Raw genomic sequence first — 72,089 nt, forward strand, 5'->3', positions numbered from 1 at the left:
GTAAGTCCTATTCACAGCCTAAAAGGAGACAAACAGAAAGGGAAGAGGAGGAAAACAAGAAAAAAGGGGATAGTAACATATCAATCGTATATGGTACTCATAATCAAGAGTAAATACACATGTGCACATTATGTGCCCAAGTGCTGGGTGCATGAGACATATAACGGACGTGTGCACGCCTCTAAAATCATGCAATTCAATAGTGGTGCTAATGGTGGCTCAACAAAAAGGTGGAATGGAATGGTGGAGTATCTCATATCCTACCGTGGACGGGGATGCACAGGTGTGTGATGCCGTCACAAAGAGGTGGTGATAAAGGGGATAATGCAGATGGTATGTATCCATAATCACTACAGCTCATACAAATAAAAACAAAAACAATGCGGGACGATTTATAATGTGATCGTGCCTAAAGATAGAGGTGGATAGGGTGGTGGTGCATGGCAACCACCCTAAGGGCTACAATGTCATAACGATATCCGGAAGACCCGAGGGGGTGGCCGTGCAAAGAAGTACACGCTGGTAGTGGCGCTGCCCTAAACGAAGTGGGCGCAGGTGGAACACCCGATGATGAAATAGCATGTCACAGGTGAGCATATCAAAGGTAGTGGGATACTGAGAGCTCCCCTAGGTGTGGTGTACATACCAAACACACTTAATAAATAGTAGCAAAGAGAAGCCTACCCTCCTTTCATGAAGAAAGTATTCCTGATACGGTACCATAAAGGGAAGAAAGGTTACTTACTAGAACTCCTAGCTCACGATCAGGAAACCTACCCGTCCAGCCGTGCTGCCGGTAGCATAATAGACGAGACAAATGCTGAATTTAATAATGTCGTTCGCGGGCTGAATGTGATGACGTAGGCCCGTGACGAGTGGGGAGGGAGCTAGGAGCTCTGCTGGAAAAGGAGCGGCCATTTTGGAATACTTTCCTCACGGCACCGCTAATGTTTCCTTTTACCCCCTTTTTTTGACTCTCTAGCCTCACTCCGCGGTATCGCCGACAGAGCCCTTCTTCTATTCTGGGAGGGTAGGCTACTCTTTGCAACTATTTATTAAGTGTGTAGGACTAGAGTGCAGTCTCGCATAATGGAGGTTTAAGTTGGCAGGAATGAAGTACAAGAAATCATCAAAGTACACAAAAGTACAATTTAAAAAAAGTATTTTTAAAAGCCCAAGTTCCGCCAAACAGTGTCCCCCCCTAAATTCAATAAAAAACACACCAAATGCTCTTGTACACAAGTGATTGCAAGTTTCAAATAATTTTAAAAAAACGGGTTGGCCATGTCCCAACCGCAGAGGTGAGGATAGGAGACCCAGAAAGAGCCAAGAGTAAAAGGAGCAGATACAAATAAGCAGATCACTTAGAGGTTGTCATTCATTGATCCAGCACATGTTACTCCAAGGCTTCGAGGTGACTGTGTAACCATGGCAGTAAAGCTAGAAATGCTGCCATGTCTCCCTGCACTGTCAGCGGCTCCCTGGCCATTTGTTGCTCCTTCTGCAGAAGTGTTGAAAGGTTGTAGAGCAGTTTCTTTCTCCTTGACTGAGGAAGGTTCACAGTACCTGGGCATGTATCAATTAATGCCCAAAGGGGCAAAGAAGTGTTAGCATAAGATTGAATTTCTTTTCGTCGCAACCTACCGGACGCGAGGAGCCACTTGACATACCTTCCAGATATCTTTGTTTCCCTTAGAAAAAATTAATTAACCAACCATCCAAATATGGAAATAAATTAGTAGAGGAGCCAAACATTTGGTAAATACCCTTAGAGAAGGTGAAAGACTGAAGGACAGTTCCCATGACACACAACCTACCCAGAATGTGTAAACAGATATCTGTAAAACGTAACTATTCACCTGAATGGGTCTCAAGGTGCTGGAGGGGGGACAACTGCTGATCCAACGAACGCACTCTGGTTTAGTCGAAGAGCCAGGAATTGAGTTCCGTCCTGAATTGAGGCAGTGACAATGATCACCTTAGGTAGAGATGCAGGGTATTCCAGGTCTTAGCTGCGAGGTAGGAGAAGGATCTTCCTCCAGCCATGGTCTTGCAGGCGTGGGATGGTGGCCAGGGCTAGTTGGGCAGATGGAGGTCTCTGGTGGGTGTACAGAATGTGAGGAGGTGGTTGATGTATCCAAGTCCCACATCGTGTAGGGCTTTGCAGGTGTGTGTGAGGAGATTGAAGGTGATTCTTTTGTTGATTGGGAGACAGTGGATGTCCTTCAGGTAGCCGTTGATGTGGCTGCTGTGGGGGATTTTGAGTATGACTCTGTCAAGTTCAATGAAGTAAAGATATCATCAAGGATATCTAGGGATGGATTCTCTGTCACATCATCATCTTGAATGGTGTAGTAGAACATAATATTAATGTTATAACTAAAACATGGAGAAAGTGCATGAATACATCTGCATTAGAACCAATATCAGATCAAATCTCAACCATTGTTCCCTTATCTGCACTGATGACACACCTGCTTTCATTAATTGATCCCATATTTCTTTTGGATGAGCTTTCCATATAATTGTTTGCACAGAATTGTGTTGCCCTGCTGCACAGTTTGAACCACTCATGCATCTGAGATTTCCTTGCTTTAAAGCATCTTTTCCACTTTACTCCTGCTGGATCCTGTACTAAAGACTCTTCTGCTATATAATAATGTTTTTAGCACCACAGGGGTGACAACAACTTGCTGAGATGGGAATTTATTAATTCCCATCCCCAGCAACGACCCAGGGAAACAAAGGGATAGGATCATGTTCTCACAGATGCAGATGCTCCAAATGCCCTTTTTGAACCATAACTGCACCCTCAAAAAACATAAGAAAACTATAGCCTTGAGCTTCCAATCTTCAGTAGACCTTTTCATTAAGTCATCCTTTACGGCAGCAGATGCATCACGCATCTGTCTATTCTTGTCCCATGGTGTGCTGCATTGTAAATGCGGCGCATTCATGGTGGCAGAAGAGGTGTCTGCCGTGACACAAAAAAACTGGTGCATCCCTGCTGATATGTAGGGATGCGCCAGTTATTGTAAATCTGCCCCCTGGTGTTCTAAGGTTACTTAAAGCAATCCACTAGCAGCCTCCTCTGATAGGTCAGCCTTTTGTAAGCCTGAGCCAAGCTGCCTCTGAGGTGTGAAGAGGCCTGAGGCTTCAACAATACAGCCATTTGCTAGGAACAGATCTCCTCATGGAGAAATCCAGGAGAGGAAGGGGGATGGGTAGATAAGCTGTACTTCAAAGGGAGGATCCTCTGCAGAAAACAGATCTCACACGGCCCAGACCAGCCCCACTTCCTTGATCTCTACCCAAATGGTAGTCCCCTTATTAAGGTTAGAAGAGGAGCTGGAAGGGTAGTGTAGTCAGTTGTTAGCCACACCTTTGGGTTGGGTTGTTAGGACTTACACACCAAGAAGAAATTTTATCTATTTAGATTTTTGGGAGAATATTGCATTCTGGGCAAGAAATATGCCACACGTCACAAGAAGTGATCATAGCAGAGGGAGGAAGCGTTACCCCTATTAATTAGGGTGCCCCCCATCCTGTCCAGCCCAGAATGGAGGATAAATATGGACGAGCTGCATGTACACCTCAAATCACTTGCTGGAAAGGAAGAAGAGAGGCACGACTGCCCTGCCGAATTCCTGGACTGAATCAAAGAGAGTACTGCACTCTGAAAGACTTCTCTTACTGAACGCATAAGGCTCCACAAAGAAGTACTGTGTCTGACTCCAAAAGGAAAGGAGTGGACTACCTGACCTGCAGCAGGTACAAAGGAGGTGAAAAAGTCATCTGCAGGCCAAAGAGAGGACACCCCAGCTGACCAGTTGTAGATGGACATGACTTGGACTGCACAAGTGCATTGTGGGAGATTGATTCCTAGCCCCCAAGTTGCAGCCCAGAGCCTCTGAATCCTTGGCAAGTGCTAGAGGAGACCAGCTGGCAGCCTCATCAGAACTGAGACATACTAATTCAAGCCCATGCAAAGCCTCACAGATCAGCACGAACAAAACCGTTGTGAGTCAATGCAAAGCCTCGCAAAACCTCGCCGCACAGCTTCAACAGAACTGACACAAGTCAATGCGAAGTCTCGCTGCAAAGCTTCAGTGGTCCTAACGCAGCGTGACAGTACAAGATGCAGGACCTTGCTTCAGAGTCCCTTCAGCTCCTCAGAACCGACACTGGGGGATGTGAAGCCTCGCAAAGCAACACCACGCAGACTGAGCACTAAAGACATAAGGTACAATACTCAATGAAACAAACTTGGCACTGTGCCCAGTCTGCACTCCATTGTGGTAGGCAGAAACTTGTGACTTTGTCTCAGTCCAGTGCAATTGGGTACCCTCAGTTGACGTTTGCGCCTTTTGGCTCTATTTTTTCCAACATCTTTAGAAATTCACATCTCCAGTTCCCTACATTGGACTTTTTTCATTTTGGTGTTGTGGTAAAGATAAACATATTTTCTATGTTTATAAATTGGCGTTGGAATTCTATTCTGTTACTTATTTACTGTTTTAGTGGTATTAAATACTTTACAATCACATGTTTTCTGAGTTAGGCCTGACTGCTCATTTGCAAAGTTACCAAGGGTTGAGCAAGGATTAATTGACCGAGACTTGTCTGGACATATTAGCGATTGAGGTATTATTACTAGCTGAGGGTGAATACCCCACCTACTAATAACCCACATTCCTACGTTTCCCAACTACAGAAGAAAATTAACACCTGTCTTTTCTAGTAGCATACAGTTTTCCAATAACTACACATTCTGAACTTTTAAAGTGTTTCTTTGTTTCAGAAATGCATTTGTGCATATGAACAGATCTACGTGCACATACTGTCTTTCTGGATGTACTCTCCTCAAACTTAGATGTATAGGAAGGAGATTTCCAGGCTCATAGGAGAATTCACAGGTGATGCACTTCCTTACTGATTGGGTATCTATTTTCAGGTGCCCTAATTCCTGGGACCAACAGACAAATCTCATCTCTAATGATTGTATGATTACTAGTTTGGTGGAATGGAATTCCACTAAGTTTTATCACAAATGGCCAATGTTTTCATGCCTAGTTTTCCAGGATGCGGAAACACTATTTTTACTAATCAGCTTCATCTGTAACAGCAGCCACGCCTCATTTCCTAGTCCTGATCAACCGTTTTCTCTAAAATGTGGGTTGTATGCAATGCACTCCCCTTGTAATGACCCTTTTCCCCTTCTTCCAATTATCCTTCTGAATCCATGCTCAGATATGGTGGCAAATATGTACGGCAAGCACTTTAAACAGCGAATACCATACAGAATTCCACAGAGTAATTCCATGTCTGCACATTTATTCGACATTTGGACTTTAATTCATAATTGAAAAGTACTGGTGAGGTATTACCTCACTGTAAATGTAATTAGGTGTACAGAGTTTGCACCCCACTAGTACCAGGCAACTCCTAATTGGGGTCAAAATCCCTCCATGCTAAAACAAGTGAAGTTGAACAAAGTTTCTTAGGTGCGCAATCTACTATGAATCTCCAATAGCGTGATAGATGTATTTTCTATGCATATATAAATATTTCATGATGGACTACCTAATTATTTTCATCAACATTGAATTATCTCTTTCTCCATGAATCTTGTATATAATCATGAACTGTTTACAATGTGCCCTTTATTCAAATGGTGAACACTTATGATCATTTAATATATCGCTGAACCATATTCTTAATTTTTTAAATGGTTTCATTACTATCATGTCATATTTTGTACATATTTTAAATGAGTTGAAATTAATTACATTGCTATTGTTTGCGTTTGTTTGAGGTTAATGATTTCTATTTGTTTAAAAAGTGGAAAATTATGTTTTAGTATGAATGATGACTTGTACAATCTCTTTAAAGGGACAATGAATTCTCTTTTTACAATGTTAACCATTTTGGTTAAAAAATGTAATATTCGAAGAAGGTCAATTGAACATTCAGGGCCTGATTAACAAAGGTAAACTTAGACTAAGTGTAAGTTTTCTACTTTTTGATATTAACAAGGGTAAGTTACTAGTAACTTTTTTACTAGTAGTCTTACTAGTAGGAAAGTTACTAGTTGCAAAGTTACTACTAGTATAATTACTAGCAGTAAAGTTACTAGTAGTAACTTACCTTTGTGAATTACAAAATGTAGTAAACTTACACTTAAGTCTAAGTTTACCTTTGTTAATCAGGCGCTTAAGAACTCATTACAAGTGCCCTCCTAATTCCAATGCTATTACTTGCTGAATAAAAAAGTAGGAGTCACCGTAACCACTGCAAATCATTTTGTTTTCACACAGAGATTTTGAGTGCACAAAGCTGCTGAAATCAGCAGCCAAATCTCTATGTGAATATCTTAGAAATGAGAAACTACCAATGGATCCAAAATTGAAATTACTGATTCTTCTTTTCACTTGGCAGAGGAACCTTTAGGTCCCACCTACAATCTCCCGCTAACTCAGGCAACCCAGTATTGTCCTGGGAAGGCAAAGTTATGGGAAGGATTAACAGATATTTTACATGAAGGCTTTGGGGATCTAAACATATTTACATATGTAATAAAACACTATTTAATACTGCAGACTTTCCCATTGCTGTACAACAATATTTTCCTTTTGAAACTGGGACAAGTTGATCAATTCTAAGTAAGTAGCATACAGTATGCTTTATCCAATCTTCAAGAAAAATGTGATTTCTGGTTTCAGTGGTGCAGAGATGAAACACATATAATCACCCAAGCATTTATTTTTTAAACTGTAAGCAGTAAACCAGTTTAGAGAAATGAGAGATGTTTCTGTACATATTATTGTGTTGCAAATGAAAGCAGTTATATTAAAATAATTAATTTTTGCAGAGTTGACGTCATATGCATAATTAGAAACTGTTCTTTTAAAAAGAGCATTGGTTATGGTTTTATACGTTCTATTTGGAATTTTAATTATGTATTTCTTCTACTTTGTTTACCTGTGATATTTTTATAATATGTTAGCTAAAGTATAATGATAATAAAATAAATGGAACAAAGTAAAAAGGATTAAAAAAAGACTGTATCGACATTCCCTGGTGCTTCATTAGTCTTCATTAGAGGTTTATTATAGGTACAATCAAAGTTGCAATCAATCCCCTGCTGTTTGCATACATTGTGCAAGCATAGAACATTATTTTTATAGGTAATAGGAGCATTGTTTGTTTTACTTTTTTGCATTCAGCATTTTTTTGCCCAGTCTGACTCTTTAGACATAGACCTGCTATTTGCGAATCATCCTTGGGAACAGACCGGCATGAGCAGGCAGGTCAGGTCCTGTTCAGCTGGGAACACAGGATCAAGGAACAACGGTTCCATAGGATTTACTCACTAGGGCGTGCATCACAAGATAACACATGCAATCTTTAACCAAATATGCAATAATAATTGAAAAGTAGTATAAAATAGTGAAAGAAAAGTCTTTGGGGCCCACTGTTATGGTGCACCTATTTAAAAGTGATAGGAGGACAGGTATGGACCATTTACCAACCTGCTCGTAAACAACTGACAATTTTAAATTTCTTCTGGTCTAGCGGTCTATAATCACCAGTGACAAACCCTCTTCCTTAGCGGTATCTATGTGCAAATGTACATATTAGGAACATTCTCAGATGCCAATTGTGTCCAGATAAGACCCACCGAGTTATGCTCCAAAGATTAAAACAAATACAAGGAAATATTGGCATGTAGAAAAATCTGCTATTGAAACATCATTACAATGACTGTAGCTTGCATAATTAATACTGGAAAATGGACTTGCCCAACTCTGCAGGGTCACCCTCAAACGTTATCCTTCACCCCTCCTGTTTTCTGAATTCCATTTGTGTTGCTAACCAATGGTAAAATGCTTTTGCTCTCTACTTAAACGTGTTACAATATGTTTACAACTGATTGGTATATTTAATTTACTCACAAGTCACTAGTATATGGTACTATGTACCCAGGACCTGTGAATTAAATGCTAATAGTGGGCCTGCAGTTCTCATTGTGCCACCCACTTAAGAAGTACTTTAAAATATGCCTCATCCCTGCGTTTGAAACAAGTAGGGTAGTTGTAAAACTGTCAATTCGACCTGATAAAATGAAAATGTTGCCAAAAAATCCTTTTTAATATATGTAAGTCACCCCTAAGGTAGGCCCTAAAAGCCCATAGGGCAGGGTGCATTGCATGTAAAAGATAGGACATGTGTTTTCAAGTTTTACATGTCCTGGTATAGTAAAGACTCCTAAATTTGTTTGTCACTACTGTCAGACCTATCTCTCCCATTGGATAACATTGGGTTACCTTGTTACATTTAATTAGTGTTGACCTTTGTTTGGGAGCTGTTAGAAATGTCATGTTTGGACTCAAATGAATTATAATTTAAAATCCTGCTTTAATGGTAAAGTTGGATTTTAAGTTACAATTCTGAAAATGCCACTTTTAGAAAATGTATATTATCTTGCACTAACTAATTGGTGCCTGCTGCCTGTGCCCTGGGTCACATGGCTGTGCATCACTTAGCTGTACGGCTTTGTGTATTCCTTCCGGACAGTGAGACAAAGAGGGACTAAGTATTGGCAAGGTAGGCCATCCTTTCAAGATGGGTTGAGCAGAGGTTTAGCCTGTCCCAATTACATTTTAAAGGTCTGTCTCCAACACACTCTCAAGTGGACCTGAACTAGTCTTTTGTTACTGCAGACTATTTGGAGCATTGGTAGGGGAAGATCTTTCCGGAACCAGATGTGAGGGTAGCCAGGATGTCACCCCCACTTCAAAGGCTGGTACCAGGGAGAAATAGTATAACTCCAAAACCCCTTCCTCATCACACTCCTGGACTTGTGGAAGATTTCATAAGCACTGTCTTCTAATCCACAGGACTACCCTGATGCTTGTGGCCTCCCTTCTTCTTTAAAGGACTGCCCTGCTGCTACCAGAGCACTGTCCTGCTTGAGGCCTGCCTTGCTGCCTGAATGGGTGAGTGTCATCTACTTAAATCCAGGACGACCAGAATGACTCAAAGGGCTAATTGGCTTGCCTCCTGCTTGAGCTACAGGGACATGACATGCTCCAGAGACCTTGAACCCTGCACCTGGCCTATGTTGGAGTGAGTCCTAACCCCCAAGTGGTGCACCCTAGTCACTAGACCATTGTAAGTGGTGTTAGAGGTGCTTCACCTCCCTAAACCTAAAAGATTGGACTTCAAAATATTTTCACTGAAAAGTGCCTGAAGATCTGAAAGAAGACTGGGACCTACCTGCCAGCCAATCCGCCCAAGGAGCATCACCAGTTGGCCTGATTTTGCTGTAGCTTCCGATACTCTTTTCTCCTCAACTGCAAATCCTGTTTAGCGGGACCACCGAGTGACAGTATCCGGCCTCTTAGAGCCCCCTTTGGCAATGGCTTGCTGCTTCTTCCCATTGGAGGTTTTCGACTTCAAAAAAGGTGTCTAAATCTTAAGGTATAAAGCTTCACAGGGCTCAATAACTCAGGCTCCCTATCGATTACGACGATAACCTCCTTGGCCTGGAAATTCAGCTTCTCCCACTTGGAGCTTTTTCTCGCTTTCGACCAAGGCTTCACCAAGACCTTATTCAGCATTCCCTGGTGACAACGACGATGAATCCTTCTCCGACACAGCCTGCAGCCCTGACAGCTGAACTCTAACTTCTTCATCTGAAAGTAAGCTGAGACTGCGCCCAATACACCTTGAGTATCTAAACAGTGCTCTATTATGGTTCACCCTAACATTTACCTTTGTCCTGGTCTCTCACAACCAGATACATAAGGCTGGTGCTTTGGCCTTTTAGGTGCCAGATTTCACTAAAAATTCATAACTACAGTTCTACTGATTGGATTTTTGTTTTTGTGTCATTTTTATTTATTAAAATGTTTTCTATTTTTCTTAATTGTATTCTATTTTCACTTTATTACTGTTTCTGTATTGCATAAATACGTAAACAGGTGCCTATAAGGGAAGCCTGACTACATTTGTGTCAAACTACCAGAAGGGTAAGCAAAGGTTAATTTTGTGATGTTTGTGGTTCACCCTGACCTGGATTGTGGTTGTTGTTTGAGAAAGGTTCTCCCCCACTTCAACCAATAATTCAATTTTTTGCAATGTCTTACTCTGTCCTTCAACAAAGTCAGGTCCATAGAAGCTCTGTCGTCCATACTTAATATTGTTAATGTCTTCCTCCCTTAAAGCAGCCCCTACAACCAATGAAGAAAGGCCTGAACTGCCCTCTCCTGACCAACATCACACTAGACTCTGGTGAGCTTGCTAACCTCCAGCCCATCACTCAGACACACTTAGTTAGCAAGTTGATTGAAAAAAAAATCTATGCACAGGACTAAGTTCATATCATCATCAATAATCACCTATATGACTACTGATCCAGCTTCAGATCATGCTCCAGAATTGAAATAGCAACACTACAAATTTGAGTCAATGCCCTCATTCCCATTGTTGGAAATAACATTTCAAATCTAAGTAAATGCCCTTCTGAGATTAGTTTAAGGTGATCCCGCCTCCTGATATTTATTGACCTCTCAGCTGCTTCAATTCCATTGATCATTTCACACATGTCCATTCTCTGAGGCTCTGCACCTGCAGCTTTCTTCCCTGTTTTTCCTCCTGCCCACCCAACCACCACCATTTTTAACATGAGAGGACATGACAATGACAATACTTTTACTAATACCAGGTGACTTTATAGATCATTGTTGGACTATGCTCTATTAGTTGGTGGTAGGCACTCAACAGGCCTTGGTCCCTAATTCGATATTGGAGCAAAACTGACTGTAGACCTGGCACTTCATACAGCCCATGAGATGCAATTATTTTGTTCTGTGACACAAACTCTATCATTGCCACTAATAGACATTTAGAATGCAAAGTTTATTAGGTGCAAATAAATAGATTCTATATGGATGAGCTAAGGATTTTGAAAAAGATCATGGTGAAGGAAATAAATTATTTGAAATGTAAGATTCAAGAGATAAACACTGTTTTTGTTGTTGGTTTCTTTTGCGCGAACTCGACCCGAAGTTATTGGTGCATGAGCACCAGTTACGTTACACAAGGGCACATTCATTTTTTTGGTAAGCACGGGGAGGTTAAGTGATTTTCCCAGAATCACAGGATGTGGAGTCGACCCCGAGGCTTGAACCTTGGTTTCCCTGCTCCAAAGTTGTCAGTCTAGCCGTGAGACCACATCCTCTAGACAATCAGATGTGACACCCTGAAAATGTGGAGACTGCGTACAACATAGCAGATAAACCGATAAGGCGGGAAGCATTAAACTGCAAACGTTTTGATCAGTCTGCCTGCAGAGGATATTCATGCTGTCAGATTGTTGGCCGACTAGCGAAGTGAGAGTAGCACCTATTGAGTAGTGGATTCATATGCATTTTGATTGGGAAAATGTAAGAGTTGGAGAGTATTTGTACCATATTATGTTCTACATTGATGTTGATATGAAGTATAAGGAAAAAATCTGACAAGACAAGGAACACATTGCTGCAGGATCAGGATGAAACAATATTGAATGAATAGTGTGCACAATCCATGAAGAGAAAAATGCTCAACAAGGGAAGGGGTGTTCTGGTACATTTTTTGCATTGTGCTAGAGGCGGGACTCTCTACACCCACCATTGGTGTACGGTTTCCTTCTTGGTTGTATCTCCTATTAAGCCAGGTAAGGATCCAATAGATCAGAGATCTTATTGGCCTTTAACTAAGGTTGTGGTGAAGGATTTTGCTTCTGTACCTACCACTTTGCTGACTGGTCTTATGCACTAAGACTAGTCAGGTTTAATGCACATGATGAAAAGATGATCCCTGCCACTATGGTTGATCTGGACATGTATAAATCATTTGATAATCTTTGTTAGCAGGATATAACTGTGGTTTCAGCATGGGTCAGGAGTTCCTAATTTAGGGTAAACATTTCATATAGTAACCAGACGGTGTACATTGGACCAAACAAGATGATATGTGCTCCCATAACTCCTAATACAGCACTCTTTGGGGTATTCTTTTTAGCCAGCAACATAGCAACTTATCTTCTAGGCTACATTGTCAAACGTAGGCTCTACTGGTACACAGTGTACTAGTGTGCAGCTTTTCAGGTGATTGTGCAATATGGAGATGATGAGTGTTTGTATTTGATGACCCAGCGATAGTAACACCTCAAACTCTTGACTTGACTGATAAATTGAAGGTGATTTGTGGCTTGCGAGTTAACAAATGAAAGTCAATATTAAACTTATTACTAGGCAGTAGGGTGGATTAGTTGCTCGGATGACTTTTTAGTGTGTTGGTAGACCATTGAATTTCTTAGGCTTCTGGATATTTTCTGATGTTAAGGAGTTGTATAAAAAGAACAGTACTAATGCACTGTAAGGGCTAGAAGGTTTAACAACTGAAAAACAGGATTTGTTCTGATTCTAAACCTCTTGAATCCAATGTGGGTATGACCCCCTCTTGGAGTCTTAACAATTGTAAGCTCTATGTACCCATGCTTAAAATGAGGTCTAAGCATGATCGCTTGGGTAAAAGGCTTTCTGTGCATGTCACATGAATGTTGAGAAAGGAAGACTGTTATGTACCCGAGCCAGTAATTTATACAAATTAAGTATGTTGTATATGGGATCCAAACAAATTTAGTTGTGGCCTACTAAGTCCATACAATTCAAATGTGGTTCAATTATTTTAAACTGATTTACATATTGGACCCAAATTAAACTTCTGGTAGCCTGCTAAGGCCAGATTATTGAAGTGGACAATACAATATTGCTAAAATATACCCTTTTTAGTTCCAGACATAAATAGTATTGCCATGTAGTTTCCTAACAGCTCCTGAGTCATGAAATGTTTGTTTATATACATAGAAAAGTGAAACATTTGCCTGTTCTAGGTTATTTGGTTTCTTGGGTGCAGTTTCAAGTGTTCATAAACACTGCAGCATCACTTGTTTGTCATGCACGTGCCAGACATTCCGACATGACGCATGTTGGGGACAGAAATATCCTGGGTTCCTGTCACCACAGGTGGTTTCTTTGAAGATGGAGGATGGACCAGCACGCTTTGGGTTAAAGGGAAGTCCCAGATTGGTTACCCTATCCTTAGTCCCATAGCTGTAATCCTTGTGGACCTAGGCTACAGAGCTGTGGCTGTTAACAGCTGGTTCTAAAAAAATGTAGGATGCCCAGATGAAACTAAGGGGAAATAGCTTTGGCCAATTTGTTTATAAAACTTTTTTTTTTGCACAGAACCCAAGCTAATATGTGTGCTTTTAATCATTGTATCCTGTGTGTGATCATAGCCTTATAACCTATATGGACCAATCTTTTTCTAAACCATTGGCACCTACCCTTAACGCATATACCCACTAGATTCAGCTCGCTTCTGGGTATATAGACTTGAAATGAACAAGAAAATTCCGCTGGCTTTAATTAAAGGGCAGAAATAAATAAAAACAATTGATAAAATAACGCATTCAGAATGCATAAACACTAGTACACAATAATGGTTAAAGCAATGCTGCTTGAAAAGCAAGCTTGAATAGAAAATGCAGAATGCACATAACAAGTTTGATTCTTGAACACACCATGAGAAAGTTTTTTAAAAATAAAAGATACATTGCTCATGTAGTTTCAAGTATTCTCGTCGAATGTTTCTACTTATACTAAGATCACTGTTACATATAACTAATTGTTGTTGTTTAATGGGGAATGGGGAGTGAAAAGTTCAAGCATTGATTTGCAGAGTTTAAGATGTGAATTTGACTTTCTAACCCATTTGTTTTCCCCCTTCATGATGATCCTGCAGAAATGTTTTCTTTTCATTAACATGGATGTTTCAACCTTTACAAAGTTTACTGGTTAGAAGCTAATATTCAAGAATTTCATAGCTTCATCCATATGTTGGGAACCCAAGTTGAAAAAAGATGACTCCATGTCAAAGCATAGTTGATAATATTTCTATTGTAGTCATGTGAGAAGATGAGGAAGATCTTGTTCCCAGGAAATGAGGCAAGCACAATTAACACATTTCCTAGTGAAATTTGTAGTCTATAATAGTTCGTGTTCCTAGAGTAGGTTACCACTTTTTTCCTGTTTTCCATTTACCAGGACCTATACTTTTTAACATTGAGACTCCACTAAGTTTCTTGAATCACTCTTCATGGGAAGTTCATGCCTTGATAGTTTTGATCTATTTGAGTTATAAGCTGAAGATTTATGCTATCTCCCACTCTCTATCAACTTAGAACCCTATATGGGCTCAGACTAACTCCGTTTTCACTCGAATTCTTAGAATTGGGATTTATTACTTTACCGAATGCACTTTGATCCATAATCTTATTTGATTTGATTAACCATTTTTGATTTTATATTTCTGTCATATTTTGACTATTGAGATTAATCTGAATTTAACATGTGATTTTCTATAAAGGTGGTCAACTAAAAGATTTAATTGACAAAACCCACTCAACCTTTACCAACTCTCGTTATTGACTAAAGATATTGGAATAGTTATTTTGTCCATTCCATAAACAGTTTGTGTGCAGGAAGATGTTCCTTCCTGCACATAAACAATTATTCATGCAACGCAGGCACCCTTGCACCATGGCAAAAGGGAGCATGCATTGGTGCTATGCATATAAAAAAATGTCTCAACAGGTAGTCATTCACAAGGCAATTTAAAGAAGATGAATTAATAAAAAGAAAAAGAGACAGGGAGACCCAAAGAAATTTGCAGATAAATGTTCTTATTTACAAGTAGTTGTAACAGCACTACAGTACGTTATTGTATAAGTAACCTTAAGTGGGTTGTGCACTAGACGTACTTGTGACATTCTCCGGGACTTCGCGCACAACATTGATGTGACTGCGCATACCTGCAATTCCTTTGCCTTTCACAGGGACTACACTATATCCTACGTTTTCCTACGTGTTTTAATGCTGCAGATTCCTTCTGGATTGCCCTTCCCTTTACTTGGACCACTTGCTCATAATTCAGTACTATAACAAATACAAGTAACCTGGTCCTGATGACGACCTCAGCTAAGAAAGATCGAAACGCCGTTGACCACCCAGCATTATCCTTGGCCTCAATGTGGTCAATCTAAATAATTTAGAGTGGAATACCTACTCTGTATATAATTTATTTCGTGTTATTGACCACCCTTTTTGTCTGTATTTGGCGCCGTTCATGGTGTTTTTTCACCTCATTGTGTCACTACGCCGTTCACTGTCACAAGTATGTCTAGTGCACAACCCACTTAAGGTTAATGTACTGTAGTGCTGTTACAACTACTTGTAAATAAAAACATTTTCCTGCAAATTTCTTTGTGTCTCCCCGTCTCCCTTTCTTTTGATGAATTCATCTTATTTAAACTGCCTTGTGAATGACTATCGGTTGATGCATTGTTTTATATGCATACTTTACCTGGGTCTCGACTGGGTTAACGGGTGTGCTCCTGTTTTTCTCTCTATCTGCATTGGTGCTAAACAGCTTTTTTTGTGCTGACGCAACGGTGAGCAGAGTGATGCGCCATATTCTTGGTAATACAGCGCATTCCTGCATTTTTTAAATGATGCCGCTCGATGCAGCAGATTTGCTTGCTGCGCCGCAGTGGCCAGTTTATTTTAAATATATCCCTGAGGGTTTTTTAATGTGTTCTTTGATGAGTGTTTGATATTGATATGAAGTATATTTATAGAGTGCGGTGTATACCAAGAGGCATCATGGCGCTAACTGTAGTCTGGATTGAAATGCTTCAGCTCGTAAAAAGCCATGTTTTCAGCATCTTCCTGAAAGCAGGAATCTCCGATGTGGTCTTTAAAGAAAGAGGGAGACCATTCCACTTGATGGAGGTATTTCTGCCAAAACCCCTACCACCCCATGACATCCAGGTTCTTCTTAGAGGTAGATCGTAAGGATCTTGTTGGAGCGTACCAGGTCATTTTTCTTTTTAGATAGTCTGGCCTTGTTCCACATAGGGATTTGTGTGCAAGGCACAGTGCTTTAAATGTATTACGCTTTTCTATAGGAAGTCTGTGCATTTTTTTAAGCAAGAGATGCGGATTCAAACCTAGGGATGTTAAAAAGCATTCTTGCTGCCATGTTCTGCACTGCTTTAAGTCTTTTCAAGAAGCGTTTTTGGAGGCCTTGTAGGAGGAGTCAATTGCAGTAGTCCAACCAAGCCAGAACTAGCATGGTGACAACCTTTTTAAGCAGGTCAAAGGAAAGCAGATGGGCAATCTTCTTAATTGTTTTTTAAATATAAAAGGAGGAGGAGACCCAATGATTGATTTGTTCTTTAAAATGTAATTCATCATCTATCATTATTCCTAGGTTTTTCACCTTACTTTTTGGTTTAGGTAGATCCCCCAGCTCTTGTGGCCAACATGAAGGAGAACAGAACGACGTATCGTGCCCAAAGAGCATAACCTCTGTTTTAGTGGAATTCAACTAAAAGAAGTTTTTGTTCATCCATCACTTACCTCCCTCATGCAGTTGCTAAATGTATTAGCCGTGGTTTGGACGTCGTTGGTAACTGACACAATAATCTGGGTGTCATCTGCGTAGGTTAACTGCGAGAAACTAAAGGATTTTATTCAATTAGCAACAAAGAAACATGAACATTAAACAGGGTCGGACTCAGGGATGAGCCTTGAGGGACACCGCATGGCAGCATAAGTGGCAGGTACGTAAATACTTTAAACTTTACTGATTGAGATATGTCACTCAGGAAGGACTGAATGAGGGCAAAGGCCCCACCTTTTACTTCGGCAGCCTTCAACTGGTTCATCAGACAACTTTGATTGACCGTGTCGAAGGCCGCCAACAGGTCCAATAAAATCAGAGCTGCTCTGCCCCCTGCATCAAGAGATGATCTAATCTCTTCTGTAGCAACAATAAGCGCTGATTCAGTGCTAAAACCGCTCCTAAAGCCAAACTGCATTTTTTCGAGATGATGACTAGTCTCTATATAAACAGACAGGTGGATATTAAGAGCCTTCTCGGCCACCTTAGCCAGGAATGGTAACCTAGATATAGGTCGGTAATTTGAGGGATCCTTGGGATCCAGATTTGCCTTATTTAATAGAGGAAGAACCATAGCCTTTATCTATGTTTTTGGGAACATTCCTGAGGTGAACATAGCATTGATTACATTGGTCAGAACAGTAGCGATAGTATCTGGAGCCAAATGCGTTATATGCGGTGGGCAGGGATCAGATGGAGAGCCAGATTTTGTAGTAACAATCAACTGTGCAACCAGATTGATTCATAATTGTCCAAACTATTAAGAGACGACTGACTGCCCTCTGGTGGTGATGTTAGTGTCTGGGCATTGGTCTTGGAACTTTGTTCTGAAAGAAGGATGCTAAGGACTTCGAGAGTTCCTGGTTACTCGCCACAGAATCTAACACCAGGGTGGTGATCAGTTTGGTTACAGTCTGGAAAAGTTCCTTGTTGGATTTTTTTGCGAACTCAATTTGTTTAGTGTAGAAGGATGCTTTTTCTTTCTCTTTTAATTTTTTGTAATCTAATATACACTTCCTATAATTATATTTTTCCTCATCCTTATAATCCTTCCTCCAAATGTGTTCCTGTCTGCAGCAACATTGTTTAGCTGCTCTTAAATTGTCATTAAACCAAGGCACAGAAAGTTTATCCTTTTTTTGTGCTTTTGTTTTTAACGAGTGCTAAGGTCTCTTCGACCAACTGAATCCAGTTTTCATATGCCTCGGATTGTAATTCTGGGTCATTAGAGTTCTCCGGTCTGGTTCTTTATAAAGTGACTTTTAGAGCTATGGCGCTAATTGTATGCCAAGGATGCATCCTATCTGATTTGCCCTTAAGATTTATAGCAAGGATGATTTCTCTGGGTCCTAATTCAAAGCTTAATGCTTTGTGATCAGTCCAAGTCAGCTCTATATTCTCTATTTTAACCAGATGTACATTTTTCATGAAAATGCCATCCAGAGTGTGCCCTGCGTTATGGGTAGGCCCTATGGGTAAGTCAAAAACTGGCCATGTTTTCCAGCAGTGCCTCGGTATACCTGTCTAATTCATTCTCTAAATAAAAGTTAAAATCACCCAATACTGTAAAATCGAATTCCAGGGAAAAAATATTCTAGGAATACACTAATTTCATTATTAAAATTTGATCTGGACCCAGTGCGGCAATAAATTAGAAGACTGTTAAACAAACGTGTCTTAGTAAGTCCTATGCCGAAGCACAGCGCCTCACATGCATTGCTTTTGAGAGGAGTGAAAGAAACTTTTAAGGACGAGCGGTAGATCACCGCCAAACTGCCACCTTTTTTTAGTTGCCTTTCCTGTCTGAAAATAGCATACCCGTTCGGTGTAGCTGTAACTATGTCCGGACCCGACGTTTGGTTCTCCCATGTCTCCATAATAAAGAGCAGGTCAAGCTGGAGTCTCTCAATAAGCTTGGAGACCTCAAAGACGTGTTTAACAAGTGACCTTGCATTAACAAGGACACATATGACGTTCTCTTTTTTTGAGCCTCTACATAAGGATATTTTCCTTACATCCAGCAATATTGTTTGGTCATGACTTATCCTGTAATTGAGACATTTGAGTTTACAGACATGACAGCTACTAGGGTTATCTCTATTTCCAATTAAATCCAAGAAAGTGCAATTAGCATGCTTCCCGAGATTCCAGTCAAGCAGTTCCTTTTGAGTGAAGTTCAAATAATTTTATTGAAAAGATTTTGAAGTGACTAAACACAATATGCAGTAAAAATTTTACATCTTTACATTTCAAGCTCATTACATACAGAATAAAGGAATCAGACTAATAATGTGCGAATGAGACAGAAAAATGCGAAATAAATGAAATACATATGTCAACTAGGTACATAGTAGAACTATTAGGGAATCTAGGGTGCTTTAAGATCCCCCTGTTGAGAGGGCTGTGGTAATGAACATTTTTTAGCACTTGTATCAATAAAGATTGTGACAGGCGACCATAATTCAGCACGTTTGATGGTCATGCAAGGAGGGAATACAAAAGCAGTATCTAACCTGTGATTATGGCAAACAGTGTACCACCAAGCCCTATAAGAAATCTTCGATGAATCTTTCCAGTTGACAGTAATTTGTTGAAAGGCAACCGCCAATAATAAGTCTATAATCCTGACATTAAGAAGAGTATCATCTCAAATGGGTGAAAGACTACCTAAGAAGATGTGAGTGAAAGAAAAAGGAAACTTAGTGTCGTAAATTAAGTTAATTTGAGACCATACTTGTTTCCAGAAGCGGTGTACCTGTGAGCAATTGAAGAACATGTGAAAAAGGACGGCATTGGGGGACCAACATGTGTCTGGAATAGATGAGAAGCACTTAGATAGAGTGGCTGGTGTGAGTAACAATCTATTGCAGACAAAGAATAATGTTTGGGTAGTGTTTGCTGCTCTAGAGGCTTTACGTAATTTGGTCCATATACCTTTCCACATTGATAATGGCCAGCATGTAGTAAAGTCTTGTTCCCAGGCTTCTTCCGTTTTTGTCTTCTGTCGTTTGCTATCAGTACCTTGTAGGTGATTGTAAATAATAGAGGCCTTGGGTGTAGTCAGTAACAAGGTCTGAAGACTGATAGAGGGTTCTGACTTGTCAGGAGTGTTTAGTGTAGTGGGAAGGTGGGAAAGAGATTCCAGCACTGTTGTTTTAAGTAAATTATATTTATTGATAAAGGAGGTAGGTAAATTGAATAACTGCTTGAATAACTGCCTCTTTGTCTCCAAGTCTTCCAGTAAAAAGGTTTGTTTTGGATCAATAAGTTTTTATTATGCCAAATCGTTGAGGTAAAGAAGAATGTTTTAGAGTCATGAGTAGAGTGTGAAGGTATCTCAAGTAATTTGGAAGTGTGCTTTATTATGGGAGTTGAAATGGATTGTGGTTTACATGAAAAGGAAAGGTATTCACAGAATGAGTAAGGAGTTAGAAATAGGCGTTCCACTAATGTTCAGAGAGGACAATCATCTGTAGGGTCAAGTAGCCATAAAGAGGCCTGACGCAATAGGAAAGCTTTCTGGTAAGCATAAAAATCTGGAAAATTAACTCCACCTTCTGATTTAGGGCGAATTAATTTTAGCAAGGACATTCTAGGTTTTTTGTTACCCCACAGAAAATAGGATAAAATGGAGTTTACTTTTTTAAGTAATTTAGTTGTATTTGGGACCGGGATGTTCGAAATGGTGCATAAAACTATGGGTGATAGCATCATCTTTATGGTGTCCAGACGACCCCACCAAGATAGATAAAGAGGATGCCATTTAGCAGTCAATGCTGAGATCTTTTGAATACACTTATTCATGCATAAGGTTACTGTTTCTGAAATTGAAGATGTAAAGTGTAGACCTAGATATTTAATGTTATTCGGACTCCATTTAAAGTGGGAAGTTTGAAATTCTGAGCTAAAAGTATATTTTGTTAAAGGCAATATTTCGCACTTGTTATTGTTCAGATTGTATCCAGAAATAGAAGAGTAGGCTTTCACCTCCGCTAAAAAGGCAGGAATTGATTCTTCTGGTTTGGATAAGAAGAGCAGAATGTCATCGGCGTAAGCCGCAAGTTTGATGTGAAAATTCGGTGTTTGAAATCCACAGATATTGGGGTTTTGGCGTAATTTGGAAAGGAACGGCTCAAGGGCTAAATTAAAGAGGAAAGGCGGTAGAGGACAACCTTGACGCACTCCTCTGCCAAAATTTAAAAAAGGGGAGATTAAGCCGTTAGCACATATTGCTGCACACGGATTAGAGTAAAGGAGAGATAACAAATTTATAAAATTTGGACCAAATCCAAACATTTTACAGTATAAAATAAATATTTCCATTCAACTCTATCAAAAGCCTTTTCGGCGTCTAGCGCTATTGCCGCTAAAGAATGATCAAGATGGGACAATTCGGATACAATATCGAAAAAGAGTATTATCAGTAATGACTCGACCCTTGACAAAGCCAGATTGTTCTTTCCCCAGTAAATTCGGTAAATAGGAATCTAGACATATGGCTAAGGCTTTAGTTTTTTTTTATAGTCAATATTAACCAGTGAGATAGGTCTATAGTTTTTGCAGTATTTGGAATTCTTATCTTCCAAAGGGATAAGACAGATGTGGGCCTCCGAAAAGGAACCGGAGGAATTATTGGAAGAGATAAAAAAACTTATAAGTGAATGTAGCTTGGGAAGTAAAATCTTAGAAAAATGAGTATACTCAACAGTAAAGCCATCTGGACCAGGGGCTTTGTCCTTTTTAAGATTTTGGAGAGCAATAAGTAGTTCCTGCTGGGAGAGATCAGACTCTAAATGAGATAAGTCCGGAGGTATCTGCTGAGGCCTTTGGATATCAGAAAAAAATTGCGCTAATGAGTGATCCGTAGGTTGAGTTTCTGAGGAATATAAGGATTTATAAAAAAGAGAAAATTGATTTAATATTTCGGCATCTTTAAACTTTAAGACTGAATGTTCGTCAAAGACAGAATCAATGTTTAATTTGTTTTGGCGAAATCTTTAAATAGTTGGCTAATATTTTCCCTGCTTTATTTTTACCCCCATAGAATTTTGCGCTGGATTTTAGCAAGTAAAGCGAAGCGTCTTCCATTGCCTTTTTATTAATTTCCAATTTAGCCTTAATAAGGGTTTTTAAGCATTCCTCCGAATGAGATGTGTAGTATGAATGTTCTAGTGCCTTAATATCCTGGAGGAGATCTGTTGTAGTCTTACGTGTACATTTTTGTTTCTTTGCCACAAAATTGATAATGATATCTCTTGCTGCTGCCTTAAATGCATCCCAAATAGTTGCAAGTGATAAAGATTCTGTATGATTTCTCTCAAAGTAATCAGTAAAAAAGGAAGTAAATGACGGTGAGAATTTGGGGTCTAAGAGGAGAGCGTTGTTAAAACGCCATCTTCTAGGGGCATTGTTCCTGGGCAGTATATCAAACCAATGGAGATGGGAGCATGGTCTGATAATAGAATGGGACCAATATCTGCAAATATGAGATATTGTGAGATATTATGGGAGACAAATACATAATCAATTCTTAATTGGGTATGATTTGTTGAGGAATAAAAGGAGTATTCTCTGGTCGTTGGATTACAAAGGCGCCAAGCATCAAGTAATTTGTGTTGAGATATAGTGTGAGTGAATGATTTGTGTATCTTATTGGGGATGAAAGGCACTTTTGAATTCCTGTGTACAAAGGGATCTAACACTTGATTACAATCCCCAGCCATAATAAAATTCTCCTCAATGCAATTAGATATGCGTGTGGCTAAGGCAGGCCAAAAGGAGGTATCCCCACCTGTAGGTGCATAGACATTAAGGAGGGAAACTGGAACACCTTTTAGAGATAATTTAACGATAAGCCATCTTCCTTCAGCATCTGTTTCTTGCGACAATAATGTGACTGGAAGAGATTTGCGGCATAATATCACAACTCCATTTCGTTTACCTTCCCCAGGAGAAAAATAAACCTCACCCACCCAATCCCTTTTTAATTTCATAGACTCATTTTCCGTAAGATGTGTTTCTTTTAAAAAGACAATGACAGCATTTAACTTAGCTAAATGTGTTAAAACTCTCTGCCTCTTAATAGGAGAATGTAATCCCCTAATGTTCCAAGAAACCAACTTAAGTGACATAACACATGAAACCGAAGTGCATATAGCAATTGAAAACTATAGTCCTATTCAGTACAGTGGAATAAACAACAATAAAAGAATCCAAATTTTTGGTACTAAAATCCAAATCCGTCTAAAAACATTGTAGAGTATGAAAAGAAAAATGAGAAAAGACAAAGAATAGAGTGAGCTTAGAATACTGCAAGTTATAGAAGATGTATAAGCATAGCCAAGGATGTAGAGAAAGAAAAGTCACATGAGAAAAAGTTTGTGCATAAGTTAGATAGTTAAGGAAAGAGCTAGAGGAATGTGTTGCAAAACATGAAACGAACGACACAACAAAAAACATACCAACAAATAACATACCTACAAAAAAGGAGACTCAGGGAAATACGTGAGGGGGGATGGAACCACATGGAGTAGGCGTCACATCTGGGGTCAGCTGAAACAGGGGGAACCAGGAGAGACCACGCTACAGGCATGAGAAATCTGTGGGGGAGATGAATAATAAGGGTTAGAATAAGTGTTGAGTTATACAATTAGGATATATGTTGAGACAATCAATAACAGAAACATCAACAGTAAACTGATAAACTAGGCAAAGTGAACCATCAACATACAATCTATGAAATCGAAGGACGACAATTAAAGGGAAAGATGAAAGAATTTGAAATGAACAAGAGGACAAGGGAACAAAGAGAACATAGCAATCCACTAAATCGAACAAAATTCAGGTCAAGGAGAAAATAGGAGACAAAGCCTAGACAAACTGAGGAAACAATCTATATGTACAACTCAAATCAAAAACTTCTTTATTCGACCTTACGAAGACAGGTCATAAAAGATACACATACAAATAGAGTATTAAAACATCTCATAAAAATGTACAATCATTAAAAAAAAAAATCAACTCCATGCAGGAAAGATTGGAATCTAAATAACTTGGGGATATTATGTACAGAACCAACAATGAATTAATATTAGAACATGGGGGAAAATGAACACTGAATCCGTGAAGAGTAAGGAGCTATATAGCTTCCAGAAGTTAACAAATTAAAGCATTGACCGATGAAGAGGGCGGTTGAGTGTCCATAGCAGTCGGGTTACATGAATTAATAAAACTCTGCAGCCTAACTGGATCTTCGTAAGTTATTGTTCTATTATTATACGTATCTTAAACAGGCAAGGATGAAAGAGGCCATAACGGGCACACAATGATCGGAGAGCTGGCCTCAAGTTGAGAAAAGCTTTTCGCCTGTTAGCAGTAGTCTTGGCATACTCCTGAGCGAAAAACAAAGTTGAACCAGACCAAGTAATGCGTTGAGCCAATTTGACCGCAGAGAGCACCAACAACAGGTCTGTATATTCCAGAAAGTATATAAATACTCCTCTTGGTCTTTGTGAGGGCAACAGGTTGGAGGAGAGACGACATAGTCTGTGTGCTCTTTGGATGTTGAGTGATGTGCCTTCTGCCTGGTGAAGCACCTTGGGAAGAAAAGAAGTAGAGAAGGAGTGGGGATCTGACCTCTCAACTCCCTCCACCAGACCATAAATACGTAGATTATTTCCCCTACTGCAATTTTCCAGGTTTTCGATCTTCTTCTGGAGCGTCGATACTTGAGACTGAAGCTGGGAGACATTTGCACATGTATCACAAAAGGTGGAAATACTTTGTTCAACAGCAGTCACTCTTGTTTTGAGTTGAGACCAATTATCCGTAAGGACTTGTAGCTTAGAGTTGGTTTCCTCCATAAAGGGCCGGAGGGCTCTTATCTCCTCCAACAGCATCTCCATGGATGCCGGAGAGGCTGATTTAGGAGGAGACGGGGTAATATGCTTTAGGCATTTAGTGAGTGTCTTCCCGGATGGTGTAGGTAAGGGATCCATGTCGGCCTCCAGGGAACTTGGTGCGGACAGCTGAGAATCCTTCAGCTTGGAGTATGCAGTGAAAATCTTGGAATTTTTGATGAAAACCTGCTTTTGTTGCATTTTTGTGGATAAAGCACCCTTCGATCTTCTCATAGAGACACCAGCGCAGCCACCAAACAAAATTAGGCGAAAAATTTGTCACTATAATATTAAGTTAAGAGGAGGAAGGGAACTGTGTGAGGAGCAACCTAAGATACATATATGTCATACAAATCAAGTTGGAAGCATCCAGTGAGACACAGGCAGAGTAACCAAAGATCTTAAAAAGATGGTCATAAGCATGAAAAATAATATTAATGTGGCTCATACATTGAGGATTGGTGCAGCGCATGGGTCGTGTGAATGTCAAAGAGTTCCATTGCTCTGAGGTAGTTGCACCAGAAGGAATGAAGGAAATAATCAAAATGGCCACCAAAAATATCTTTCAGTCAGAGAGGCTGAGTAAACATCCACTTATTCAAAAATGCCTCATAACAATTGCCTGAAAACTTCTGCACAAGAAATATGCCCAGAAAAGCATTAAGAAAATTATAAGCGGCATATGGGCAGCAGCGCAATAACTTCAGTGAGATTTGCCGGTTGCGAGCGTCGCAAAATGGCGGCCGTGCCTTCGCGGTATCGTTCGAGAGACTCGCTTGCAAAATAAAGGCATTTCCGCCTTGCTTGTGATAGGGCTGAAGAGCTCATGGCATTCAGTGTGTCTTCCGCCGGAGCGCCTCAGCCAGACGCCGCCATTCACCGCAGGCGCCAAGCCACGCCCCATTGAGTGAAGACTTTGTATGGTCTATGTTGGGGTGTTAAATAGGCGCTCCCTGGGCACTGTTTAGGCGTCGACGAGCTCAAACGGGCTAGCCTTTGGCGCACCAGTGGTGCACCCACTGCACGCGTCCACTGTGCGGACGCTCTGTGCAACTGCCTAAGTAGCGTGTCTTTGTGAGTGTAGCTTCGATCCGTTGCCTCATCATGATTGAAGTGAAACAGGTGGGGCAAATAAAATTTAACAAGGTCCATCAACCTTGCCCTCCATCTGTAGACTCCCCTGCATTTGGAGCATACTGATAACATAGGTAAAGTATAAAATAAATAGGTGAAAGAACTCATAAACTGAATAAAATAAGTCAGCCACACACAAGGAGCCAGGCACCTCCAAAAGAAGCACTGTGGTACAGTGCAAGGAAAACAGAAGTGTGGGCAAACCAACCACAGATCACAGGCTGCACGGGCACGCTGTGCAACTCCCTAAGTAGGCTGTCATGAGGGCTTGGTGTGTCCTTGTGGGCTTGGCTTCAATCCATCGCCTCAGCGAGATCGAAAGGAAACAGTTAGGACAAATACAATTTTACAGGGGTCCAGCAACCCCGCCCTACAACTGCAGACTCCCCTGCATTTGAAGGATACTGGTAAAGTAGGTAAAGTATCAATAAAATAGGTGGAAGAACTCATAAATTGAATAAAATAAGTCAGCCAGGCACCTCAAAAAGAAGCACTGTGGTGCAGTACAAGGAAAATAAAAGTATTGGGGAACCAAGCTTACATCACAGGCTGCGCAGACGTATGGTGCAACTGCCTAAGTAGCCCATCATGAGGGCGGGGCATATCCTTGTGGGCGGGGCTTCAATCTGTCACCTCATTGCGATCGAAATGAAACAGGTGGGGCAAATAAAATTTAACAAGGGTCTAGAAACCCCACCCTCCAACTGCAGGCTCCCCTGTGTTTGGAGGATACTGGTAAAGTAGGTAAAGTATCAATAAAATAGGTGGAAGAACTCATAAATTGAATAAAATAAGTCAGCCAGGCACCTCAAAAAGAAGCACTGTGGTGCAGTACAAGGAAAATAAAAGTATTGGGGAACCAAGCTTACATCACAGGCTGCGCAGACGTATGGTGCAACTGCCTAAGTAGCCCATCATGAGGGCTGGGCATATCCTTGTGGGCGGGGCTTCAATCTGTCACCTCATTGCGATCGAAATGAAACAGGTGGGGCAAATAAAATTTAACAAGGGTCTAGAAACCCCACCCTCCAACTGCAGGCTCCCCTGTGTATGGAGGATACTGGTAACATAGGCAAAATATAAATAAAATAGGTGAAAGAACTCATAAACTGAATACAATAAGTCAGTCACACACAAGGAGCCAGGCAACTCCAAAAGAAGCACTGTGGTGCAGTACAAGGAAAATAAAAGTGTGGGCGAACCAACCTTAGATCACAGGCTGCATGGACGCACTGTGCAACTGCCTAAGTAGCCCACCCGTTTGAGGAAAAAAGGGACAATCAACACACATTCCTCAAACATGCAACCAAGCACACATTAAAGTCACCATACTGAATGAGACACGCAAACAAGGTCACTCTCTCAACATAGGTCCCAATAAACCTGCCAGGTGTCACAAGCTGCAGTCTTGGGTGCAGATGCATCCCCTGGTGACCCCTAACTACATCCATGCAAAATCATAGTACATCTGCACTGCGGTGTCAAAAGCATGTGCAAAGCTGTGTAACTTTTCCCTTTGATAGTTCATGAACAGTATATAAAATTGTGTAAAAATTCAGGGCCTCATTTATGAAAAGAGCGATGCAACACTTTTCAGTGCGCCCTCATTGCGACACCATGGATTTACACATATGTCAGTATTCCTGACGTATCTGTAGGCACAAAAGTGGCGCATTGCTGGGGTATGTCTGAAAACAGACACAATTACATTAATGTGTCTTTACACAAGGGGCAAGCCCAATGTGAAAGAGCCTGCGTCACTCCGTATGCAGAGGATTTGAAGCAGTGGTGTCCTAGAAGTGGCTTAGTGAAATCTCATAGATTTCACTGCACCACTACTACGAGCCTTTTTTGTGGGGAACGTCCACCCTGCATACATTATACCTGACGCAAGTATAATGTAGCCCAGGTGTTTACAAATTGATGCATCTGCCTAGATGAATCACTTTGGAAATATGGCGCGGTGTGGTGCATATTTTACGCCACTACAGCATCACAAAATGTGATGCAACGGTTGCGTAAAGGCTCATAAACGGACCCCTAATCTTTCAGATTGAAATATGGTTTGCCAGTATCTAATGTAACATCTCTACGTGAGAACGTATCTCACATATAAAAAACAGTCAACCGAGACACTGGCAAACAGCTAACCTCCTGCAGGACAAATGTAACACAAACTTGCATAAGGAGTAATTTCAAGAACTTGTACACATTTTTAGTATTGCAAACTTTGGTCGTTTTGTGAAGTCCTCCTTCATAATTAAATTTAGCAAACGTTAGCGTCCCTACAACTTGACTTGCCTTTGTTTTACTGCTGTAATCTTACTTTTTTTTTTCTATAAGACAGCAAAGGCAATCCTACTAAAAAAAGAGGGCATTTAAACCTAATCAAAAAAACTATGGTTCTCATGGACAATATATGTATAACTTATAAATTGTAGGAACATGGGCAAAATGAACCTGTAGTGGGATGCTGAAAGAGAAGAACACCATAAAGGAGTGCTAATACCTATACTTACTAACTTGGGGGCATATTATCAAGGACGGTGTTAAAATTATCAACGGCGGCGATAATGGGCTTGATGATATGCCCTGGGAATTTCAATAGAAGCCCATGTTCACACCAGAACATGGGCTTCTATTGGAATTCTCAAGGGTATGTTATCAAGCCCATTATCGCCGCTTTAGCAGCAGTTTTCAGTTGCTAAACCGGAGATAATTTTTAACGCCGTCCTTGATAATATGTCCCCTTGGATCTCAAGCGCTGCTTATCGAAGCGCACTCCGGTAATTTCGCGATATGCTGATTGCTGCCACCTGCTGTCAGCCCCTTCGTTTTTGCATCACTAGGCTCCAGGATGGGTACATATGTGAGTAGCACTTTCCTTATTGGATTGGTGTGCACACCACCCTTTTCTCTGTCACACAGTTCTTTTGTTGCATCAGGTGTCCCCGACCCATCGGTTCTGATGAGATCCCACATAGTGTAAGTGGTCGAACCTTCGTCGGCATATACCAAACAAACCGAATCCAACCCCTTTCATTGAAAAGAGGGCTCCATTTTAATATTATTTACTGTAATTGGTCTGTTACGTGTATTGGACACCCAGCTTTTTGCTTAATTTGTTTTTTTATTTTGTCACTCTGGTTTTTTGTTGGTTTCTTTCACATGAGACACCCCGCACTGTCTGCATTTATATGGTTAAAATACAGACATGATACTCCTTTGCTAAAACAATGTTGTGTCTTCCTTAAGTGTTCTTCTCTTTCGGTATCCTACTATGGGCACATTTTGCCATTGTGCCTACAATTTATGAATTATTCATATTTATCCATGAGAACTGTTGTTCTTTTGATTATTTAACTTTACATATAGCAATATTGTGATTTACTTCTTCTGTCTTATTTATGCATGAATGATGCAGTTTGGATGAGCTTAGTTGCACGCGTTAATATACACACAACTGTAAATTGTTAGCATTTTGTGAATGCACTTCTTATATGTTCCTTATGGACTTGCCCTTCCTGGCTGTCGGGTCCTGCAGTAAACCATGACAATATCATTTTGTTGTGTGTTTTTTGAGACTAGCTTCAGAACAAAACTAACATGCTACAAAAACGTATAATCTGTTACAATTATGCAAACATATTTAGTACATATGCACCATTCCACATATAAAATAACTTTAATTACAAAGGCAATCTTGAAGGTCAGAGACGCCTATTAAATATAACCTCTCTGAAACACCGGATCTAATAAAATTCAAAGCCATAATATTTCTTAATAACTCCTAGGGAAAAAGACTAGAAATAAATGAAAAGGAAGAAGGTGTATTCTGTGAGTGGTTACATTAAAGGTACTTTATGCCACTTCCAATACAGAACATTAGCACAAAATGTTTTATTTAAATGCTCACATGGCAGGCTTCAACTATTACCTATCAATGCATCTTTTGAATTACAGCTAATCAGACCCTTACAATTTAGAGGGAAATTCATAAGATTATTTTTTGGATTGGGCGTTTCTCATGGAACTACTTAGGAGGAAGGTTACAGTGTGTCTCGTGGGTTTTTTGTGGATAAGCCTCTGCCATTTCTGTTTTATTGAAATGCATTATAGTGGATGCCTGGTTTTGAGGGTCACAAAATGAAACACATATAAAAGGTGATAACAGACTTTAGTCACCACATAATTCATTTGTGGAAGTATCCCACTAATTTTACAAATTGTGCCCAATAAAGGTATTTTTATCCTGCAGAAAATACTGATCCTATGCTGGGATTTGATGAACCTTGTTTGAGAGAAAACTGTTTATGTCATGGTTTTATCAGAGAAATTATGGAAGGTGCTCCTCATTCACAATTCCCCTCCTCAGTCATGTGAAAAAGCTCTGACATGCTTAGTAAAGCATGCACATGCTGAGTAAAACAAGCACTTCCAACACCAACGGCGGTCTGTTAGTTGATTCTGCAGGGTCCTGCAGCAGCTTCACCACAGAGTTCTAATCAACAGCTAGAACACTAATGGGCTTATTTATGAATGCCCTACTTCACATTTGCAACAGTTAAAGTGGCACATGCATGACACAGGGCTCTTATAAACATTTCTGAAGCCACGCAAAGCCACCCTGAGCAGCTTCGAGTGGCCTCATAAATCATGAGTAAGACGACGCAGCGCACACGGCTGCGCAGCCTTACTCTGCGCCCGGGAGGCATTCCATTGGCTTTGTGGTGGATTTTCTCATGCATCATCCATAACATTTGACGCTGCCCCGGATTTCCAAGTTTTTAAGTGACGTAACCCTGTTAAGCGTCAAATTCATACTCCTCCCAAGGTGATAGAATATTCACTAAAAAACAACAACAATAGACACAATATAAAAACCAGTAAAATGTCAACAAATCATAAACAGGAATTCACAAAACATTGCTTCGAGTAACCTTAGGATACACGATCAAAATAAGACACCACAAATTGGCTGAAAAATAAAAATCTAAAATCTAATCACTTCCAACAGACCTTACAATCCATCTTTAATAATATATTGAATTTCAGAATATTCTGCAGCACACATAGAAAGAGGAAAACGCCTCTTAGGATCCTGTCTGAATTGGAGGAACCCTTGCATCATAGTGCAAGAGTGCACACATTGGTTCCAGGATGCCAAAACGACTCCAGTGCAGGCAGAAAGGGTGGAATTAACTGTATTGCATCAATATGGTGCATTTCTGCCCTTTCACTTTGACGTAGGTCATGGTGCCTTGGTGCTCAGCCCTACGCCAACATGCCATATATGAGGCCCTAACATTCTATGTTCATGACAAAATGAGGCAGTCCTGAACACCATGCAACTGGAATCAGGGGTAAAATAATTCCCTGTGAAGGAAACTGCAGTTAATTAACAAAATGGGTAATTCCATTTTGTCATAGTAATTATGATTTGTGTTCTAGATAGCTAAAATGAGGGCAGACGTGCTATAAAATCTCTAAAAAACCTTCCTCCTTCATGTCAGAACTAAGACAGACATGATGAGTAAAATATACTTAAAAAACAGTCTGTCAAGAGACTTCCCCGTGATCTACTGTAGCTTCACGACAGAGCTCTACTAAACAATTATAGTGCTAACATTCTGTATTCAAGAAAAGAAAAAAGATCAGGACCTGTGTTAAGATGTGTCGCTTTGCATTGGTTCTCATGAGGCGGCCGATCAGAAGCTGGGAGGTGCTGCAATGGGAGGTCTTGCATTGCACTGCGTCAAGTTGTGTCATTCTGTGTCGGGTCTGACGGAACTCACAGTTGGGCCAGGAGGAGTACACTCTGATACCAGCCAAGGGTCCATGACCTTAAGGGCACCTCTAGGGGATCAGTACTCTCTAGCAGAGGCCAACAGCAGGGCACAGGCAGATACAGTTAAGTCAGGGCAGCTTGGAGCTTGTTTTGTCCCTATAGCTCAGAACTGGAAGCCTGTTAGTTAGCGTTCAGAGTCACTCTGGGAGTTCTGGCTTTGAGGAACAGGTTCAGTGTTCCTTCCACAGGCAGCAGGACAATCCTTTTGGCAGCAGGGCAGCTGGGCAGTCCTTCTTCTGAGTCTTCCAGAGGTGCAGAAGTGATCTGTAGAGATGGTCTGCGGTCCAATATTTAACCTGGTGCCAGATTTGTAGTGCGAGACACTTGTAGTCTATGGGGTCACAAAAGTCTAGTGTTGTCACTACCTGTGTCATAAGAGTTAATTCTAGCATCATGCAGTGGCACCACTTAAAAGGCATCCATCTCCTTTTCCTATTCTCATCTTCCCCTTCTTTGGTTTCTGCCCATACGTCAGTCTTTCCATTCAATCTGGCAATAAGATTGCACATTCCATGTGTACCTGGCCATCTTGCTGGAGTGGGTACACATACCATGCCCCAAACACAAAGCTGACTCTTGGCTTTGAGAACTGTAGCTGATAGCAAGGCACCCATGATTGTAAAATTGTAAAAATTGTAATTGTAAAAATATTTGTTGAGCGCGGTTGCTGCCCGTAGGCGTCCAAGCGCTGAGTTGAAGCAGAGAGGTGACGGGAAGAGGAGTTAGGGAACATAGGATTTGGCAAACAGTAGTGTCATGATCTCCGCTAGGTACAATTCACAGATCGCCAAAAACTTAAGAAAACAGGTTAGTGCACTAACCGTAGGACATTATTGTTTTGTGCAGAACTTTTACAAAACCTTGAACAGTTAGTATTGGAAATAATTGCTATTGGAGAATTCCACAAACATTTTTAGACTTGTATAGGGAACTCAGATCACAGCCATCAAACCATAGTGGACTCGATTGAACAAAGGTTGAGCCTTAGGTTGAGAATCCACCAATCTGTGTTCTTAATGATTTGCGCTCCAGAGTTTTGAAGGAAAAGAACAGAAAAGCGAAAGACATTGAAGGCCTTAAGAAGTGCGATATAAAAACAGAAGCTCACTAATTCCCATTTAGAAGGAAGAAATAATGCATCCCTGAAGACAGGTCCTTTCCTGAGTCCCAGAATACGGGTCCTTTCCTGAGTCCCTGAGAGAAATGACGACACAGAATCTCTATGTCTCCAAACCCAAACCCACCTTCCCCTGTGGAACAGTTCTCTGCTCACATACCTACGTTTGTGTGGTGGGAATAGTTTCAAAGGGCATTAGGCAGACTTTCTTCACTCCTGTGGTAGTCGAACAAAAATCAAGGTGAGTGGCTTAGTTTAATAAGTGTGAAGTTCTTTGTGTCTGTGCTGAGGCAGCTCATTTGAAGTGCAAATGTGGTAAGTGACAGCCTGGCGCCCCTTCCATCAGGTTAGGATGGCCCATCCTGCAAACCACCAGTCCTCCTTTGTTATTCTGTCAGAGAAGTATACTAATGTAATAAAGTAACTCAGTGTTATCCAATGGAAGAAATAGGAAGCAACAATATATGTTAAAGTAACTGTCCAACTTTTTAAATGCAATGCAACCTACCCTCTGGGCTGTTTAGAGCCTACCCAATGGGTGACTTATATGCATTAAAAAAGATGGTTTAGGCCAGACAAAAGCTTTTTTTTTCCAGGTTGAAATAGCAGTTTCAAACTGCGCACTGGCTGCAATGGCAGGTCTGAGACATATTTTTAAGGGCGACTTAAGTGAGACCCAGTAGCAGCCTTTAATTTACAGCAGACCTCCATGTCTGTGATCACTTTCAAGTAAAGCAACCTTTTTGTTTGTAAAGCAGCCCATTCTACTTAAAGGAAAACAAGATGCTTTACAAAAAGTAAATGAAAAGTGACTACTGCCTGCTCGTCTTAAAAATGCCTATACAACCAATCAAGGGACACCTTCGTATTTGGGAATGGGTTACAACCAAGTAGGCGGTAATATGCAAATGTTTTGCGACCACATTTATGGTCACAAAACATTCATGCATACAGTTCGGATTCGGTATTTGGAAGGGACGCCCTAAACACGACCCTTCCAAATACCGAATCACAAACCCATTTTGCGATTTGGTAACAGTTTACCAAATTGCAAATTAGGTTTTGCTGCATCTGAAAAGCCTTTTTTGCATTTGCAAATGGGACGATTCTGCAAATGAACCATTTGCGAAGGCAAAAATGCTTGAGGCATGTGCCCCGAAGTTCTTTATTAGAACTCTTTTATCCTTAGGGTAGTCTTGGGAACCTCTAACTCGAACCTGGACAATAACTACCTGCAGTGTAATCTCATTTGGAAAATGTTACTCAAGTAACAATGATTTAGCGAAGGTCAGACCATTTGCTATCCAAAGTCATGTGATATTAGAGCATTTTGAACATAGCAATATTAGATATCTAACGGGGTTATACTGCATTTAGAATGTGGTAAAACCAAAGTAGATCAGGAAAAACGGTGACCATTTACGCCAGCAAAATACTGATTATAACACTGTGCTGCAGAACAACATTTTGTGTAACACTTTCCCCAATTAGGACTACATTTATGGTAATACTATGAGTCTTGTGTGCAGTAAGACAATTACTGAGTTGTAGTTTAGGGGCTCATTTACTGAAAAAATCTGAAAGAATACCTGATACGATCTACAGACTGATAAGCATTTGTTATTTATCATTCATAGTTGATCTACATGGTCATTCAATATATAGCAAATACACTATGGGCCAGATATATCAAAAAAGGGTTTTGCGCTTCTCTGTGATTTTTAGCAAATCGCAATTAGAGAATCGCAAAATGCAATGTATGTAGGATTTGCTACAAATTTTGTGAATCCTACATATTCCTTATTTGTGAATCGCAAATTGAGATTCGCAGATAAGGAATACCTTCCCATTCATTCCTATGGGCTAGAAGGCCCATAGGAATGAATGGGAAGACATTCTCAATTTGCGATTACCAATTAGAGAATCGCAAATTGAGAATCCCTGAAATATGCATGTGTGCACTTTTTGCACACACAACATATGGCACTTTTAAAAAAATCAAAAAAGTGTTCTTTTAATGAAAATCGCAAATTACCACCAACTTGAAGTTGGTGGTAATTTGCAATTTCTTAAGGCCAAATAGCAAATTTCTGGTGCTTCCAGAATTGCATTTAAGGAATCGCAATTTGTAATTTCTTAATTGCATTTGCAGAATAGAGAATCGCAGATTTTGCGATTCTCTATTTTGCAATGGCCTTTTTAGATGATACATCCCAAAAGGCTTTTTCCCATTTGCAAACTGGCAGATTCTGAGAATTTGCCCGTTTGCAAATGGGCAAAAGGCTTTTTTTTTTTTTTCTTTTTTTTTTTTTGTCCTCATATTCAGCCCATTTAAAGCCACCCAGGTGTTAGAGCGAGAAGAAAAGAGTGACACCGCCTCAGTGCACTGGATTTGTAAACTTTATCAACAGACAAGCTTACCGGTGTATCTCCTTCTCAAACACTAGCCAGCGGCGATATACACTAGGGACCCAATTGCTAGGCCGGAGAGGCAATAGCAAAGCCGGAAGGGCAATGAAATCATTGGACAGGGGAAAAAAAAAAAAAAAAAAAAAACCCCGTCACCACTTCATAAGTTTCCAAAATTCCTGCTTCTTCTTACTTCCTGGTCTTATAAGGTCCAACTTGGATATCCTTAGGAGAGAAGCCTGCCAGTCTAAAAATTCCGGAGGCTTGGGATCTTTCCATTTAATACAAATCTCTCTTCTTGCTATTAAGATGGCATAGAATAGCAGATGCTTAGGTGGACCAGTCAGATTGGGTATTAATCCAAAGAAAATCAGAGGAAAGTCAAGGGTAATAGATATCCCTAAAGAGGTAGACAGAACCTTCCCCACTTGGTGCCAAAAGCTCGATAAAAGAGGGCAAGTCAAAAACATATGAGCATCTGACGCCGCTTCTTCACCGCATCTAGCGCAGCACACAGGAAGATCTTTTGCAAATTTAGTTAGCCTCTGTGGTGAAAAATAGGCTCTATGGATCGTGAAGATATGATTCCTTCTTAACCAAGCAGGCTTTACAATATCCCATAGTGTCTTACACGAATTAAGCCATAACAACTCAAGATCAACCTGTGGAATGCAGCTGTTCCACAATGAAGTTGGGAGTTTAAAATCACCATCGATCGCTTCAAGAATAGTACGATACCAAAAACCAACCTCTTTTCTAAATGGAGGTTTCTGTGTAGCCTGTATCTCCAACTGTGTAACCCTACCTAGAATGTAATTGCTTCTAATAGCATAATTTGTGGTGGCCCAGCTAGAGAGCTGGAGAAATTTGAATCTGGAGATAGAAAAGCCAGTATTTTCCCGGAGGGCCTCCCAAGGGATCAGTGAGCCCTCCACGAAAAGTTCACCCCACCTCGCTATACCAGCTACCCTCAGTGGTAAGGACAAACTATCCTTCAGGAACTCAGGTGACCCAGGCGAGTCCCAGATTGGGGCGAGGTTAGAAAAATACCCCATCTTCATTGTAGCTCAATTTTAACCCAAGTTTTTAACAAACCCCATAAAACCTTTAATCTAACTTTTTTTTAAAACTTGGGATCTCCATATTTAAATAGAAAGCCATCTTCGGAAAAGCCACTCACTCTTAGCATGGACAGGAACATCAAACCCTTACCACTACTTGTTGGAACCTTTAGTAGCATCCGTGAATGGGCGAATTGGAAGGCCCAAGCATATATTTGCAGGTCTGGGGCTGCCAGGCCGCCCTTCTCTCTACGTCTTCTTATTTTCTTCCAAGCGATCCTGGACCCTCTAGAAGCCCAAATGAAGGTGTTAAGCTCACTCTGTATTTTTGCTAGGGAAGCACTTTCAAAAAATAAGGGGATACAATCAAAAAGAAAAGTAAACCTTGGTAAAATTGACATTTTGATCAGATTAACCCGACCCAACATTGACAGAGGTAAGTTGGCCCAATTTTTCAATAGTTTTCTGATTTCTTTTATAATTAATGATAAATTGTGAGAGGGAATCTTATCAATTTCATGTAGGATATGGACACCTAGATATCTTATACCAGTTTTTAAGGAAGGAAGATGAGAGTCTACATACATATTCCAGGCCATAATTTCCGTCTTCAAGGTGTTAATCTTATAGCCTGAGACAGATCCAAATTTCTGGGCTAGTTCGATAACAGCTGGGAATGCCATATTCAAGTTGTCTGTCAGAATAAGGATGTCATCGGCATACAGTGCCACTTTCCTTTCCCACTCCCCGCATTTAAATGGAGACACCCTAATGTCATCTCGCAACATCTGTGCAAAGGGTTCAATATATAAATTAAATAATAAAGGGGAAAGAATGCATCCCTGACGCGTACCCCTTGTTATCGCAAGAGATTTTGTGAGGGAGCCGTTAACCATGATATTCACCGATGGATTGCAGTATATAAGAGAGATGACTCGTCTAAATTTATCGCCTAGCTTAAATTTGGCCAAGACCTCCGACATGAACAGCCAATTGACCCTGTCGAAGGCCTTCTCCGCGTCCAATGTCATTCCCGCCAAAGGAAGAGACCGTGCTGAAGCCATATCAATGGCTCCAATGAAATAATAGGTTAAATCAGACAGGTGACGGCCCTTGACAAAACCCTTTTGGTCTAGATGTAATAGAGCACCTACGACTCCTCCCAATCTATTGGCCATGATGGAAACGAAAATCTTGTAATCGGTGTTCAAAATTGAGATTGGCCTGTAAGATTCACAATTTGAAGCTGTTTTCCCAGGCTTCAATATTAGTGATATTGTCGCTTTATTCCACGAGGGAGGAAGAGGAATACCATCTTGTAGAATTTCATTAAACAAGGTAGTTAGGAAAGGGGTGATCTCTTTAGCATTTGTTATTTATCATTCATAGTTGATCTACATGGTCATTCAATATATAGCAAATACACTATGGGCCAGATATATCAAAAAAGGGTTTTGCGCTTCTCTGTGATTTTTAGCAAATCGCAATTAGAGAATCGTTAAAATGCAATGTATGTAGGATTTGCTACAAATTTTGTGAATCCTACATATTCCTTATTTGTGAATCGCAAATTGAGATTCGCAGATAAGGAATACCTTCCCATTCATTCCTATGGGCTAGAAGGCCCATAGGAATGAATGGGAAGACATTCTCAATTTGCGATTACCAATTAGAGAATCGCAAATTGAGAATCCCTGAAATATGCATGTGTGCACTTTTTGCACACACAACATATGGCACTTTTAAAAAAATCAAAAAAGTGTTCTTTTAATGAAAATCGCAAATTACCACCAACTTGAAGTTGGTGGTAATTTGCAATTTCTTAAGGCCAAATAGCAAATTTCTGGTGCTTCCAGAATTGCATTTAAGGAATCGCAATTTGTAATTCCTTAATTGCATTCGCAGAATAGAGAATCGCAAATTTTGCGATTCTCTATTTTGCAATGGCCTTTTTGGATGATACATCCCAAAAGGCTTTTTCCCATTTGCAAACTGGCAGATTCTGAGAATTTGCCCGTTTGCAAATGGGCAAAAGGCTTGACACATATGGCCCTATATAATTAATAAGCTGCTGTCTCTGTAAAGACGATGTTTATTATTTGCATTTTAGGCAGGCTCAAATATCCATCAACTTAGAGCAAGGGATACATTAGGGCAACTGCGTAATGAGCCCATCATAAGAGCACATGATCGATTTACAATATTAGCAGTTCTGATAGTTCCCATGGAGACAGGCTGAAGAGCCAAGTAAGCTTAAACTACTTAACTCTTGTAGAAGGTAGTGATGCTTTGAAGAATGATCCCTCAGTCAGTGCACCAGACCTTAGGGAGTTCCCATGGATATTTCTAAACAAAGTTGGGAACTGTGGACCTCTCTTCTAAGAAATATATAAAATGATGCTTGTTGTGCTAGTATCCTTAGTTCTTGGTTTGAAACAATGAGGGTTGTTGTCTAAAAGTAAGGAAATTCGGTGTGACCCTAGATGATTTCAAACCTCATTAATTTATTCTACCATGAAAGTAGAATGTAAAATGTTGATGGCTGCAAATCACAGCTGGGCAGCTTCTAATGGGATTTAGCCATTTCTGAAGATTTGCAGCAGGACTGGGCACGGTGGAACAATGCCATCTGCATTTATTATCAAGTAAGTATTTATATGGATTAAGGAGTTTCTATGTAGCGGTTATGGATCTTACCGCAGCCTTTGATTGAGATAATAGAGCGAAGCACTATGTTTAGCTGCTTTTGCTGTAGAGCCAGCTACTTTTGTTTTTTAGAAATGTCTTCTTTGTAACTAAGACTTGACCATGAAGGAAAAGGAACTGAAGCTTTGAAATACCAAGAGCTGTGCATGCTGTGTGCCTACCCGCCACATCTTTCTTTACCGTTGATACGAATGGAAAGTTGCTTAAGGCAATCAAAGCAGGAACTCTCAGATTGAGTTGTAAATCTATTCCAGTTGTCTTATTTGCAGATGGTGTCATCTTGAGCCTTAGAGCGCTAATGATCAAGACATATATATGGTTATGTTAATGATTAACCTGCATCTTACTACAAACTTTTTAAAGTAATTTATTCCACTTATGGGTCTTAATTCCACCAAAAACAAGAGAAATAATCTAGAAATAAGTTGTCATGAAATTGCCCTCTGTGTCCTGGCTAAGAGTTTCTTTTGATAATACGAGCACATGGGACAATCTTTTACAGCTTAAGAATTTAACGTTTGCGCCAATTGTGGGGATGGGTTTGACTTTTTCTTCAAGATAGGGAATATACCTCTGCAATGGATCAAGGCTATTTAATTAGGGATCGTATTTCAGTTGCTTCATATGGTGGTAGTGACTCTGGTAATACTGATGTGTGGGATTTACAAATATTTGCAGGCATGTTTGGGTCTTTCCCACAGCATCTCACATTATATTTCTCACAAGGAATTTGATCTTTATTAGCTGCACCGCATTATAAATGCTGCACAATTTATTTTGTGTGCTTCTGTTTGGACAAATCCAGTGGCTAATTTGACACAGAAGAAAAAATGTAATTGATTGAACCAGAGGCTTCTGACAAGAATATCTGGTTTAATGAGATCCATAATATTGTTTTTCTGAATTAAAGTTGTGGTGGGTTGTTTTATAGCCTATGAAACATTAAGAAAGTTAATGGAACAGTAAGAAAGTTGTCAAATTCTTTGGAAATATAACCATAATTGAGAGAAAAGCTATACTTAACGATGGTACTGAATGAGCCAAGACTACAAATACTACGGGGCTTATTTACAAGCCCCTTGCGCCACCCGTACGTCACTTTTCCCATGTTATAAATGACGCAAAAGTGGTGCAAGGGACTTGTAAATAAGCCCCTGTGTTTATTTATGTGTATTACTGATTACTATGGAACTGCGGTGTCGGGGAAATGGCCCTGCGCTGGCTAGCCTCCTTTCTTCAGAACCGCATCTTTCAGGTGGTTCAACAACCATTCTTGTCAGAGGCTGCATTACTGCAGTAGGGTGTGCCTCAGGGCTCAGCTTTAAGCCTTACATTGTTCAATCTTTTTATGCGCCCCCTTGCTATGTCATTGAGCGTCACAGCCTTAAGATCGTATCATGTGCGGATGACACGCAATTTATTATTTCCTTCTCTCAGGATGAGAGAGCCTCTGAAGCTCGGCTGAGTTCTTGTCTGGCCGATTCAGCATAGTGGATGGACCAGTGTTGCCTCAAGCTAAATGCCAGAAAAACTGAGGTCCTCTTATTAGGGAAATAACCATCAATCGGGTCCTCTGCCTGGTAGCCCGTTGTACTCGGACCAGTGCCGACTTCCAAGCCAAAAGTGAGGAATATCGGTGTCTGGTTTGATGCTGATCTATCATTTGACAGCCAGATCTCCTGCCTGGTGGGAAAGTGTTTCCGAATTTTGAAAATTCTGAGTAAAATTTGGGGCTTTCTCCTCGAGGCGACCAGAAAATCAATCGTCCAGACACTGATTATGTTCAAGCTGGAGTACTGCAATGTGCTATACCTAGGACACTCACAACGTAGATTGGCAAATCTCCAGAGAGTACAGAATGCAGGAGCACAGCTGCTGCTTAATATCTAGAGGCTTGTATTTTTTGGGTCAGCCCTTCTTAAACTACACTGGCTTCAAAGGAGGAAAGCAATGTTTTTTCCAACGATGTGTATTTGCCACAAAATCATGAATGGGAAGGGACCCCGATACTTATGTTCCCTGGTAAAGTCTTATCAACCTAGCAGCAGCTTTAGATCTGCTGAGACTTCACTTACTGTTATTCCCAGGGTGAAAAAGCCCAAATAGGCGGATGTTCCTTTGGCTTGCTGGCCTCCAAACTGCGAAATACCATGCTTTGAGATCTGAGGTAGAAAGGGTCTGGATCAGTTTTCCACAATAAATTTAAGTCCTAGTTCTTTAGACAAGCGTGAGGCCAGTTCAGCCTGCTACTTAAGGGTCAGTACTGGTTTTACCATGATTAGCTAAGGGACACTTTAAATAAAGTAACCAGGCTATTTTTAAAGCGGTTGCCAGTAGGTAGTTATAGTTAGTACCTCATTTCTATTCAAAAAGCATTTTTTGTTTTCCCAATAACTTTGGCGTTGTTTGACGAATCTTCGCAAAATTTTCAAAACTAGTGGCCCGCTCTGGTCTGCTTCTGTCTTGATAGTTTCGGGGTGATTCATCAAGCGGGGGACGAGAAAAAAGGGGGTCCCAAAATGCATTTTACCCATGTTAATTACAATAGGAAACTTTAGACAAAGCTACAGTCCGAACTGCAGAATGGAATTACACCACATTTGGCAATAAGGTAGGTCTTGGTCCACAAAGAGCCCTTTTTGTTAAATTGTGTTAATCCATTCAGTATTTCCTGAGAAATTAGAAAAAGAAAAGATAACGATATCTGAGCACCGAGGAGGAGCCGCGAACCCTCCCAAGCACGAGTTTCATTCTAATTGGCTGCCAACACTCCAAACCAGGAACTGTTGGCAGCCATTTTGTGACTCGGTTACCGAATCAGAAGAAAACTGTGCAAAAAGGATGAAAAACATGAAAAGGGGGCAGGGTAGGAGGCCTGCTCAGGGGGTGCCACAAGAACCCCCAGGGCTCACATTTTTTTTTATTTAAAAAAAAAATTGGCAGTCGCGCTGGGTGTGCGACTCCGGGCGAGAAAATAAAAAAAACAAAGCGCTGGGTTATTACACAAGGGGTGACCTCGTGGCTCACCCAAGCCCCGGGGACCACCACCTGCCGAGGGCTTAGGGTAATTGGGTGGGGGTCACAGGCCCCCCCAAGCCCCTAGGACCACCCCCTACCTGGGGCTATAAATAATAAATAGTTTGTGAGGAGCTCAAGCCCCGCCACAGTGCCCAGGGGACCATCACCTCCCTGGGGCAATTAACATTGAGTTTCGGGGGTCCGTTACGGACCCCCGAAATTAAATTTTAGAAGTGGACCACCACTTCCCTGGGGCTTTAGAAAGGTTGGGAAGGGGCTCCTCTCCAGGAGCCCTTGATGGCCCTGGGGACCCCAACCCGCCAGGGCCAGCTCCTGCAATGTCCTAGGGCGCCCACCCCCGGGATATTGCACTTTGATATGGCAGGGTGGGAGCACAGCTCCCGCCCTGCCATAGCAAACACTGCAATGCTTCATTAAAGCGAGAGCAGGAAAACCTGCTCTCACTTCAATGAAGCAAAGAAGATTGCTTTTGAGGAAGGGGAGCTGCATGTCAGCAGCTCCCCTTGTTCAAAAGCTATGCCGGCTCCCGCAGGAGGTGAGGAGCCGGCGGGACCGTGGGGGCATTGGGGTTTCCACCATGGTCCCCACCAAGAGGCCATGCCCCGGGGGATGGGGACCCCAGGGCCCAAAATGGCCCGAGAGGTTGGCTACACGGCCCTCCTCCCTTAAAATAAAAAATAATAAAAGAATTCGGCATGCCACGGGGTAAGAGGGGCTCTGGGGCTAAAAATAACACGGGGCCAGTCGGCCCCTCTCCATTTAAAAAAAATTTAAAAATGTGGGCATGCCCTGGGGGATGGGGAGCCCGGGGCAAAAATGGCCCGGGAAGGGGGCCACGCTTCCCCCCCTCCCTAAAACAAAATAAAAGACTGTCCCGGCGGGTTGGGGTCCCCGGGGTGAAAATAAATGTATGGAAGTTGACAGGTTTTTTTTTCGACAAAGTTTGAAGACGCAACCCTACCACGGTGCTAAAAAAAAATAAAGTATTAAACAAAAGATTAAGATGTTGCAAGGAATAGATCCTTGTAAAGTGAGAAAAAATACTGGTTTGCAAGGTAATCCTCTGGCTTGCCTTTCTAGCAAAGTGTGCAAAAGTGTTTTTCATCATTTGAGAATGTTAGCTGTACATCACTCTGCATAGCAGATGTTAGTAAGAATATTGGGGCAGATCTATGTCGGAGATGCGCCACTTTTACGCCGCCGTTGCGTCACTTTTGTGACGCAGCGGCGGTGTAAACCCTGCGCCACGTTGCGCCATATTTACATCGTGACGCATCTATGGAGATGCGTCACGATGTAAAGCCCTGCGCCACGTAAAACCTGCGTCAGGTTTCACGTGGGCGTGTCGACATAGGGGGGGGCGTTCCGTCGCAGGAACGCCCCTGAAAAGTGACTCAGTCAAATCTATAAGATTTGACTGAGTCACTTTCCCAACGCTGATGCGCCAAAACCCTGCGCCTGCTTGAAGCAGGCGTAAGGCTTGACGCACCATGTTAGGGATAGGGTTGGTTGGAACAGTGCTGGAGTTGCGTCGCGCTTGCGACGCAACTGAAGCACTGCGCCAACCTTACGCCATTGGATGCGTCACGCATCTGTTTATTCCTGCGCCATGATGCGCCGCATTATAAATGCGGCGCATCATGTGTGGCGCAAGGGTAAACTTGCGTGACGCATCATTCCTGGCGCATCGTTGCTGATTTGCAGGGATGCGCCAGGCAACATAAATCTGCCCCATTGTACTATGTAAAAAGTCATGCAATAATTTTAAGTGACCTAAACACTGCTCTAAAAAGATAGTAGTACTGAGAAGTTTGAAGAAGAAATTACGAAGTTCAAGGTAATTTGTAGTGAAAGACCAAACTATGTTTGTATTTGTTGTCGACTTACTCACTATAGAAATAAAAATAGGAATGTTGATCTGTATTTAAAAAGTGAAAAAGAAAACAATGATGAGTGGAAGGAATTTGGAGCTTATTTGTTAGGGGAAGATTGCTTTGAGTTGGGTAGTGATCATCGTATTTGTAACTATTGTTATAGTAAATTAGAATTAGAAGAGAACAAAATGCCAGCTAGAGATGTATATAATGCTGTATATAATAAGCTAGAGTTGGTAGGTATTCCTCCAGAACTGGTAGACTTAAATATGTATGAATCCATTCTGATTTAATCTGTGCACCCGTTTCAGGCTATTGTTCGTATGGAGCCTAAAACAGGTAAGTTGCCTCCCACAGATTTACAAAGAGGATTAAAAGGAAGAGTTGTGTATTTACCTTTAGATTTAAAGAAAAATATTGAAACTATTGGTGTAGAGAAAGAGGAAATTGAACCTGTAGTTATTCTAGTTAATGGTTACTTCTAGTTAATGGTGTTCCAATAAAGAGTGTATGTGGAAGAAGAAGAAATAGTTTTAGGAGATGATAGCGAAATTTCAAGTGGCCAAATTGAAAAAGTGGACATCTCCAAAAGTGAAGAAATGTATGAACATTATAGTGTACATACTTTACATTCAAAGGAAGTGATTGGAAATACTATTGAATTATTCCAAATGAAGAAAGTGAAGGGAACTCCAATCAGTGTTTGGGAAAGAAGTTTTGAAGCTCGTTGTTTTTCACAGCTCTTCCCACGGGAAAAGGTGGACGATATGACGAATGACCAGTACAGATTCCAGCTTCAGAATATCGTACAACAAGATTGTACTCAGAAGATCCAAGGTTTCGACAATGTATTCCACATATATCCCCTCTTTTGTTTAAAAGTGACTTGTCTGGACTTTCATATGCAATGAACCACATATTAAAAACAGGAGTTCATATTCAACATGTGTCTGCAAAGGAATTCATGGACAAAGTACAACAGAGAGATCATCATTTAGAATCTCAATTGATTAATTTGATGGCGTGTCAACGTGGTACTAATGAGTATTGGTATAATCGTCATGGAGAACTTAAGTGTATGTTAAGGAACTTAGGAACCCCTACATGGTTTGTTATGCTAACCTGTGCTGAATACGCATGGGACGATTACTTGAATTTCTTCGAGAGGCAAATTCGAGAACTTATTGATGTCTTTTGCAGAAAGGAGTACCAAGCTAGAGGTGCTCCTCATATACATATGCTTTTATGGATTAAGGATGAACCCACATTCGGAACTGATTCTGATGAGAGTTTGATGAGTTTTATCTTTCATTGAAGACTCTGTTACATGTGATATTTCTAAAACAGTAGAAGAACATACCTTAAGACAACAAGTTTTACGGTTTCAAACTCATCGATGTGGCAGGTACTGTCGATGGAAATACAAGTCAAAAGAAAAGTTTTATTATGAATGTCGTTTTTGCATTTCAACGTCTAGCAATTTCTAAAGGAAGAGTCAACAGTTTCACGTCAGCAGTGAGGCATACTATTACTGGAAAATCTCCCAAAAATACTTACGATTTAAAAAGAAGTGAACATTCAGAGTATATTAATGATTACAATCCAGTGATTTTGTCGATGTGGAATGCAAATATGGATATCCAGTATGTTGTGAATAATCCCATTGCTGTTGCTCGTTATGTTACGTCATACATAAGAAAATCTGAAAAGACAGAGTGGAAAGAAATCTGGGAAGAAATTTCACATGAGAAGACTCTTAGTAACAAATTGTACAGCTTTAGTTTGAAGATGCTGTCCCTTCAAGAGAATGGATCCTCTGAATGTTCGGATCGGTTGACCTCTGCAAGTTTATATTCAAAGTCAAGAGGAATCATTTGGGTTAGTATAGGTCTTGCTGCAACACAAAATCGACTAATGAAATCTGTACAAGAAATTGAATATTTAGCATTAAGTGAACCAGAAAGCACAGATATTGTTAAAACAAACATGTTGGATACGTACTATCATAAAATAAGTCCCTATCTTGAAAACATATGTCTCTATGAGGTACTGCAATATTACAGCTTTAAGAGAAATATTACAGAGAACATAAATGAAGAAAAATAAAGTCATTGGCTGTGATGCATGTTTTGTGAAACATACCAAATGAAATCCGATTAATCACAGGAAACTCAGTTGTGAAACACCAGATAAAAGGGAATTTTACTATTTAGCACTTCTGCAACTGTTCATGCCTTGGTGTACTGAAATGGAATTACTTGGAGATTTTCAGTGCTATGAAGATTCTTTTAATGCATGTAAAGATATCATTGAATGCACAATTTTTCCAAATTATCTACAAATGTTGAATGAAGAAATTGAACAAGAAGCTACTATTGCAGCTGAGATTGCTACAGACAGTTCTCAAGATGGTCAAAGTTCCGCTCCACTGAGTCAAGATCCACTAGGAGAACCAATTCTTAAAAATGAAGCAGCAATGGCCATGAGTGATGTAGAAACAGCAATGCATCAAGCTCAACAGGATATTATGGAGTTGGGAAACTTGGAAGAACAACTAAATATTGAACAGAAATAAATATATCAGCAAGTTACAGAACAGATAGACCATGGTTTACTTCATGAAAATCAAGAATGCAACTGCAAATCATTTAAACATATTCAAATGTATATCAGTGTTCAAGCTGGTACAGAAAAACGTTCTTGATTAAGGTTTTGACCAGTTATTTACAGAAAACCACTGAATCACATTTATCTTATGTTGTAACCACTCCAACTGCGTTAGCATCACTCAACATAAAAGGGATTACATTACATTGTTTACTGATGCTACCTGTGGAACATGAAAACAAGTTGGAATATAACAAGCTATCTGGAGAAGCTTGCTATGAAGTTTGAAGAGTACTTAAGAAATTGAAACTTCTGATAATTGATGAGGTGAGCATGGTCTCAAACGTAATGCTTGCCTTTGTACATTTAAGAATGCAGCAAATTTTTACAACAGATTATGATACGTTATTTGAAAGGAAAACAAGTGATTGTTTTCGGCGATCTACTGCAACTTACTCCTGTAAAAGGAGAACTATGGGGCATATTATCAAGCCATGCGATAAACTTATCGCCGCTTTAGCGGCAGAAAACTGCCGCTAAAACGGCGATAATGGGCTTGATAATATGCTCTATGGAATTCCAATTGAAGGCCATGTTAGACGTCCTTCACATTTAACATGGGCTTCAATTGGAATTCCATTGAGCATATTATCAAGCCCATTATCGCCGTTTTAGCTGCAGTTTTCTGCCGCCAAAGCGGCGATAATTTTATCGCCTGGCTTGATAATATGCCCCCAGGTTTTAAAACACTTGTGTATGAAGACACCAGGAAATCTTTGGGAAGTATTGGAAATGTCCAAATTTGGTCATAATTTGAAAACAAACAACTTTTTAAAAATATGCGTCAGGCAAGTGATGAAGATTATGGAAGCATTCTTCAAGATATATGAATTGGCTTATTAACAGAACTTAATAAAGAAGCTTTCCAAAGTCGGATACTTACAAACTTGTTTCCAAATGAAAATGTTGCTCCGAAATATTATACAAAAAAATTGGAGAAAATAATTTGCCTAATGCCAACACTGCGAGAGTATTCTACATTCAATCAAGAACTTTTAAAGTTGGAAAAACAACAAATAATTAAAATGGAAGCCATTGATAAAATAGAACACAAAGGAACTTCTAATATTTTGTCTGAAAAATTAAAAACAAAATTGGATTCTATGGAAAAATCTATATCTAAGACTGCTGGTTTAGAAAAGAAATTATATGTATGTGAAAACTGTCGGGTAATTTTACGGCGTAATTTGGATGTGGAAAAAGGTTTAGTAAATGGAGTCATGGGAAAAGTTGTTGATTTTGTCAATTATCCAAATAGAGATGGAATAGAACTTTTGAAGATTAAATTTGATCAGATAGAAGAGGTAAAACAGATTGAACGCTGTGCTGTTAGTTTTTTACTTGTTAAAGACTTGTATGCTCGTAGAAAATAGTTTTCTCTTTCTTTAGCATATGCGGTGACCATTCATAATTCTCAAGGTTTAAGTGTAGACAGTGCTTTGGTAAACATTGGAAGTACCGTGCTTAAAGAGGGCATGGCATATGTTGCATTGTCCCGAGTCAGAACTTTATCTGGATTGTATTTAATTTATTTTAATGAGAGAAAGATTAGTGTAGATGCAAATTATAACCAGTTAAGAAGACTGTGTGCTCCCAACTTAGGTGAATATCCTGTATATGAAAAGTGTGTAGTATGTCGAAAATCAACATATGAAAAACTCTGTAGTAAGGTTAGAAATGAGAAACAAAATCAAGAGAATGTTGAGGTTCCAAAGAGAAAGAAAATGAACACTGTTGATGTTATTGCAGGATATCAGTTAGAAAATAGTTCAGGTATCAACTGCTATGCTTATGTATTGTGAACGTCATATTTTTTCTAGAAAATCTTCAACAACAAATTATGGAGGATTGAGAAAAAAGGTTTTGTTCTTTGTTGCATTCTATTTTAGTAAACTTGACAACTGATAAAACTAAAATCCAAAGTGCTTCTGTCATTCAGCATCTTCTGGATATATGTTCTGGTTCTTCACAATTTACACTTAATGTACAGCAAGATGCTCAAAAATGTCTTTTGTTTATGCTTGCAATATTTGAAGATGAAGGAATACAAATTGAAAATCGGTTTGGACTTTGATACAGATGGGATCATAAATGTGAAGATTGTTCATTTTCTTCTACCACTGAAATAGACACTGAAAGATTCAAATATTTGACAATACCAGATTGCAAAACAGTGTCTTTTAACAAATTAATAAAATCAGGTAATCAAAATATGGAATGTACTCACTGCAAATCTGAAATGTTATCAACATTATTTATAGAAATATTTGTACAATATGTCATTTTAATGCTACAAAGTTGTAGAGCAGATGGAAGAACATTGAATATTAAAATTAAAAATTTAGTGGCAAGTCAACTGTCAATTTCAGGAAGAACTTACAAAGCAGTAGCAATTATTTTCCACGATGGACCTTCTACAACACGTGGACACTATACTGTGTATTTAAAGTGCAATAAAGGATGGACACATTGTAATGATGCCCATTTATAATTCAAATGTCAGTTGCCCTATGAATTACCAAATTCATATCTAATATTTTTGATGCCAAAGTTCTGAAAACATCATTCGGCCTATTGGGAAGATGTCAACATGAATTAATTAGTTTTTTTTTTATATTTTCAATACATACGATTTCAGAAACATCATTCGGCCTATTGGGAAGTTGTCAATATGAATAAAGAAGTTTGTTTTGGATATTCTCAATGCAAATTATTTCGGAAACATCATTCGCCCTATAGGGAAGATGTTAATAATTACTCTTTCAATTATCGTTTCTGTTCTTTGATATTGTATTTAGAATTTTTTTTTTGAAAGAAGCAGTTCATATATTTTATCTTTGTATTATATGCAATGTTATTGAGGGTGTTTATTTTTGAAAATGTAAACAGATAGTTGAGTTTGTTGTAAAGATTTTGAACACAGATTTGTTTAATTTAACAATCTTATTGATTGTATTTTTTGACCGCTGTCACGTGATGATTAACATTGAAATCACTCTGTATGGTAAAATTCAATAGAATCTAAAAACAGCAAAAAAGGCAAACTGAATATGTTATGTAATTGTAAACTTATGTTGTGTTCTTAAAACTATAAAATTATATGTAATAACAGTTTTTTATCTTCTCTTTTACAGACACTAATTCTAAAGTTTAAAAATATTTTACATTTAGATTATAATAAAACAACTGAAAAAATTGTTTCAATGAGTTTCATATCCACTTCAAACAAGGTAAGATTAAGTCACCCAAGCACTACCCATGCACTGCTACAATCACCAGTGCAGTACCCATGGAAAATTCCAATCACCTAGACACTACTCATTCACTCCTTCAATTACCTGGGTAATACCCATGCACTGCTCCAATCACCCTGTCACTACCCATGCACTGCTCTAATCACCCACCCAGTACCATATACTAATCCAATAACTATGCGAATACCCAAGCACTTATAAATTCACCATGCACTATCCTTGCAGTACTCTAATCATCCAGACAGTACCCATGTACTCAAGCACTTACCCAGGCACTAACCATGCAGTGCTACAATCATCTGTGCACTACTCATGCAGTCCTCTAATTACATAAACACTACTCATTCACTCCTTCAATTACCCAGGTAGTACCCATGCACTCCAACAATCACCCTGTCACTACTTATGCACTCCTCCAATCACCCAGCCAGTAGAATGTACTTATCCAATCACTCCGCCAATACCCAATCACCTATAATTTCACAATGCACTCTCCTTGCAGTACTCTAATCAGCCAGTCAGTACACATGTACTCATGTAATGACCCAGGCACTAACACATGCACTGCTGCAATCCTCTCTGCACTACCCATACAATTCTCTATTCACCTAGACACTACTCATTCACTCCTTCAATTACCCAGGTAGTACCCATGCAGTCCAGCAATCACTCTATCACTGCCCATACACTCCTCTAATCACCCAGCCAGTACCATGTACTTATCTAATCACTCTGCCAATACCCAAGCACTTATACATTGACCATACACTCTCCTTGCAGTACTCTAATCATCCAGTCAGTACCCATGTACTCATGCAATGACCCAGGCACTAACACATGCACTGCTACAATCTCCTGTGCACTGCCCATACAATTCTCTATTCACCTAGACACTACTCATTTACTCCTTCAATTACCCAGGCAGTACCCATGCAGTCCAGCAACCAATCTGTCACTGCCCATGCACTCCTCTAATCACCCAGCCAGTACCATGTACTTATCCAATCACTCTGCCAATACCCAAGCACTTATACATTGACCATACACTCTCCTTGCAGTACTCTAATCATCCAGTCAGTACCCATGTACTCATGCAATGACCCAGGCACTAACACATGCACTGCTACAATCTCCTGTGCACTACCCATACAATTCTCTAATCACCTTGACATTACTCATTCACACCTTCAACTACCCAGGTAGTATCCATGGAGTCCAGCTATTACGCTGTCACTACCCATTCACTGCTCCAATCACCCAGCCAGTACAATGTACTTATCCAATCACTCTGCCAATACCCAAGCACTTATAAATTCACCATACACTTTCCTTGCAGTACTCTAATCATACAGTCAGTACCCATGTACTCATGCAATGACCCAGGCACTAACACATGCACTGCTACAATCACCTGTGCACTACCCGTACATTTCTCTATTCGCCTATAAGATACTACTCATTCACACCTTCAATTACCCAGGTAGTACCCATGCAGTCCAGCAATCACTCTGTGACTACCCATGCACTCCTCCAATCACCCAGCCAGTACCATGTACTTATCCAATCACTCTGCCAATATCCAAGCACTAATAAATTCACCATACGCTCGTGTTGCAGTACTCTGATCATCCAGTCAGTACCCATGTACTCATGCAATGACCCAGGCCCTAACCATGCACTGCTACTATCACCTGTGCACTATCCATGCAGTCCTCCTATCACGTATACACTTCTCATTCACTCCTTCAATTACCCAGGAACTACCCATGCACTTCAGCAACCATCCTGTCACTACCCATACACTTATACAATCACCAAAGCACTACCCATGTACTCTTCCAATCACCCAAGCAGTACCCATGTACTCATAGAATAACACAAACATTACCCATGCAATTACTCATGCAGTACCCATACAGTCCTCCAAACACCGAGTTAGTACCCAATCGCTCATGTAATCACTCTGCCACTACCTAAGCACTTATAAAATTGCCCAAGCACTACTCATGCACTCCTCCAATCACCAAAGCCCTACCCATGCACTCATGGATTCACCCAGGCACTACTTATACACTACTCTAATCACCCATGCACTACTCATGCACTCCTCTAATTACCCAGGCACTACCCATGTACTCTTCCAATCACCCAAGCACTACCCATGCACTCTTCCAATCACCCAGGCATTACCCACGCACTCATGCAATCACCCAAGCAGTACCCATGCAATCCTTCAATAACCCACACACTACCCATGCACTCTTTCACTCAAGCTCTACGCATGTACTCAAGTAATCATGCAATCGAGGAGGGATTACCATGCAGTTATTTCTCTTTTTCAAACAGATAAGGTGGTTCTGACCAGAACAGGTTTTTTTTCTTTTTTTGTGTTTTTTAAACTATTTTGTGTATTTTGGGGTGTTTTTTTAAAAACTGGAAAAATAACAAAGGAAACTATTAAACTTTGCAATTAAACTGTCATTGCCAACAAAAAAAATTAACAATGGTGGTTTCTTGCAGCAGAAACCACCGAATCTACAGACTGCTCTCCAAAGCACACTATAGTGTTGCTTTTGATGCAGTGGTGTACCAGATTGGCAAATTCAGGATGAATATCTGGTCCCCGGCATGAGGAGCTTGAGGCTCCCTGGTCATCCTGCTGCATTGCTTCTTGGACGCTTCGGTGTTGCTCACGTGCCAGATGACGAGGGTGGATCGTCCGTAGATGTTTTATCATGCTGGATGTCCCACAAGAATATTTCTTCTCACTCCCCCATGAGAACACCTAGCATAGTGTACAGCTAACTTTGCGAGCATTCACTTTTTTTCACCATCAGGAATAGTGAAGAACTTCAATACGATAGACTCTTTCCTTTTCTTCGAATTCTTCTTCATCCGATGGGAGTTGAATCAAAATGTTCAAAAAACACCAAAAAAATACAGCAAACAGTGCAAAAAACACAACAGGTGTATCGCCTGTAAGGATGTTTGAAGAATGAAAGAAATAGGTGGGGTCCTTTAAGCTCTAGAGTGGAACACCTATTGAATCAATTAAATGCTTTTTTTGAAGTCACATTGGGGTCGCGCACCGTGCGCACAACCAGCGTGCACCCGACGCGACTTGGCGAAAATATATTTAAGAATAATGTAACTTTATTGCAATTACAAATATATGATTTTTATAATTAGTTTAGATAATCTCTTGCTCTAATATACATATTGAACTACTATACATACAGTTTTTAAACATACATTTTTTTTTACAGAAGTCGTGCACCTGGCTCGACCCCTTACGTCTATAACATTACATGGCACAAGGCACAGTGCACCAGTCGCATACCAAACGCGGACACGACGCGACTTCCGCATTATGTATTTAACAATTATCTAACTTTATTGGAAATACAAATATATGATTTTTATAATTAGTTTAGATAATGTATTGCTCTAATATACATATTACAATTATATACATATCGTTTTAAAACATTAAAAAAATTACAGATGTTGCGCACCTGATGCGATCTCAGAAATATGTATGTGACGTTCCGCAGGGGCCGGACACCGTGCACCGGTCACATACAAAATGCGCATCCTTCACGACTTTAGCAAAATGGCGGCTTAAATCAGCGCACCCACCGAGAAAGGTACACAGTTGGTACGCAACTCCACTTTTTTCAAACAAATAAAATAAAAGTATATTTATAGTTTAGAAAAACACAAAACATTACATCATTTTAATAACAATAAAAACTAAGAAGACATATTTTGGGGATATTATAGTTACAAAATATCACTAAAAAAACCTTTGAAATTCACTGAAAAAACCATAGGTTTCAGGCACGTTATAGTTTGAGATTAGCATTTAAAAACCTTTGAAATTCACAGAAAAAAAACACACGTTTCAGGGATGTTATAGTTAGAAATTAGCGCTTAAAAAACCTTAGAAATTCACTGAAAAAAACACAGGTTTCAGGGACGTTATAGTTAGTTGGATGTTAGTGATGTCAACAGTGATGTCATTTGAGATATCATCAGTGATGTTACTGACCATCTCAAATGTGACGTCATCAGCAGTGCACGAGTTATAGTTAGCTGAACTAACTATAACGTCTGAATTTCACTGGTTTTGTGCGAGTGAAATGTCCAACTAACTATAATATCCCTGAAACCTGTGGGTTTTTTCAGCGAATATATATATATATATATATATATATATATTACCTACTGGCGGTCGCCAGTAGGTAGTTATAGTTAGGACCACGTTTCCATAGGAAATCTGCAACATTCTATTTTGAATAACTTTGGCGCCGGTTGACGAATCCTCGAGAATTTTTCAAAATAGGTGGGGCGCTACGCTCCGCTCCTACCCTGAAAGTCTCGGGGGGATTCGTCAAGCGGGGGCTGAGATAAAAGGGGGGTCCCAAAACGCGTTTTTCCCATGCATTTTTCCATAGGACCTTTAGACACAGCTACAGCCCGAACGGCTGAACAGAATTACTTGAAATTTGGCAGAGAGGTAGTCCTCAGGTCAAGGAAGTGCCTTTTGTAGGTTTGGTGTAAATCTGTTCAGTAGATTCTGAGAAAATAGCCTTTAAATCAATATATATATCTGAGCCAGCGTACGGTGCGCTTACGGTGCGCTTACCGTACGCGTACGGTGGCGTGCGCGAGCGCGATTCTGATTGGTTGTTAGATCTTAGTAAACATTCGAATCGGTCGAAACCAGGAAGCGGCGGCCGCCATTTCGTGTGTTTCACTCAGAAAAAAAAGAGTGATATCTTGAAAAGGGGGCAAGGGAGAGAGTTACAGACCCCCTAACATTTGTAAGGGGGTCAAAGAAGGACAGAAAAGTACAAAGAAAACATTTATTGATTTTTTTAAAAATCGCGGGGTACGCGTACGGTAAGCTCAACGTACGCGTACGGTAGAAAAAAATAAAATAAAAGAAATGAAATGCAGATTTAAGAGTTTAGATATTAGGGGGCTCTAAAAAGAGCCGTTGTGTTTATGAAGTGATTTTTTAGTGGTACCTACAAGTAAGTACCGATGCAGAGTCTAAGGTTCAAGAGGAAGACTCTGTTCCCTTCATCATTGAAGTGCACACCATCTCCTCTATAAATGTCTTGCATGTCGTAACGCAAGTTGTTGTGGTAAATGGAACCCATACCATAGTCACGGAGGAAAGCAGAAACATATTTGTTGACGTGCTTTCTTGCTTTGTCAATCTGCGGACAGAAATGATTGGACCAGTTCCATTTTTGCCTTTGGCATATGTTAGAAAACACAAAGGCAGTTTTAGGGAAAAGTGAAAACAGTTGTGCAAAGGTGTCCTTCATAAGCATTTCCAGACCTACCCCAGTCAAAGTGCCTAGGTCATTGCCACCACAGTGCACTAATATGAGGTCAGGGTGTTGGATTTGCATGAAGGATTTCACCAATGGCATCAATTGGTGCCACTTTAACCCTCTCTGACCAATCCATTTAATGTCTACATTTGGCAAAGCAAGGTCTCTCACCATATCTGTTTTCTCTGCATACTTTTCACTCCAGAAGACATAGCTGTGCCCTACAATCCACACTGTGAACATCTTCAAAGGAGAACTGGATGCACTCAGGAGGTGTAATTCAGTAGAATGGTAAAAAGAAATGAAAGACAGTTTGGAAATGGAGGCATACATATTTTTTTTATAAAAAAAAGAACTGATTGGCTGTTTCATACCATTCTAGAATAAAAACTAGGCTGTATGTGTAAATTAATAGAAGCATGTTTTGTATTGGTACAGAAAAATGTGTTACCAAAGAACAGTACTATGGATTTGCTGTTAGGTTTGAAAAGTCAAGCACTCTTGCTCTGTGGAATTGAAACATTGTTTGGTGAACTTCTGACCTAACTCAACAAAGCAGTGTTCCATGAGCTGTTGCTATGGTAGCAGGCAGAAGTCAAGTTGGGGGAAGGGTACTAGGCAGAAGTCAAGTTGGGGGAAGGGTACTTTTGGAAAAGGGTTGGTTTTCAACCAATAGAAATTTGTGATTACATTTGAAAAAAAGGGGGAAGCACTGAGATTTGAAATTAACATGTATATGTGTGGAAAAAGAGAGGGAAAGTTTGCCATTATCTGGTTCTGCTGAGAGGAGAGAGGTGTAAAGAACAGAGATCCTGGGTCTGATAATCTGCTGTGTGAGTGCCACATTTCTTTCACAGCTAACTAATTTTAAAGGTGAGTTTAGAGTTTGAGAGGGGATGTATATGGTAAATTAAGAAATGAATAATAGAAATGGAATTCCTTTTGTTGAAGTTGTGTTTATCATTTTCTGTTTTGGGAGAAATTTAAATGTGAGGAACATGTAAAATAATATGGACTATGTTTTCACGATAAATTAAGGTGTACTGGTAAAAATAAGGAATACTTTAAGGGTTTGAGGTTGCACTCAGTAATGCAAATACATACAGCATCAGTAAGGCTGGTTGCCCTTGCTGGAGTGTAGGCAGTCACCCAGGTTACACTTGGTGCTGGTCTGAAAAAGCAGTTTGGACATGTGCTTTTTTAAGAATCTAAAAAGTGGATTCAAAATGTGTCAGTCTGTAAAAGTGTTTATCACTTGCCAAAAAAAAGAGTAGTAAGTGTGCTTTCAAATTGGCAAAGAAATTTCGTTTTGTGACTAATATGAAAACATGACTCTGTGTGCAAAGAGGAATTACAGGCAGAGATTTATTGCGTATTGCTCTGGTGATTTCACAGTTGCATTAGATGGAAAGGGGGAGCCATTTTTTTGTGCAGAAGCAGACTCTTAGCACACACCCAGCTGCTTACCCTGTGGAATCATGCACAGTATTCACAATCGAGTGGGGTTTGAGGTTTCAGTCAGTAATGCAAAAACATTCAGCATCACTAAGGCTGGTTGCCCTTGCTGGAGTGTAGTCAGTCACCCAGGTTACACATGGTGCTGGTCTGAAAAAGCAGTTTGGACATTTGCTTTTTTAAGAATCTGAAAAGTGGATTCAAAATGTGTCAGTCTGTAAAAGTGTTTATCACTTGCGAAAAAAAAGAGTAGTAAGTGTGCTTTCAAATTGGCAAAGAAATTTCGTTTTGTGACTAATATGAAAACATGATTCTGTGTGCAAAGAGGAATTACAGGCAGAGATGTATTGCGTATTGCTCTGGTGATTTCACAGTTGCATTAGATGGAAAGGGGGAGCCTTTTTTTGTGCAGAAGCAGACTCTTAGCACACACCCAGCTGCTTACCCTGTGGAATCATGCACAGTATTCACAAGCGAGTGGGGTTTGAGGTTTCAGTCAGTAATGCAAAAACATTCAGCATCACTAAGGCTGGTTGCCCTTGCTGGAGTGTAGTCAGTCACCCAGGTTACACATGGTGCTGGTCTGAAAAAGCAGTTTGGACATGTGCTTTTTTAAGAATCTGAAAAGTGGATTCATAATGTGTCAGTCTGTAAAAGTGTTTATCACTTGCCAAAAAAAAGAGTAGTAAGTGTGCTTTCAAATTGGCAAAGAAATTTCGTTTTGTGACTAATATGAAAACATGACTCTGTGTGCAAAGAGGAATTACAGGCAGAGATTTATTGCGTATTGCTCTGGTGATTTCACAGTTGCATTAGATGGAAAAGGGGAGCCATTTTTTTGTGCAGAAGCAGACTCTTAGCACACACCCAGCTACTTACCCTGTGGAATCATGCACAGTATTCACAAGCGAGTGGGGTTTGAGGTTTCAGTCAGTAATGCAAAAACATTCAGCATCACTAAGGCTGGTTGCCCTTGCTGGAGTGTAGTCAGTCACCCAGGTTACACATGGTGCTGGTCTGAAAAAGCAGTAAGGACATGTGCTTTTTTAAGAATCTGAAAAGTGGATTCAAAATGTGTCAGTCTGTAAAAGTGTTTATCACTTGCCAAAAAAAAGAGTAGTAAGTGTGCTTTCAAATTGGCAAAGAAATGTTGTTTTGTGACTAATATGAAAACATGACTCTGTGTGCAAAGAGGAATTACAGGCAGAGATTTATTGCGTATTGCTCTGGTGATTTCACACTTGCATTAGATGGAAAGGGTGAGCCATTTTTTGGTGCAGAAGCAGACTCTTAGCACACATCCAGCTGCTTACCCTGTGGAATCATGCACAGTATTCACAAGCGAGTGGGGTTTGAGGTTTCAGTCAGTAATGCAAATACATTCAGCATCACTAAGGCTGGTTGCCCTTGCTGGAGTCTAGTCAGTCACCCAGGTTACACATGGTGCTGGTCTGAAAAAGCAGTTTGGACATGTGCTTTTTTAAGAATCTGAAAAGTGGATTCATAATGTGTCAGTCTGTAAAAGTGTTTATCACTTGCCAAAAAAAAGAGTAGTAAGTGTGCTTTCAAATTGGCAAAGAAATTTCGTTTTGTGACTAATATGAAAACATGACTCTGTGTGCAAAGAGGAATTACAGGCAGAGATTTATTGCATATTGCTCTGGTGATTTCACAGTTGCATTAGATGGAAAGGGGGAGCCATTTTTTGGTGCAGAAGCAGACTCTTAGCACACACCCAGCTGCTTACCCTGTGGAATCATGCACAGTATTCACAAGCGAGTGGGGTTTGAGGTTTCAGTCAGTAATGCAAATACATTCAGAATCACTAAGGCTGGTTGCCCTTGCTGGAGTGTAGTCAGTCACCCAGGTTACACATGGTGCTGGTCTGAAAAAGCAGTTTGGACATGTGCTTTTTTAAGAATCTAAAAAGTGGATTCAAAATGTGTCAGTCTGTAAAAGTGTTTATCACTTGCCAAAAAAAAGAGTAGTAAGTGTGCTTTCAAATTGGCAAAGAAATTTCGTTTTGTGACTAATATGAAAACATGACTCTGTGTGCAAAGAGGAATTACAGGCAGAGATTTATTGCGTATTGCTCTGGTGATTTCACAGTTGCATTAGATGGAAAGGGGGAGCCATTTTTTGGTGCAGAAGCAGACTCTTAGCACACACCCAGCTGCTTACCCTGTGGAATCATGCACAGTATTCACAAGCGAGTGGGGTTTGAGGTTTCAGTCAGTAATGCAAATACATTCAGCATCACTAAGGCTGGTTGCCCTTGCTGGAGTGTAGTCAGTCACCCAGGTTACACATGGTGCTGGTCTGAAAAAGCAGTTTGGACATGTGCTTTTTTAAGAATCTGAAAAGTTGGTTTAAAATGTGTCAGTCTGTAAAAGTGTTTATCACTTGCCAAAAAAAAGAGTAGTAAGTGTGCTTTCAAATTGGCAAAGAAATTTCGTTTTGTGACTAATATGAAAACATGACTCTGTGTGCAAAGAGGAATTACAGGCAGAGATTTATTGCATATTGCTCTGGTGATTTCACAGTTGCATTAGATGGAAAGGGGGAGCCATTTTTTGGTGCAGAAGCAGACTCTTAGCACACACCCAGCTGCTTACCCTGTGGAATCATGCACAGTATTCACAAGCGAGTGGGGTTTGAGGTTTCAGTCAGTAATGCAAATACATTCAGCATCACTAAGGCTGGTTGCCCTTGCTGGAGTGTAGTCAGTCACCCAGGTTACACATGGTGCTGGTCTGAAAAAGCAGTTTGGACATGTGCTTTTTTAAGAATCTAAAAAGTGGATTCAAAATGTGTCAGTCTGTAAAAGTGTTTATCACTTGCCAAAAAAAAGAGTAGTAAGTGTGCTTTCAAATTGGCAAAGAAATTTCGTTTTGTGACTAATATGAAAACATGACTCTGTGTGCAAAGAGGAATTACAGGCAGAGATTTATTGTGTATTGCTCTGGTGATTTCACAGTTGCATTAGATGGAAAGGGGGAGCCATTTTTTGGTGCAGAAGCAGACTCTTAGCACACACCCAGCTGCTTACCCTGTGGAATCATGCACAGTATTCACAAGCGAGTGGGGTTTGAGGTTTCAGTCAGTAATGCAAATACATTCAGCATCACTAAGGCTGGTTGCCCTTGCTAGAGTGTAGTCAGTCACCCAGGTTACACATGGTGCTGGTCTGAAAAAGCAGTTTGGACATGTGCTTTTTTAAGAATCTGAAAAGTTGGTTTAAAATGTGTCAGTCTGTAAAAGTGTTTATCACTTGCCAAAAAAAAGAGTAGTAAGTGTGCTTTCAAATTGGCAAAGAAATTTCGTTTTGTGACTAATATGAAAACATGACTCTGTGTGCAAAGAGGAATTACAGGCAGAGATTTATTGCGTATTGCTCTGGTGATTTCACAGTTGCATTAGATGGAAAGGGGGAGCCATTTTTTTGTGCAGAAGCACACTCTTAGCACACACCCAGCTGCTTACCCTGTGGAATCATGCACAGTATTCACAAGCGAGTGGGGTTTGAGGTTTCAGTCAGTAATGCAAAAACATTCAGCATCACTAAGGCTGGTTGCCCTTGCTGGAGTGTAGTCAGTCACCCAGGTTACACATGGTGCTGGTCTGAAAAAGCAGTTTGGACATGTGCTTTTTTAAGAATCTGAAAAGTGGATTCATAATGTGTCAGTCTGTAAAAGTACTTTTCACTTGCCTAAAAAGTAGTAGAAAGTATGCTTTGCAATTGGCAAAGAAATTTCGTTTTCTGTCTAATTTCAAAGCATGACTTTGTGTGCACACAGGAATTATTTTTAGATATTTAATTTGTGAAGGTGTTATTGTGATTTTCATTTATAGGAAAGGGGTTTATAGTATTTTAAGATTTCTAAAGAACATAAAAAATGTAGTAATATATTTAAATAAAATAAAGGAATTTTTTTTAGTTTTTTTCAGGTATTGCTGAAGAGCAGTGAACAAAATTTAAGATGCCTACAAAATCCAGAGTAAAGAAAGACCACAAAAAAAACCTATATTTGAAGACAACTGGAGGACCTAAGTTAGTTGGAGATGCTCATGTTGGGAAAAAGAAAAAATCTTCTGGTAAGCAGACAAAAGATTTTTTAAAGAACATATTCAAAAAAAGGAAAAATGTACAAAATGTCTGTACTGGAAAGAATGTTTTCAATAGAAAAGGACAGGAAAAAATTGAGAATTTAGTTAATGCAAATATACCTTCTGCAACTAAAAAGATTAACTTAAACAGAAAAACAGCGTTTAAAGAGATACGTAGAAAAATGTTTCAGAGAAGTGTTATGTCCAATTTGATAAAGGATGTGAAGAAATATAAGCAAAAGGCTAAATTTTACAAGAGAAAAAAAGAAATTGAAGCCATTGCAGCAAAGGCATTAGATTTAAAAAGGAAACTATTCATTTTAATTTTGAATAGGATGCGTACATTAGATAAAATGGTTATTGTACTGAAATTACAAAGCAAAAGGAAAAGAGTAGTGAACAGAACAAACTTTTGTAAAGTGTTTTTAGGAAAATGGATGCATAGTTCAAGTAGTGAACCTTTTTTTAATGAAGAGAGCTATTTTCAAAGTAATAGTTTGCTGCATGCAGTTGACACCAGAGGTCGTGCTTACGAAGTGAAAAATGGTTGCATAATGGAGAAGGAGATAATGGTTCCAAGAGATGAGGTACAAGTGATGGCGGATGAGGCTATGGGGAGACGTCCTAAAGCCCCAGTGTACACTTGGAATTGTAGTAGTATTTGCACTGTGCGTCAGGAATCTATTGATAAATTTCGTGAGTTTCTAAGAGAATATAGTAAAAAAAAGTGTAAAACAGAAGATTAAGGTGCTTCAAAGTCTAGATCCATGCAGAGTGAGAGAGAATACTGGTTTGCAGGGTCATTCTCTGGCTTGTCTATTTAGAAAAGTGTGTAATAGTGTTTTCCATCATTTTAGAATGCTGGCTGTTCATCATACTGAAATGAGAAAGTTTGTGAGACGGTTGTATTTTGCTAAAAGTCCAGCAATAAAGTTAGATGAATTGAATAGGGCTCTGTTCCGTGGGTCAGTATCAGATGTAGAGAAGGTTGTTGATGAAATTCAGTTTTGTTACTTTGGTCCTGAACAAAACAGTGCAGAAAAGGACACAGTAAATGAGGAAGAAGTGGAAGAGAATGTAGAACCATTTGTAAGTAAGACATTTAATGATCACATAACAAAATTTGAAAAAATCTCTACTGAAAGACCAAATATTACTTGTATTTGTTGCCGCAGAACTCATTATAGAAAACTAACCAGGTATGTTGATCTCTATAGAAAAAGTGAAAATGAAGATAATTATAAGTGGAAGGATTTTGCCACATATATATTTCTTGAAAATTGTTTTGAATTGGGTGAAGTTCAGCGTATTTGTAAATACTGTTATAATAAGTTAGAAGAAAATAGAATGCCGACCAGAGCTGTACATAATAATTTAGAATTGGATGCTATTCCTGCCGAACTTTCTGAATTAAATACATATGAGTCTATACTCATTCAATGTGTTCATCCGTTCCAGACCATAGTACGTATGGAGCCCAAAACTGGTAAATTACCTCCTTCAGATTTACTGAGAGGTTTAAAAGGTAGAGTGGTGTATTTGCCCTTGAATTTGAAAACAAATATGGAAACTATTGATGCAGATACTTTGGAAACTGAACCATTAGTTATTCAGGTTAATGGTGTATCTACAAAGAATAAGAAGATTTGGCAGGAGCTGGTAGATGTACGGAAAGTACAAAGAGCAAATTTGTATTTGAAAAGGAATAACAAATGGTATGAATCAATTTATATAGAAGAAGAAGAAGAAGATTTACAAGAAGACACAGAAACACCAACTGGACAAATTGAAAAAGTGGACAAGTCAAAGGAAGAAGAAATTTATGAACATTTTAGCATACATCCTCTTCATTCAAAAGAGATTGTGGGCTTTTTTAAAACAATCTTTGAGATTGTTAATTTTTTTTTTTGCCCGCTGTTAAATGATGAATGCAATTGCTTTCACAATTTATAGTGAAATGCAATATATTCTGAAAACAGCAAAAAAAAGGCAAACATTTTTTTGAAAAATATGTAAATATGTGTACTGTATTATAAAATGTTTTATTAAATATTAATACTTTTTTCTTTTTTTTCAGATTGAGATAGAAAATTTTCGAAAACTAGAACCATTTTTAAAGCAATTAAAATTAAATTTAAATTAATAAATATTTTTTTGAGTGGGTATGGTAAGTCAAAAATTTAATGGTCCCTTTTTTCCACTTCTCCACAATCACATTTTCAGTTTTTCATTGTAGTCTCTCAAGGACCTTGTAATGTGATAATTGATTTTTAGTGTTTTTAAAAAATAAAATAAAAAAAATTACGCGTACCGTACGCGTACGGTAATAAAAAAATCAAAAAAAAGTTTTAAAAACATATATAAAAAATAGATGAAAGGTAAGGTTGGCTCTTACAAAAGCCGTTGTGTTCATGCAGGGACAGAGGAAAGAAAGAATGGGAATATTAGTCGGTACGACAAATGTGCTGATCTATTTTATTGTTCACTAGGGAAACACTGGTCTCCCTATGACAAATTAGATCATGACAAGTGGCGCACCGTATTTCAACCCTCAAAAAACGATGGTTTGTTTCCAGAGGAGAAGAAAAAGGAGATGCTCCCACCACAGATGAAGGGCTCACCTGACCTGCAGAAGATGGACTCGGCCCTGCAGATGATGGACCAGGCTGAGCTGCTGTGGATGTGCTTGGTTGACTTACTGAAGGGTTACCTTCAGTATGTCGAGCATGTGTCCTTCTGTGTACATCTTTAAGGTGTCTCAACATGGTGTGATTCCCGAAAGAATACTTCTTGTTGGGATTCCCTCTTGAAAGTACACGGCCACACAGCTTACAAGTCACTAAGGGTGCATTTACCTTTTTCTTGTCCTCTGGAAAAGTAAAATACTCCCATATGAAAGAGGTCTTTTCTTTCCTCCTTCTCTGCCTCAAGGTAGTGCTGCTAGCCTCACTCTCAGAAGAGCTCTGCTGTTCTGCCATCGTATCACAAAGACAACCCAGCTCCTTCTCCTAAGGGATCACAAGCAGAAATGAGGGGAATGGGTGTGGTGTAGGAGAGTTCTAGAACTGAAAGTAGTTTCAACCAATCAAAAGTTGTGTTTCATGATCACATGACCCACCGTGCGCGTACGTTACGCTTACGGTGCGCTTATGGTGCGCTTACGGCAAAAGTACGCATGCGCGTAAAAAAGACACGCGCTCGCGCGCATGCGCATAACAGTCACTCCCCAACACTTCCGCGTAACGTGCGCGTGTAGCATACACGCGTACGCGCCCCACGCGCAGTACACGCGGCTACGCAAATTGCGTAACTATACGCAAACAGAGTAGATAAATTACAGACATTGCGTAAACCGTACGCTTACCGTAAGCTTACCGTACGCGCACTAAAAAAAAAATATATATATATTTTCAAAGTTATACTAATATATCTTACCTGTTTGGTAAAAAAAATAAAGAGAAAACTTGAAATATTGCAGATTTTTTAGAAAAAAAAATAGTGTTTTAAGAGAATAAAAAGTTAAAAAAAACCTTGTTTTTTTTAAAAAAAAAAAACACATTTAATATAAGAATTTATAAAAAAAAAATCATAAAAAATGAATAAAAAAAAATATGGGAATCACATATGTTATAGCTAAGAATTAGCATTTAAAAAACCATACAAATTCACTGAAAAAACCATGGGTTTCACACACGTTATAGTTAGGAATTAGCATTTAAAAAACCTTGCAAATTCAGTGAAAAAACCATAGGTTTCACACACGTTATAGTTAGGAATTAGCATTTAAAAAACCTTGCAAATTCAGTGAAAAAACCATAGGTTTCACACACGTTATAGTTAGCTGGACATTTCACTCGTAAAAAACCAATGAAATTTCCCCGTTATAGTTAGTTAAGCTAACTATAACTCGCGCGCCCGCAATGCACTGCTGATGACGTCACATATTACATCACTCATGACATGGTCAGTGACATCACTCATGACATCACTGATGACATCTCAAATGACATCACTGATGACATCACTGATGACATCCTCCATGTGATTGAGTGGCAGACCTCCTCTCACCCTAATATAACCTTTGATACACACATTCAAAAATAGAGACTGAAATTTTCAAAAAAATGGACATACCAATACCAATTACAACAACCTCTTCAATAATTCTAAGATCCACATAAACATCCACTTATTCACCAACAGTCCTGTACAGTCACTCATTCGTGTACTCACACATCATATGTACTCATACACCTATACATCCTGTTACACAATGCCACTCATCCATAGAGTTACTCACACACATAGTTACTCATGCTAATAAAGAATCAAACATCCATTTACTTGCATATACTGTTATACACACACCACCACACTTACTTCTACGGAAACTTACACATACTTAGTCTTTTAAACAATCACTTATAGAAACACATACTTATTCATACAGGAACTCTTTCAATCTCTCACTCTCACATACACTCACTTATATACACCAATAGTCACATATACTAGTTTAAAACATATGTAGTTACTCATAGAGACACTATTGAGACAGCCATTCACTCACTAACACACCCATACACACACTCTTCCACCCATACAGTCCTGCACATATGCTGTCTTCAACACATACAAACAGTGAGTCACTCATTCATGCACTTATGCACTACGTAATACCCCCCACTGAACCATACAGACACTCAGACACTCATACTGATACTCAAAAAACCAACTAATAACCTATATAGACACTCATGTTGCTGCTCACCAACCCATGCAGCCACTTATACACAAAGTGAGAGACTGATACAGGTATTTACACATTTAAACATTACTCACTTAGCCATGTATTCAATAAGATACACTTAATCAGTCAGTAATACAATCAATTTTTCAAAAACAAATCATCCATTTAGACACTTATATACTCATTTATTCTTCCATCGACCTTGAGATATATAAAACATATTTAATTTTCAGAAAAACACACATTCACTGGATGATGTCATCAGTGATGTCATCAGTGATGTCATTTGAGATGTCATCAGTGATGTCATGAGTGATGTCACTGACCATGTCATGAGTGATGTAATATGTGACGTCATCAGCAGTGCATTGCGGGCGCGCGAGTTATAGTTAGCTTAACTAACTATAACGGGGAAATTTCATTGGTTTTTTATGAGTGAAATGTCCAGCTAACTATAACGTGTGTGAAACCTATGGTTTTTTCACTGAATTTGCAAGGTTTTTTAAATGCTAATTCCTAACTATAACGTGTGTGAAACCTATGGTTTTTTCACTGAATATATATATATATATATATATATATATATATATATATATATAAAATAACAACCTGAGTGTCTCTTCTACAAACAGGCACCAACTCCGTGAATAATTCTGGCACAGAAGACGATTTATTTCAAAACGTGGTCAATATATATATATTACCTACTGGTGGTCGCCAGTAGGTAGTTATGGTTAGGACCTATTATCCATAGGAAAACTGCAACATTCTATTTGGAATAACTTTGGCGTTGGTTAATGAATCTTCTCTAAATTTTCAAAACTGGTGGGGCGCTCCGGCCTGCTCATATCCTGAAAATCTCCAGGTGATTCGTCAAGTGGGGGCGGAGAAAAAAGGGGAGTCCCAAAACGTATTTTCCCCATGCAATTTTCCATAGGAACCGTTAATCACAGCTGCAGCCCGAACTGCTGAACGGAATTACAAGAAATTTGGCAAAGAGGTAGCCCTTGGTTCACACTCGTGCCTTTTGGTTAAATGGTGTAAATCCGTTCAGTAGTTGCTGAGAAAATCAAAAGTAAAATCATAGATATATCTGGGCGGAGCCTAGCCACACATCTCATCGTGAGATCTGATTGGCTGTCAGTGTTGGCAGCCATCTTGGGACCAATATACATGATAGCACCTCATTAAAAAGCATTGCAGTTAATAGAAGGTTTTAAGACTTTAGTGACATTATAAATCATTTGTTGATGGTACCATACTCATTTTAGGAATTGTGGTGTGTTCTAAGGTGATTTTAGCATGTGAAAAAGCCTTCTGCTGGGATATCATGTATTATGTTTGAGAGAAAACTATTTTCTTATGCTTTTCCCACGGAGGTTTGGAAGGTGATCTGTTAGCTAAACTGAGAGCATATTTTCTGTATATTCACATTATCTTTCTCAGTCATGTGAGAATGAAGTCTGACATTCTCAGTAAAACATGTACATCCAACAAGGGCAGAGACTGTCAGTTGATTCCTTTGTGTTCTACTGCAGATTCCCAGAGTGTTCTAAAGAACAACTAGAGCGCTAACAGTCCTACTTATGACAAACGTATGGCACACCTGAAGCCATCTTGATTGGAATAAAGTGGTAACTCTTAAAACATTTAATTTACAAAGGAACAAAATGAGGGTGTTCATTTTGCCATGGAAAGTATGATTAGTGCTGCAGAAAGCAAAAATTAGGGCACATTTTGAGTGACTTCTCAAATCCTCTTCTATTTCATAAAAAAATTCTGACATGCAGACTGAAACATGCACTTTCAATACCAGCAGCAGACTTCCCTGGTGAGCAGTAGCTTTACTACAGTGATCTCATGAGCAACTAGAGTGCTAACATTCTGAATTTATGGCAAATGTGTGACTCATCTGAATGCCTTCTTGATGAAATCAAAGTAAAAAACTGAAAGTACTTCCTACTGAGGAGACTGTAGTAAATGAGGAAATTAGGAATCTTCATAACAAATAAGACTCCCAAGATGGCCACCAGAGACAAAAGAGCACAAATGTAGCACAAATGGAAAATGCAATAGGTCTCACCCTTATTTAAGTTAAAGCAATTCTGTTTGTAATTAGGTGGCTTTTTAGCTTTGCTTGTATTAGTGTTTTTCAAACTTTCATGTACATAACATGCATTTGTATGCATATATGTATATGTATGCATGCATTTATATTTGTATTTATAAAGATATGCAGATTGTATATATGTTTATATATGTATGTATATATATACACACATACATATATGTGGAGAAGTGTGGCTCAATGATTAGAGTGGCAGACCCTGATGCAGAGATCTAGCCCGGGACCAGGGTTCAATTCCCCGCCTCGGCGGGTCTTGGGCTCAAAAATTCCACGGACCTGATAATTCTCGCCTCGGTGCCATTCCAATCATGGAGTCCCACTCTGCAACTCTGGGCAATAGCTTGCTTAATCTCCACAACGGCCCCCACAACGCTAAGGATGCCTGGCCTCCACCTTGGGGGTGCCCAGGAGTGGACGCCTCACAGGGAAAGCCAGGATGGGTTCCACAGCGGTATTCGTACAAGCGCCTTGAGACCCTTGCGGGTGAGTAGTGCGCTATACAAGTATCAATTTACATTTACATTTATATATATATATGCATATATATATATGTGCATATGTGTGCGTGTAGAGAGAGGTAGAGGTAGTGGTAGAGAGTGAGTAGTAGTAGAGAGTAGTAGCGAGTGAGTAGTAGAGTGAGAAGTAGAGTAAGGAGTAGAGAGTAGTAGAGAGAGAGTAGTAGAGAGTAGTAGAGAGTGAGTAGTAGAGAGTGAGTAGTAGAAAGCAGTAGAGAGAGAGTAGTAGAGAGTGAGTAGTAGTGAGTAGTAGAGAGTGAGTAGTAGAGAATGAGTAGTAGAGTGAGTAGTAGGGAGTAGTAGAGAGCGAGTAGTAGAGAGCAAGTAGTATAGAGTGGGTAGTAGAGTATGAGTAGTAGAGAGTGAGTAGTAGTAGAGAGTGAGTAGTAGGGAGAGTAGTAGAGAGTAGTAGAGTAGTACAGAGTGAGTAGTAGAGTGAGTAGTAGAGAGCGAGTAGTAGAGAGTGAGTAGTGGAGAGTGAGTAGTAGAGAGTAATAGAGAGCGAGTAGTAAAGAATGAGTCGTAGAGAGTAGTAGAGTGAGCAGTAGAGAGTGAGTAGTAGAGAGTGAGTGGTAGAGAGTAGTAGAGTGAGTAGTAGAGAGTAGTAGAGAGTGAGTAGTAGAGAGAGTAGTAGAGAGCAGTATAGTAGTAGAGAGTGGGTAGTAGAGAGTGAGTAGTAGAGAGAGTGTAGCAGAGAGTAGTAGAGTAGTAGAGAGTGAGTAGTAGAGAGAGAGAGTAGTAGAGAGTAGTAGAGTAGTAGAGAGTGAGTAGTAGAGAGTAGTATAATGAGTAGTAGAGAGGGAGTAGTAGAGAGAGAGTAGTAGAGAGTGAGTAGTAGAGAGTAGTATAATGAGTAGTAGAGAGGGAGTAGTAGAGAGAGAGTAGTAGAGAGAGAGTAGTAGAGAGTGAGTAGTAGAGTAGTAGAGAGTGAGTGGTAGAGAGTAGTAGAGAGTAGTAGAGTGAGTAGTAGAGAGTAGTGGAGAGTGAGTAGTAGAGAGTGAGAAGTAGAGAGTAGTAGTAGAGAATAGTAGAGAGTGAGTAGTAGAGAGTGAGTAGTAGAGAGTGAGTAGTAGAGAGTAGTAGCGAGTAAGTAGTAGAGAGTGAGTAGTTTAATTTAAAAGGAACACAATGAGGGGGTTCATTTTGCCATAGAAATTATGATTAGTGCTGAAAAAAGAAAAATGAGGGCACATTTTGAGTGACTTCTCAAATCCTCTTCTATTTCAATAAAAAATTCTGACATGCAGACTGAAACAAGCACTTTCAAAACCAGCAGCAGACTTCCCTGGTGAGCAGTATCGTTACTACAGTGATCTAATAAGCAACTAGAGTGCTAACATTCCGAATTTATGGCAAATGTGTGACATATCTGAATGCCTTCTTGATGGAATCAAAGTAAAAAACTGAAAGTATTTCCTACTGAGGAGACTGTAGTAAATGAGGAAATTAGGAAACTTCATAACAAATAAGTTTTCCAAGATGGCCACCAGAGAAAAGAGAGCCCGAATGTAGCACAAATTTCACCCAGATGCAGCCCAAGTATAGCCCAATGACAGAATGCCCCAGAGTGTTCTAAAGAACAACTAGAGCGCTAACAGGCTTACTTATGACAAAAGTATGGCAGACTTGAAGCCATCTTGATTGGAATAAAGTGGTAACACTTAAAACATTTAATTTGCAAAGGAACAAAATGAGGGGGTTCATTTTGCCATAGAAATTATGATTAGAGCTGCAGAAAGAAAACTTAGGGCACATTTTAAATTCTCAAATCCTCTTCTAGTTCATAAAAAAATACTGACATGCAGACTGAAACATGCACTTTCAATACCAGCAGCAGACTTCCCTGGTGAGCAGTAGCTTTACTAGAGTGATCTAATGAGCAACTAGAGTGCTAACATTCAGAATTCATGGCAAATGTGTGACACATCTAAAGGCCTTCTTGATGGAACCAAAGTAAACAAGCATTGAAAATGCAATATGTCTCGCCCTCGTTTAAGTTAAACAATTCTGTTTGCAATTAGGTGGCTTTTTAGCTTTGCTTGTATTAGTGTTTTTCAAACTTTCGTGTACATAACAAGCATATGTATGCATATGTATGTATATGTATATGTATATGTATATGTATGCATGCATTTATATTTGTATTTATATAGATATGCAGATTATATATATGTTTATATATGTATGTATATATATATATGAAGGCTCGGACGCGGAGCACTCACGGGACACTGTAGTTTTAATAACATAAATGAGCAAATGCATTTCGGCGTGCTGTCTTCTTCAGTGCTCTGCCACAGTGCACCACAAAGTTGCGTGTGTTTCAATAAAGTTATTTTTAAATTGGGAATGGTGCCATCAGCAGCAAAAAAGGACTATGGCCAGTCGTTGTTCCTTTCCTGAAGTCACTGGCTGCCATCTTGGTATGCACTTCAATGGTTTGAATTCAATGGTGGACAATTCGTTTTTCAGTTATTCACAGTTCTTTAGTTCTCCAATGAACACATGCTGCATTATTTCTCACATGGTAGAAAACGAAATTGCCTACTCACATATTCCGTGCTGGCTGGGTTTTTACTGTCCTTTCTTGAATCACTGCTGATCTCTCCAAAAGGGATGCCACTGAACAGTTTCTCTGTCCCTCGTCACTACTGCTGTTTTCATTTTGGTAAATCCCCGCAGGTTAAAGACTGTATGCTTTTCCCATCAATATATGATTGACAACCTCCATGGTTGACCGGGAGAAACCTCCAATTCGACTGCAGTGGTTCTGGCAGGTATAAATCAAAGCTCCAGTTTTCACCCTGTTCTGCCGAACTCTGGACGGGTGCCTCTTTTCCGCAAACGTGAAGGGTGAGATCACGGTAAAAATGAAGGCTCGTACGCAGAGCACTCACGGGACACTGTAGTTTTAATAACATAAATGAGCAAATGCATTTCGGCGTGCTGCCTTCTTCAGTGCTCTGCCACAGTGCACCACAAAGTTGCGTGTGTTTCAATAAAGTTAGTTTTAAGTTGGGAATGGTGCCATCAGCAGCAAAAAAGAACTATGGCCAGTCGTTGTTCCTTTCCTGAAGTCACTGGCTGCCATCTTGGTATGCACTTCAATGGTTTGAATTCAATGGTGGACAATTCGTTTTTCAGTTATTCACAGTTCTTTAGTTCTCCAATGAACACATGCTGCATTATTTCTCACATGGTAGAAAACAAAATTGCCTACTCACATATTCCGTGCTGGCTGGGTTTTTACTGTCCTTTCTTGAATCACTGCTGATCTCTCCAAAAGGGATGCCACTGAACAGTTTCTCTGTCCCTCGTCACTACTGCTGTTTTCATTTTGGTAAATCCCCGCAGGTTAAAGACTGTATGCTTTTCCCATCAATATATGATTGACAACCTCCATGGTTGACCGGGAGAAACCTCCAATTCGACTGCAGTGGTTCTGGCAGGTATAAATCAAAGCTCCAGTTTTCACCCTGTTCTGCCGAACTCTGGACGGGTGCCTCTTTTCCGCAAACGTGAAGGGTGAGATCACGGTAAAAATGAAGGCTCAGACGCGGAGCACTCACGGGACACTGTAGTTTTAATAACATAAATGAGCAAATGCATTTCGGCGTGCTGCCTTCTTCAGTGCTCTGCCACAGTGCACCACAAAGTTGCGTGTGTTTCAATAAATCAAAGCTCCAGTTTTCACCCTGTATATATATATATACACATATATATATATATAAATGGATATGCATACATATGCATATATATATGTGCATATGTGTGCGTATAGAGAGAGGTAGAGAGAGGTAGAGAGGTAGAGATGTAGAGGTAGAGGTGTAGAGGTAGAGAGGTAGAGGTAGAGAGGTAGAGGTGGAGAGAGGTAGAAAGTTGTAGAGAGAGAGGTAGAGAGAGGTAGAGAGGTAGATAGTAGAGAGTGAGTAGTAGAGAGTAGTAGAGAGTAGTAGAGAGAGTAGCAGAGAGTGAGTAGTAGAGTAGTAGAGTGAGTAGTAGAGAGTGAGTAGTAGAGAGTAGTAGAGAGCAGTAGAGAGAGTAGCAGAGAGTGAGTAGTAGAGTAGTAGAGTGAGTAGTAGAGAGTGAGTAGTAGAGAGTGAGTAGTAGAGAGTAGTATCATATCTCTAACCCCTCGGGCCACTAAGGAAACCTCTGCTCTCTCTCCCAAGCAAATGTCTTATAGTTTCCACTTTCCCAA

The sequence above is a fragment of the Triturus cristatus genome, chromosome 2_2, assembly GCF_964204655.1.
Source record: "Triturus cristatus chromosome 2_2, aTriCri1.1, whole genome shotgun sequence".
NCBI classification, from domain to species: domain Eukaryota; kingdom Metazoa; phylum Chordata; class Amphibia; order Caudata; family Salamandridae; genus Triturus; species Triturus cristatus.